At 41.6% G+C, this 63,047-nt stretch overlaps 2 protein-coding genes across 2 annotated transcripts; one reads left to right on the forward strand and one right to left on the reverse strand.

Moving 5' to 3' along the window:
- Nucleotides 1-3,288: 3,288 nt before the first annotated feature.
- On the reverse strand, nucleotides 3,289-29,476 carry LOC139071640 (uncharacterized). Its single transcript, XM_070554428.1, has 6 exons — nucleotides 29,461-29,476; nucleotides 29,256-29,400; nucleotides 29,072-29,189; nucleotides 26,767-27,018; nucleotides 4,148-4,298; nucleotides 3,289-3,378 (listed from the first exon to the last, which is right to left on the reverse strand). The coding sequence occupies exons 1-6, from the start codon at nucleotides 29,474-29,476 to the stop codon at nucleotides 3,329-3,331; spliced, it is 732 nt and encodes a 243-aa protein (XP_070410529.1). The 3' UTR covers nucleotides 3,289-3,328.
- On the forward strand, nucleotides 29,374-50,648 carry LOC107382059 (ribosomal protein S6 kinase alpha-2). The gene is made up of 22 exons (XM_015954042.3): nucleotides 29,374-29,711; nucleotides 33,224-33,340; nucleotides 36,028-36,109; nucleotides 37,715-37,795; nucleotides 39,498-39,577; nucleotides 39,814-39,920; nucleotides 40,000-40,037; nucleotides 40,142-40,284; nucleotides 41,949-42,019; nucleotides 42,356-42,444; nucleotides 43,676-43,740; nucleotides 44,881-44,983; nucleotides 45,105-45,250; nucleotides 45,371-45,493; nucleotides 46,976-47,065; nucleotides 47,334-47,492; nucleotides 47,588-47,749; nucleotides 47,869-47,945; nucleotides 48,152-48,269; nucleotides 48,383-48,439; nucleotides 49,849-49,929; nucleotides 50,270-50,648. The coding sequence occupies exons 1-22, from the start codon at nucleotides 29,607-29,609 to the stop codon at nucleotides 50,423-50,425; spliced, it is 2,250 nt and encodes a 749-aa protein (XP_015809528.3). The 5' UTR covers nucleotides 29,374-29,606; the 3' UTR covers nucleotides 50,426-50,648.
- The last annotated feature ends 12,399 nt before the right edge of the window (nucleotides 50,649-63,047 follow it).

The following is a 63,047-nucleotide window of genomic DNA, read 5'->3' on the forward strand; positions in this document are numbered from 1 at the left end:
TTCCACGTCCGACCGTCCGCGTGGTTAGAAAATTTCCTAGGTGCGTGGTGCGGAAATTTTGGGCCATGCGGAAGCACGGTGGAGGGGCGTGGTTGTTAAAATGACGCAACCTCGCGGACGCGTCTAGCATAAACCAACCTTAACCTAGGGGAGGTTGCAGTGGCACTGCACCTGAGACTCCGCACCCTGGAGTGGGAACAACACCTGCCGAAGGGGGAGTTGATGGTGGCGCTGAGACTCCAGCTGAAGCCCAGTACCTTGCGGTGGGGACGCCACCCGCCGAGGGGGGGGGGTGGGGGGGGGGGGGGGGGGGTGCTGACAGCATCACTGACCCTACTCCTACAGCTGGTGCTAGTGACCTCTAGACCTGAGGTTGGTGACTCGCCTACCACAGAGGGAAGGTTGAATGTCACCCTGTACCACTACTGGCTGACGCTGATCTCTTTGACTGCACCTGCGTGTCGACCGAGGGCCCTCCAGAGCGCACACCTGCGCCAGACACGTTCTGAGACATTGCATTCACCCGCAAACAAACACTTCATATTAGATTCATCCAAACACAGGGTTGCCTTTTTAATATCAAAGTCTTTTATAAATTGTCATGTTTTATAATTGTTTAGTAATAAATTTCGTAACCTTCTTAAACTTGACTCTTTCTTGAAATAAACACAGAGTGGGTGTACATTGATCACTGAAGAGGCAACGATCTTTAGATCTTCTGAATTAACAAATAATCTTTGCTATTAAATTAAATCTTTAAAAATAAATATTATAATCTTTTGATTAAACATAGACCAAGCAAGTTGGTGTATGAATTTATATCTATTATATTTATATATCCATATATAATCTCATTCATCAATTTGTTTGATCTTCCTAGGAATTAAAATATAAGCTGATTGCAACAGCCTTTAATTCCTATGTTTAGGTCATTAACCCTACAGTAACATTGAATCATCTCTGGTTTCAAAGGTAAGTTCAGGTGAGGATGAAGATGGAAAATCTTCATATGAGAAGTCAAGTGTGGATGAAGCTCATCCAAGCTATGAGGTTGCAGAAACTAGAAAAATTGCTAGTTTGCGTATACATGTTGAGAGAGTCATTGGTTTAGTAAGAAGGAAATACCAAATTCTGCAAAGCAGGGCTATGCCCATAGAACACATGGCGACAAAACCAGGTGAGGCACTAGCATTGATTGACAAGATTGTGGTTATTTGCTGTGTCCTGTCTAATTTTTCAGAGTCTGTTGTCCCGTTGGAATAAGGACAGTTCAGTATTGAGCCCTCACATGCTGGTCAGAAGCACCAGCAGGGGGTTCAAGAGTAGTCATGCATCATTAGGTTCCTTCCAGGGAAAGTTGTTTTACCTTGCTGAAAGTTTTGATTGCTCCTGCAATATTCCTCAGAGCTACCCGCTGATGGCGGCGTCACTTTCTCCGTTTATCCACAGGCAGCAGAGAATGTTGTCGCCCGCTGCTGCCTGTGCTCTCCTCACCAACGACACAGTTCCATGTGTGATCAAACCATGTAGACCCCATCGTCTCTATTTATGGTTCCGTGTCCACGTCTCCTTATTTATCTGGCTTCCTTGATCCAAATTTTATATTTCTGTTGCTCAGTGATAGAAATAAGGAGTCGTGGACACAGAACCATAAATAGAGACGATGGGGTCTACACGGTTTGATCATACATGGGACTGTCATCGTGAGGAGAGCACAGGCAGCAGAGGTCGACAACGTCCTCCACTGTCCGTGGATACACGGAGAAGGAAGTGATGCGGCCATCAGCTGGTAGCTCTGAGGAAGAGCTTGCCTGTGTTAACAAAATAACCTAAAGATGCAGTCAGAATAAAAACACAGGAAGAATATACACAAGTAAGGTGGAATCATGCCCGAGTATGAAATTATTCAATTTATTTCACAATACATATACTTGAAATTAATAAAACTGTTTATAACTCTGTTCTTGTAAATAAATCAACCACAGCGTAATATTGTGTCTTCTCACTGGCTTTTACTTTTTCATTTTCAAAATTGGATGTTGCTCAATGTATTACATGACCATTAGTGGTTTAACAAGATGTATAATCAAGTATGTCAATGGAATCTTAAAACATCCAGAACCAACAAAGACCAAACATAAACCATAGCATTAAAAATGTTATCTTGTCTTATTCAAAACTATTGATACAATAGGGATATCACACATGCTGCCCTTAAGAGAGGCTGAAACTGAGGTAATTGCCCTTAACCCTCCCACTGTCCTCATAGGTGACCCCGCCAGGAAAGTTTACCATTTAGCAGGGTTGATTGTTTATCCCTTGGGTCCACATGGCAGGGGTGAGGTGGTGCACACTCCTCACCCTTGCCATGTGGGCCCAAGGGATAAACCATCAACCCTGCTCAATGGTCAACTTTCCTGGCGAGGTCACCGATGAGGACAGTGGGAGGGTTAAAGAGATATACCACTCCTAGCTAAAATTTTGTCTATTGTTAGATTACCCAGAGTTAAATGAGTAAGCAATTTGTAACCAGCTTAGTCATTATCCTGATCTGGTAGCAGTCATTTTGCTTTAGTATAAAAGTAGATGAACAGAAAGTAGTCGCTTTTTGTTTTAACAATAAACAACATTGTTTTATGCTAAACTAAAGGAAGCCAACTGCTGCCAGAACAGAAGACTGACTCTGCTTGTTACAAATAGCCCCACCCCCCCACCCCATCAAACTCTGGGGAATCTGACATCAATCACTTTTTAATCACTTTTATGCAAGTTTGTAACTTGCTGTCCCAGTGTTTCTGGAAGTATGCTGTTTCTAAAGAGACACTCAAGTTTTGGAATCACATCCTCCCAAAACTCAACATCAGGCAAAATCCTTTCAACAAAAAGGTCTTTGTGGTTCCACACAACAAAGTCGCAGTACTCTGCCTTTACAATGTGAAGCTGTGCCTGAACTTGGAAGTAGTAGTCATGATTCCGATCCAGCGTAACATGATCTCCTTCACCGATGAGGCAGAAGCCCCTTCTCCCAGCACACAATCGCAGACTAGGCTCATCTTGCTCAGAGTGTGGACACTAAAATTAAAGTGATAAAAATGTGAATAATTTACTATGCTATTTTACCTTTTTTTTCTCAGCTCAGTAACTCTTATGAGAAGAGTCTGGGTTTATGGCTTCAACAGTGATTGTAATATTACCTTAATTTCGCAGATGCCAGTTCCATGGCAGTCACAAGTGACTACACCATCTGGGGAGGAGCCCATGTATGGCCACCTGGGGTTCAGTCAGAGACCACTGTTCACACAAGAAAAGCCTGTATGCTCCCGACCCATTAGCTTCCCATACGCTCCTCTGGCCTGTGATTCATGTTGGCATCCATAACTGCAAACAGTACATATGCAAATCGTGAAAAAGAAAATAAATATTTATTACTGGATGAATAGAATCACTTACATTTTTAGAATTTGTCATTATCCTAACCCCTATACAGAGTCCTACTCCTGTATAAACCTATACATACAAAACTACTAATAGTTTTAACTGTTTATTACTGTCCATATTGAGAATTAAGAAATGGGTTAAAATCTGTTATGAATAAAAAAGGCCTAATATAAAGGCAGAATGTAGATTGCTGTTTTGTTGTGGTCTGGATTCTTCTCCCACTTCATAAAACATTTTGTTTGTTTTTTTACATAAAGTTCTCAATGTGGACAGATCTTACAGCTGGCTTACCCTCAATCCAACCCTAAATACCTTGTGGCATATGTGGTGAACCTATATGCTTTTGGGTAGCATATAGCCATGATCAAGCTCTTGGAGGGTTGCTGGGGGCTGGTTCTAAGAACTCTTCTCATCTTTGATGCAGTGATGCGTCCAGCTCTCTGCCTAAACCAAATCCTGCTTGCACTCTGATCTCAGGTAGCCCTCTCTACAGCCTGGACTTGGGACGGGGTGAGCTCTTCAAACTGGAACTCCTGGCACAGCTCTGCAAGCTCTTTGGGTAGTAACTGCAAAGTTTCTGAAGTTCTATAGTCAAGAACAGTTTTTGGGAGCATACTAGATTTGGGGATGAATTCTTTGTAGTAAGGCTCCCATGCCATCAGTGCTGCACTCTTTGGACAGTTTTTACTTAAGGCATCAAAAAACCTACTATAGGTTTCCGATCCCTTCTTCACCCTTGGACACAGAAGCAATTTCACAGGCTTGCTGTCGGTTGTCCTGCCATCAATGGAACGGTCAAGCTTTAGTTTCTTGGACTTTGCTGAGGAGAAGTCAATCATAGCAACGGGGGCAGCAGGAATCTGAAAATAATTTAATCCAAATAAGGTAATCAAGTCCAAATTTTTTAGCTTGGCCTGCCAGACTCCACCTCTGTTTAATTCTACACAGAGAAGTACTACTCTGTGTAGAATTAAACAGAGGTGGAGTCTGGCAGGCCAGGCTACACATTTTTAGGGTCTATAACACACTTAAATGCTGTAACAAATCTGGCACTCGTTGCAGGTAAAGCATTATAGGACTGAGATCCAACATCTCCCGCCTCCATTACTGCAATGCCCTTCTAACTGGTCTTCCAGCCTGTACTGTGAGACCTCTTCAAATGGTCCAGAACGCAGCGGCGTGTCTGGTCTTCAATCAGCCAAAAAGAGCACACGTCACCCCTCTGTTCATTGAGCTCCACTGGCTGCCGCTAGCAGCACGCATCAAATTCAAATAGCTAACACTAGCATACAAAGTCCGAGATGGTACGGCTCCCATCTACCTGAATCCTCTTGCAAAGGCTTACGTCTTGGCCCAGCCGCTCCGGTCATCACAGGATCGTCGGCTAGCAGTGCCTACACCACGCTCAGGACAATCCAGACTTTTCTCATGCATTGTTCCACAAATGTGGAATCACCTTCCAAGCACTACCAGAACTGCAGCTTCCTTTGCAATTTTCAAGAAACTCCTAAAGACCCTGCTCTTCAGAGAGCATCTTCTTAACTAGCACCTTGCCTGCACCCGCCCCCCCTCTCTACCATCCACTCCTTGTTCCCTACTCTCCATGACTGATGTCAATGTTGTTGTTATTGTTGTTGTTAGCCTCAAGGGCAATATGCCGATAATCACTTGTAAGTCGCTTTGGACAAAAGCGTCTGCTAAATACATAAGCATAAACATAAACAAAAAGCTATTCTTATCTACTCCAAATTGGGAGACTGTTCTATTAAATGGGATGAAGTCCAATCCTTCATATATGTGTTCCAGGTATAGAATTCCTTTATTTTTCCAGTCCGGAAGGTTCATCATTTTGTTATTTGCAAAATATCAGGATTATTCCAGATAGGTGTGCGTCTGCATGGTACTAGTGAAGACTCTGTCATTTTTAGATACTCCCACCTGCTGTCAGAGAGGTGCTGATACTAATACTTTTGAAGCCTTCATGTTTCCTTATGCTTGAGCTAATAAATGGTAAGTCTGAAAGCTCTATCGTATTGCAAAGTGTCTGTTCTATATCTAACCAGGACTCATCTAGTGGGTTATCTTGCAACCATCTTGGTATATATTGCAGCCTGTTGGCTAAGAAATAATAACAAAAGTTGGGTGGATCCAGTCCTCCTCTGTCTTTGGTCTTCTGAAGTGTTTTTAAGCTAATTCGTGGTTTATCCTGCCAAAGGAATTTGGTAATTGACGAATCCAGAGATCTAAACCAGTCAGCTGGTGGTTTGTTTGGGATCATTGAAAATAAGTAATTTATTTTTGGTAAGATGATCATTTTAATTGTAGCAACCCTTCCCATGAGTGATATTGGTAAGGATTTCCATTTTGCAAGATCATCTTCCACTTTCCTTAAAAGTGGGATGTAGTTTAGTTTGGGTTAGATCTGCTAACTCTGGAGAGACATTAATTCCCAGGTATGTGATATTCCCTGACTCCAGTTGTGTATTAAGCAAACTGACAAAAGAGAAATTAATTGGTAGAACTGTGGATTTTAACCAGTTTATAGAGTAATCTGAAACTTTTGAAAAAGAGTTTATCAGTTCTATTGAATGGGAAAGAGAGGATTTAGAATTCTGGAGAAAGAGTAAAACATCATCTGCATAAAGACTGATCTTATGTTCTATTTTCTTACACTTTATCCCTTTAATACCTGTTGTTTGCCTAATTACTGCTGCTAGTGGAGACGTAAAAGTGCAGGTGACGCTCTGACGTCACACACGTAGGCTAGAACCGTGGCGGCAGATGAAGACAATCGGGGAGCAGGATTTCTCTCGTGGAAGTATGCTCATTATTTTTCCTTTCTGTCGGTAAAAGACAAGAATATTTTGGTGAACTGTACTCTCTGTGGAGGGCTGAAAACTGTATCCACATCAAAGACCAGCAATTCTAATCTGATGAAACATCTTCAGAAATAGCACGCATCTACCAAGCTAGTTGAAAAAGACTCCAAACGTAAAGTTTTTGTCGGTAACACTAGCTCTGCTGACGCTTCTCCAGCAAAACAACAAAAGCTTGATTTCACAAAGCCTGCTGCACAGTCTATCACCCTGCACAGCTACACAGGCTGATTGCCAGGTATGTTGTGGAAGACATGAAACCTATTTCAACAGTTGAGTCCCATTCTTTCAGAGGACTGATTAGCCATATACCTGTGCGAGGAAGAGCCGGGCAGGCACTATGCAGAAAAACATTTTCCAGTTCCCTAGACCAAGAATATGTCAAAATGGAGTCCGAGCTCAAAAATGTATTTGACGAGTTAGAACATGTCTCTACAACCATGGGCATCGCACCCGTGGGGGATGTGGGGGATTCAACACCCACACTTTTCTTGTTCAGATCGTTCAACACCCACACTTTTCCAGCCGTTTTGCTCACCTCCACACCAGTCTGGTTTCTCGCACTCACTCTGTTTGCCTCATCTCCTTCTTCCCCTCCCTCTTCTGTTTCTGCTTGAAACCCGACAGCCGATGTTGGGTTTCAAGGAGAAACAGGAGAGGGAGGGAAGAGCTCGACTGAATTCATAATTTTACATCTTGACATTAGCTGTACAAACTCTGTTTAATAAAGTGAAGAACAACAATTTGCAGAGGTTTATAACAGGCACGGCGCCAGGTTTTCATTTTTGGGTGGGCCACGGTAATTTTGGACGGACCTTAATAAGCAGGGACTTAAGTGAAGCAGGCAGGTCGCCCTAGAAAGTTTTGTTTAAAGAGACGTCATAATTTTTTTCCCCCGTCATTTTTAATTCTAAAATATGAAGTAAAAACTCCCAATTTAATTTTCATTAATTTTTCATTTATAGGCACCAGAATGCATTACCTGCACTTCTAATATTTACCTCTCAATGTAGAACTCTTTCATAAGGGTACATGCACACCAGTAATTTTTACGGTTATTCATGGGGCAAAATCTCCGACATTTTTGAAAATAAATAAATAAATAAATAAAAATCCGTCTTCCAGTAAAAGCAAAGCATCCAGCCCACCTCTCCAAATGCGTAAAATGTGCGCCCCTCCCGCACCATCAGCTACGTCAGCCCAGACAAGAGCAGAAAAAAGAGAGAAAGAATAGATAATTCTGTCTGGATGTGGATGGAGATACATTTTACAGCAGCCTGATCATCATTTAAATATGTAAACATCACCTGTATTCTAGTCCATGCTATCAGTATTATTTTAATGTGTGTGTGTGTGGGGGGGGGGGGGTGGGGGTCCACTTCAAACACTGGTCTAACCAACCAGACCAGCGTATATATATAATGTTACAATTAAACAGTTTCACTTCATGTTGGCTAGGAACATTTCACCTGCCGTGGCCCGACCGCTTCTGCTCCACATAAACTTTGTGCGTAATCAAATGTCTCTACAGGTGCTTTCTGAGCTGAAGAGGCTATTCTGCCTCAGACAGACTGGATGCGTCATGCGTCTCCATATTGGAGACGGGAACAAGCGCTATTCAGCCAAAGTTTCATAATCAGCAACATTTTTCCAAGTGACACATCCCTCAGAGAGACTGGGTTTCCAGACCGCTTCAGTGGGAGGAAATCTTACCGCATGCGCCGTGGTTCTGCACTGCGCTGCGAACCCCTCTACAGATCTTCAGCTCACTGTCCACCGTGTGCGCTCCGTTCTGCGCTGAGCACATGTCCAGTATAAAGCTCTGATGTTCTGATGGGAATCATTTCTGGATTGATTTATACCTCCGCGATGTGCATAACGAATGTCAGCTCATCTGTGTGCGCATCAGTGTGCGTCGGGGTAATTCTTTCCAAACAACCAGCATCCTTGAGTTTATCCGTCAAAATAAACAGTCAAATGGAAATATCTGTAATCTGCCATTTAACTGTTTTGCCTTCTTGTGAAGATTGTTGCAAAGAGAAACAATTAAACTTGATTAACCCCAGAGCCATGCGCACTGCACTGTACTCCATAACTGTAAATGAGGGGGAAACGATTTAATGGGATCCTTTTCTTTTCAACATGGTTTAATGTAAAGTTTCATTCAGTACAAACTTTAGTTACACCAATCTAACGAGACAGAGCCTGGATTTGTATTCTGAACAGTTTAAACATGTTTAAAACGGAGACATGCATGACGCGTCTAAAATTCGCACCTGTTCAACTGTCGCGAGTCCTGGCCAGTCAAGGCTAAGAAACAGTGGTCAGAGACAAGGGTCACACAAGGGTCAAGAGGACAATAGTTCAGGACTTGCTGGCGAGGACAGAACTGGGCAAAGGGTCAAAAGGCAGGCTGGCTTCTCTGGATCCACCCATGGGTCCACCCATGGGCCCGCCCCTAACTCCACCTCTGGCGGGAAAAGAAGGGCTGGAATGGAGTGAAGAAAGTCCATCTGGACCCAGAAGTTCTCAGGAATGCTGAAGGAAGATCTACAATTTGCTACCAACATGAAGATTTATGGCCTGTGCTCCCTTTCCAGGAGTGCAACATGAACTTTTGTGCCCTCATGTGAATACTGCATGTAGTGAAAATGATACCAAATGTCTTATGTAGAGCTAAAAAAGTGTATTTGGTAAATGACCCCTTGACCTAAACTGTCAGGAGAGAATGACTTGTGACTCTTACATTGTTTAGAGCAGTCTCAGGAATGATATAAAAGGATGCAGCTCAGATCGGGCAGGGAGGACTCTTGGAAGAAAAGACTTGGGAGCTGTTTTGGGGAGATTCTGAGAAGACAAGAGCTTGTGTAAACTAACTCTTATTTAATCATTTTGAACTAATTCCTCCTTGGGGGATAGCAGTTGTTTTTTATTTACCCATTTTTGTATTTTGATTTTGTAATAAACCTTTTTTGAAAAAGAAACATAATCCTGATTCTTTCAGGTTTTCTCTAAAGCTTCATGTTTGGGGCCCTGGCCATAAAGTGCACAGAGGTAAGCTTGTCGATCATAGGTCTCTGAATTATCAGGACTTACTTTACAGTTTGTAATAGAATAATATAAAGAAACCTTAAGATAAGGGAAGTTTTAACTTCCCCCTCCTTGCGAGTAACGAGTTGTCTTAAGGGCGATAAAAACAGATTATTAGAGGTTATTTTGGCTCTGATTGCAGGTTGAAAAAGTCTCTAACAGCTGGAGTGGTTGGATTAATAAATAAATTGATAAACTTATGATAGCCTGATCAACTAGCATAAATCATTTTATAGTTACCAACCTCCCACATAAGCTGTTAGAGGCGCAATTAATTCCGGATAACCCAAAAAATGGCTGAGAGGCGTGGCTTGCCTCCAGACTTCTCTCTAGTATCTTAACCAAAAGGTAACGAGTTTAAAAGAAGTGGAGTACTCTGAGGCTGGCTATTCGTACAAGTCATTTCACCTTTAAAATAAAAGACAAGATTCTAATTAGGTGGTCCAAACCCGGATTTAATACGATAAAACTCGCCGATATCCCCCCGAACCCTGATAGATGCACCGTCTCATAAGTTCTAAAGGAACCGGTAAATGGGACGGGCACGCGACACAACTATTATGGAAATTAAACTAACAAGATGAATAACATGAAATTATTATAGGCACAGACAACATCCCCCACACTTTTGAAAATCTTGCAACGCGCCTGTCTACAACAGCAGACATTTGGACTCGGCATAATAAAAGTTTACTTGGTGTAACTGCTCATTGGATAAATCCACAAAACATGAACCATGAGAAAGCAACGCTGGCATGCAGGAGATTTTTGGGTCAACATACACCTGACACCATTGCAAGTGAGCTGGACAACATTAACTCTTCTCATGGCCTGTCGTTTAAAATCACAACTGTAACAGATAATGGCTCCAATTTTGTCAAGGCTTTTCAACTGTACCGGCCACCACCTGAGTCTGATGATGAAGATGAGGAGACTTTTGTTTCCATTGGGGATCTGCTGCAGAATAGTGCTGCTGCTGATGCTGATGACACAGTTTTTTTTACCTCCACATCAGAGATGTGCGTCGCACACAATGAATCTCATCTCTTGCACTGATGTGGAGAAGTGGCTATTGTCTGAAGCTGCAACGAAAACCATCTACAGGAGTTCCACATCAAAATGTGCTGGGCTGTGGAACAAGGCCAGTCGTTCCACAATGGCTGCTGAGATTGTGGACAACATTATTGCAAAGAAGCTACTAGTACCTTTTACAACCAGGTGGAACTCGTTCTATGATGCTCTGGAGAGAATTTCAAAGATTCCTTTGGTGGAGCTGAACACAATCTCATCCACACTGCAGTTGAAATGTTTCAATGAAAGGGAGCATCAGTGTATCAGAGAGTACTGTGCTGTCATTCAACCATTTACTATGGCACTGGACATTCTTCAGGGAGAAGACCATTGTTTTTACGGCACACTCCTACCCACACTGGAATCACTGATGACCAAGACTCTGGGGGGGAAAAATGGCCTACAAATCCTTGTTGGGCTACCAGATGCAGTTGTCAAGATAAGAGATGGTATTTTCTTTTGTGTTTACCTTTCAAAGGATATTCTACCCCTAAGTAAAATTGTGTCTGTTTTTATATTCCTCAGAGTTAAATAAGAGGGGGGAAAAGCATTTTGTAAACAGCCCAGTCATTCTCCTGATCTGGCAGCAGTCAGTTTGCTTTAATTTAGGATAAAACAAGTGAATGGGGAAAACAAAATGCTAGTTTCCTCTCACTTACATTGTTTTATGCTAAACTAAAGCAAACTGACTGCTGCCAGATCAGGAGAATGACTGGGCTGTTTATTAAATGCTTTTATTTCTCTTATCTAACTCCGGGGAATAGATACATTTTACTTAGGGGTGGAATATCCCTTTAATGAAATTAACTCAATTGCCTTTTATATTGTGCCGTTAGTGTTGTGGGTGTATAAAGGCCATGCACGATTAACAATAAATGAATGATGATAAATAAATAAAACATCTAGTAAAATACATGTTATTTACAAAATAAAATACATTCTAACTACAGCATGATGTTAATGTTTAATTCATTTATTGTTGAGATAATACATACTTTCTGTTTGTGCACTCTTGCTGTGTCATTATTACAGGCAGTCAAGACAAGGTTTGCACATGTTCTTGGAAGTGAAGATGCTCTCATGGCTGCTGTGACACTACCAAAATTCAAGCTTCGTTGGTTACATGACCAGGCATAGAAGGACCTCGCAAAGGCACGTCTGCTGGCAGAGTGTTGAAAACTTCTCCCCAAACACGATCAGCTACAACCAGGTGCCTGCGCCACTGACACAGCACAGCGCCCAGGTTCTGGCAAAGAGGATGAGTTATTTTCCTTTGCAGAGAGTGATGACACCTATGCCACTGCTGAAGCTTTGGTACAGTGGGGCAAAAAAGTATTTAGTCAGCCACCGATTGTGCAAGTTCTCCCACTTAAAATGATGACAGAGGTCAGTAATTTTCATCATAGGTACACTTCAACTGTGGGAGACAGAATGTGAAAAAAAATCCATGAATTCACATGGCAGGATTTTTAAAGAATTTATTTGTAAATCATGGTGGAAAATAAGTATTTGGTCACTTCAAACAAGGAAAATCTCTGGCTCTCACAGACCCGTAACCAGAGCCGGATTAATGCAAAGGCAAAGTAGGCACGTGCCTAGGGCCTGATTGGCTGGATGGGGCCCAGACAGAGGAACAAAATTAAAAATAAATAATTGAAAAATTAAATGTACAAATGTCCTATGATAGAATATGTAGCTAGGACTCCTATCTACAATTTGTTTCAATATTTATTAATTAACTAAAAATAGTGACAATGTTTATCTTAACCATAGACCGTTTCATTGGCTACGTCACATTAAACCTCTGCTCCATGGACGAGTATACGCGTCTTTTGAACAGGTCTGATTTGGGACGTTGTGGGAGCAAGACTCCGCCTCCCTGAGTTTTGGTTTCAATTCGGCTTTAAAAAGGAGATTATAAACTACACCCCAGTTTTTAAATTTTGTTAATAGGCAACGTAAAAGCGGAGTTATACTAAACTAAAAAACTACCTATTTTTAGACAATCTGATAACTTGTCAAAACAGCGGTTTAGTAATCCGTGAGCGGGAATGTGCTTGTGAACATTAAAAACCCACAAAAACACGAGATCCTTTTGCTGTTGGTGGAAGTCTCACATATTCAGTTGATAAAAAGTATCGTTATGTAGCTGAGAGAGCGAAAGGAAGGCTGCACGAGTAACGAGATCTGCGCAAAAAGGAGCCGCTTCGCAGGGAAAGGAGTGGCGTGACCGGAGTAACAACAAACAATTAGACAGATATTGATGGTAAACTTTGTATTTTGGAGCGATCCGGACAGATATATTGTCTCTGCAGTTTAGTAGGCTTTTATTAGGCTTATATAAAGGATGATGAGAAGGATAAATGTCCACCAGGCAGTTCAGATAGTACGGCTGTTTTTTGAACTGGAAGCAGAGGAAGTGGACAGAGACTCGCAGCCGGAGTCTGAGGCAAATAGCGAGGATGTTGATGATGTGGCAGATCCATCCTTCCTCATAGAAGAGTTGGGTCATGATGAGGTAGAGGATGAAGGCAGAGATCCAGCTCCTCAGAGATCCAACAAGAGGAGTGGGCGGTGCCGCGCAGCTGTCAGATCTCGGCGTGAGACAGAGCCACTCCCCACTCCAAAATGCATGTACATTATTGCCAAATTAATAAAATAAGTATAAATTCAGATAGTCCAGGTTGTCCTGAAAATAATGATACCCCATAAGGCAATATTTATTGTTTTTATTAGAAAATACAAAAGAAAAACCAAAATGAGTCAAAAACGGTGATTTACACTCTGGATCCCTGAGGGCTAATCATTTTTTTAAATTAGTTATTTGCTATATTTAGTCATATTTTTTATAAATGTACAGTCTAGATTACCATTCTAAATGATAAAAAACATTAGTCATAAATGTTTGTTGGTTTCACAGTAAAATAAACAACTTTTTTCCAATTCAAATTTTATGTTTTTGAGTGATTTAAGGTCTAATATGCAACCCCTTTATGTCCAAATATACAAAATAAGTATAGATTCATAAAGTCCAGGTTGTGCTGAAAAGATTGATACCACATAAGGCAGTGGTTATGGTTTTTATTTTGGAAATAATACAAAGGAAAACTCACGGCAAATTACACCCTGGACCCCAGAGGGTTAAGGCGCCACCCAATGAAGGACGTCAGAGTCAGAGCGGGACACAACAAAGCTAGCAGGTGTTTTTGAGTAGGCTAACTTTCAAGATGCTTTCGGGTGTGGCAAAACGTAAAAAAAAGAAAAAAAAAGAAGAGGAACTAAAGAAGAGACAGCGGGGGGGCTTTACAGAGGTTTCTGTCGGGCTGCTCGGGCAGCCGTCCAACAGCTGTGAACCTGCTCGAGTCAGCAGAGCCAGAGGCCGGGCCCAAGTCAGACCCGGAGGAGACACGACCCGAAGACGTGGTGGAAGATGCGGCGGAAGACGCTGTAGCGCCAACGCCGTCAACATCAACGCCTTCACAGAAGGACAAACTGGAAGAACAGCAGCCAGCCAGAAGTGAGCCCAATATAGTCTTATAGGAGCCTCAAGACCCAGAAAGGGTATTAACAACTAGCTACCCATCTGATCCTGCAAAGTGGTACCAAACTGATGACAGGATGCGTGAGTACTTTGCACTAAACCATCCCTCTCAAAATATTGGATATTCTTCGGCATTACAGAGGAAATCTGGAGACATAAACCGTAGCTTAACCAAGGAACATTTCTTTAGACGCGTTTCTGCTGTGATTGAGGCCCTGTGATGATGGAAGGCTGAAGATTATCCCGGAGTGGAGCATGCTAAATGGTTTCCTTGGTAAGTGTTGCTGGTTTTATTAATTATTTTTCAAATATTTTTATTAATGTTCAAATAGCAAAACAATAAGTTCACACTCAGAAAATTGACACAGAATTTCTGATTCAGCAGAGGCAAAAACAGCCTGAATGAGCATAAAGCAAGATCAAAACTTAAGATAATGTTTTCATTTTATTAAAATACTTTATTTTAAGATTATAGATTGTATAAAATTTATACTGTAATAATTTAAGCTGTGTGGTTATAGTTTGTTTTTGAGCCTTTAAAACATGCTTCAGTCCATTCAAATTAATCTATTTATTCTTGAATGTCTTTCCACCATCATGTGATTAATTTGTCATCATTTATAAATGTTGTAAGCTATTGTATTTTGCAGAAAATATTTGTAATTAAATGTAGCGATTAAATATAAACAGAGCAAATAAGAGACACATATTTGCTCTGTTTACATAATGACACCTAGTGGTTATATACTGGTACCGCCTTGACAATGACACTTCCAAGATAAGATGAGGATCATTTATTAGCATTTAATACAGCTGTGTAATGACGTATAAATTATTAATATAAAAATTGTCTGATAGAATGTTTTACATACAACACATGACTTATTTTGGCATACTAACAACCAATTTGTAACCAAAGACTAGGCTACGTAAAATGTGAATGAACTTTTATAAGTAAATTTGGTAAGTTTCAGATTTCAATTCATTAAATAACATCGGGGGGGGGGGGGGGGGGGGGGGGCTAAAAATGCAGCCTGCCTAGTGTAGTCCATTTATTTAATCCGGCTCTGCCCGTAACGTCTTCTTTAAGAAGCTTTTCTGTCCTCCACTCGTTATCTGTATTACCTCACATCAGGAGCTACAGGGTTAGACTCTCTGATGCATTTCCCACTGATAAAGAAACTATCTCTTAAACTTAATGCAGCCTCCCCCTCCAGTGCCCCGGTTGAAAGGCTTTTCAGCCTGGGAAACCTGATTCTCACTCCAAAGAGGAACAAGTTGTCTGATCGCAAGTTTGAGAAGCTTCTCCTCATGAGGTACAATTGTTGGTTTGAGGGAACAAGTGTGGACCAGCACTGATATGATGACGTGTTTCCTCCATTGGTGTACTACAAGGTGAAGCAGGTTAATATTTCCAAGTGAAACATAGACCACCGAAGCACATAATCCACCATTATTTATTTCAGCTGTTTTTTAATTTATTTACATGGCCTGACTGCAGGAAATATGATTTTGTTTAAACATTGACTGTTAATGGAGTTAAAAATACATTTTTATTATTTATTTAGTTTTTCTTACTGAGGCTGAAAATACTTTAAATTTGCCCATCATTACTGAAGATAAGGTCTCCAGCTGGTGCAGTCCAGCTGTTTTCCATTAAGTTTACAAAGAATGGATAAACCTCAATGTGTTTATGTTGAATAATTTTTGCACTGTTATTGATACGGTTCCTAAATGGTCTGAGGAACAATTTAATGTTGGCACTGCTAAAAGTATACTTTCTACCCATTTCAATGGCAAAAATAAACACACCTATCAAGGTTTCAACATACTGTATGTCGTGTTTTGTGTGATCCATTTCTTTTTTGTGGTGATAGCCTACTAGGTACAATGATTAGACTTATGGCACTGTGTGGCATCAACCACAAAATTATGTGTTTGCATTTGCAGAGGGTTAAAACAATAGAAATAGATTAAAACTGACGGATAAAAAGTGACACATAAAACAGACATTGTCCTTTCTAATTTAGTTTCATTCATTTCATCATTCACTTGCACTCAACAGTACTACACTGCCATTTTATGTTCAGACCTCTAGGTGGCGCAGTGAACTTGCGGCAGGATAGGGCTACCATATAAGCAAGACAGAAGACCAGCAACCTTGCTGGCTATCCAGTTAAGGAAGTAACACATTTTAATAAGAAAAATCAGAATAAAAACAGTTACTTTCCCTAGTAGCTATTTACTTAGAAACTAATGAGTAACTTAAAGTAACTGAGTTACTCTTGAAAGAAGTAACTAGTAATGTGACTTTGTTACTCATTTAAAGTAACTTTCCCCAACACTGATTATTAATGTGATGCAGATGGTCACATTCTGTGATTGCCACTATCATATTGTGTGACCATGGTCCGCGCCGCTCAGCTTCCTCAAAGCTTAAGTAGTTTACAGTTTTAACGTAGCAGCATCTTCTTTTATGCCAATTCAGGATGTACAGATGCAACAAAACGCAACACTGCCCCCTGGGGTCACAAATTGTGATGGGTCGCAGCATTTGGTGCAACACCGGTGTCTGCAGCTCCGCTGTCTCGGACAAACTAAACACTCCTCTCACTCAGCGCCGAGTTTACTCAGCTATTTTCTGACACTGAAGCCCAGAAACGGAGATTTTAACTGCTCAGTAATGTGTTCAGGACGGAAAGAGAAAGTTTTCCAACTAACTTCCAGACAGAGCTGATATAACTCCAGCGAGCAGCGACACGCTCAAATCAGCATGAGTCTGTGGCTGCTGTAGTTTTTATTTTTCCTCCCCGACCAGTGTTGGGAGTAACGCGGTACAAAAGTAATTAATTACTGTAATGCATTGCGTTTTGCTGCAATGTGGTAATGTAAGGCATTACAGGGAAAGAAAATGGTAATATTTACTCGGTACAATTGTCAGTAACGCGGTAATTACAAAGCATTTTCAAACCCAGACTCAAGATGTGGGTTTCCTAAAAATTCAAATTGCAGGAAGCCTGAAAAAAGATCCAGTATCCACATATATGACGTCATTTGTCATTGTCTGCCACAGGGGCCGAGGAGGAGGACTGGATTCACTGGCCTTTCAGCCTGTGGTTCCGCGAGGACGACGTTCGCCGCAGGAGGGCGGGGTCTGGAGGTTTCCCCTGGCGAGCTCATGCAGGGGCGTATTGGACTGCTTTGTCCTCTGGAGGCCCAGCAGACTTTATTGTGGAGAGCATCTTGGGCATCATCATAGCTTTTAGAATAAATCCCCTTTTTTAAATTTGCTTTTGTGGTTGCGCTGCTTGCCTTGGTTTTAGAATCTACTCTATTTTAATCTGTTAATTTTAGTGGCACAATCTGTCCATTCCACCTGATACGTGTCACATCAATTTGGGGCAGCAGTAGCTCAGGTGGTAGAGCGCGTTGCTTCATGATCGGAGGGTCATGGGCTCGATTCCAGCTCCCGCCAGGGGGTATACTGCTGTTGTGTCCTTGGGCAAGACACTTCACCCAACTTGCCTGTGTAAGTGGTGGTCAGAGGGGCCGACGGCACCAAATGGCAGCCTCGCCTCTGTCAGACCTCCCCAGGGCGGCTGTGGCTACAAGTAGCTTACCATCACTTGCAGTGTGTGAATGTGAGAGTGTGTGAAAGCGTCTTTGGGTGTCTAGAAAAGCGCTATGCAAGTTCAATGCATTATTAGGCCCGAGCAGTGAAGCTGCGAAGGCCTATTGTATCTGCTCCGTTTATTCTTTTTTTTTTTTTTTTTTTTTTTTTTCTTTTTCTTCCGCGTCTTTGGGTGGCCTTTAGGGGGTCTTAGCATATCCCAAAACTCACCAAATTCTGGCCCAATATAGAAAGTGCGTGAAATTTACGTATTTCACTGGCAACGTGAAAGTTGGTGAAAAAATGTTTCAACAGCGCCCCCTAGAAAGTGAAAAATACCCCTCCGCTTTGAACTTTTTTCATAGTAGAATGATGAAATTTGGTACACTTGTAGAACTCAACAATACGCACAGAAAAGCCTCTTGCACCCATGGTCAATATCAAACAGGAAGTCGGCCATTTTGGACTAAAGTGGCCATTTTGACCCCGTTTTGGCCATTTCTAGGGTCTATATTTGGTTGAAGAGTTTGGTCATTTTTCGCACCATCGTCTCAAAAATAGTGCGAGATCGAACAGAAGCGATGGACGATTCAAATGAGACAATAAAATTGACTTTTCGTAAATACTGAAGGGGCAGGGCGAGTCCTCAAAGTTTGAGCACTAGCCAAAAAAATTCTAATTGCTATAATTTCATAAATGAAAGAATTACAGTTAAAGTAACTTTCTGTGGACAATCGTCATAGCCCCCCGAAGACAAATGAATGGTCGATTGATGATGTCACATAAGCCCCGCCCCCTCAGGACTTAAAAGGTCAAGTTTTACTGGGAAATTTTCAAAAATTCGCCCTTTCAAATAATCATCCCAAACTTGTAGCAGATAACTGAAGACAAGTTGGGGGTGCTTCGCGTCACTTTATGGGAGTTTTCTGCAGAAGGCGGGGCTGTGGCGGCGCGGCGAAGTCAGGCGTACCGACGTGGCCTTACGTTTGCCTTCCATTTCGCCATTTCTAGAGATATCGCCACGACACTTCTTGGGAGTGATCCTAGTCCGGCCCCCAAAAGAATCTGATGTGAACATCCGGTGGGCGTGGCCTATTTTCTGAAATAGCGCCCCCTAGGACCATTAAAACTGTCAGCCCCAAGCCATGCTTTGACTGAGGAGTACGAAATTTGGTACACTAATGTGGTGTCTCAGGACCTACAAAAAAGTCTCTTGGAGCCAAGTGCAAAGTTGCACAGGAAGTCAGCCATTTTGGTCCAAGTACGTGATTTACTGGTTTTCGCACACGTTGTTTGGAGAGTGATGCTCCATCGCCCTTTTCACCAATCGCCTTCAAACTTCTGCTATATACTCTTAAGACAGAAAGGAAAAAATTCAACCGTCGGATTTTAAATAAGTATAAAGGTGTGGGCGTGGTTAAGCCTAAAACTTTGACCTGTCGCCACGCCACTCTTTTTTTCACAGCTCCCTATTGGACTCCTTTTACCCAATCACCAGCAATCTCTAGCAAATAGCAGTTGACAAGTTGAGGTCACTTGGTCTCCAGTACTGGCAGGTTTCAAAAAAAGGCGGGGCTTTGGGAGCATGGCGAAATTCGCCATCACGCCATGGCAATACGTTTGCCTCTCATTTCTTCAATTATCATGACATCGCCACAAAATGTCTGGTGAGTGATCCGAGTCTGACCCCCAATAGAACTGGACAGCTGAAGTTTGTGGGCGTGGCCTATTTTCTGAAATAGCGCCCCTAGGACCATTAAAACTGTCAGCCCCAAGCCAAGCTTTGACTGAGGATCACGAAATTTGGTACACTAATGTAGTGTCTCAGGACCTACAAAAAAGTCTCCTGGAGCCAAGCGCAAAGTCGCACAGGAGGTCGGCCATTTTGGTCCAAGTACTTGATTTAGTGGTTTTCGCACATGTTGTTTGGACCTTGATGCCCCGTCGCTCTTTTCACCGATCACCTTCAAACATCTGCTATGTGCTCTTAAGACAAAGGGGAAAAAATTCAACCGTCGATTTTAAATAAGTATCAAGGTGTGGGCGTGGCTAAGCCTCAAACTTTGACCTTTCGCCATTACATTACTTGACTTAACAACTCCAATGTGCATGATCAGATCTATATCAACCTTTGTCTGTGTGATCACTGACCACATCTCAAGACAACGTCATTGTGGACAGGTGACATCACCTAAGCCCCGCCCCCTGAATACAGGAAGTCTATTGTTTAATGGTGAAATGCCCATATTTGTCCCCTCTAATTTAGTCAACATGACACTAAGGTCATGCACTGTCTTCATGATGTTGTAATGACCATTCAGATCTGATAGCTTTCCAGATAGGGAGGGGCTTTGATGCCATGGCGAATTCTGGCATGACGCCGTGACCTTACGTTTGATCGTAACTTCCACAAACAGCCTCCCATCTGCACGAGACTGAACATGGCAATCAACAATCATGCCCTTTATCGAATGAGACACAAATGGTTGGTGAGATTTGTATATTGTCACCACAGCGCCCCCTACACACCATTAAAACTGTACTAACTCCTACAGACGAGGTCGTAAATGCACCAAACTTGGTGGGCTCAGAGGGGATGCTGAGTCAGGGTGAGGTGAGGACGAGGTGATCGTTAGCGGTTTCTGGTGTCGGGGTGGTCAACGTCTCTGGTCCGCGGACATGCCCTGGTGCCCTGGGCTGCCGGCCAGGCCGGAGCGGCGCGGAGCTGCGAGGGCCGAACGACGCTGCTTGCAGCTTTAATTATTATTATTATTTATGGACTCAGCGGGCATTCTATGAGCAGAGAGGACGCAGCGGTGATGGCTCAAATACTCCAATTGCGTCCTGCGCGCGGCCGCTGTAATATTCACAAAATCGCTCCACCAAAACAAAGTAATTAATTTGTGATCATTTATATCAGCCCATATTCTCTGGTACTTCATGTACTTTTCAGCTGAGTTCATAATCTGTGCCACTGTGATTTCAACTCATTGCTGCTGGAGCACAGAGCATATTAAGCTTCTTTTTTTTTTGCGTTCGGTAGATCCCTTTGGCTGATTAGTTAGAAAGTAGGAAATCTAGGAAATAGTTTTTCTGGAAGACGGAGAAAACTTGCAGCATGCAGGAAGGTTAGAGAGAGAAAGGGCAGGAAATTATTCAAATAAAATCAAGAAAACAAAACAAAGTGCTTGAAAAGAAAAAAGTAGGTAGATTTATCCCCAATACACATTTTTACCAGTGAAAAGCAATAATACATAAGCATTTAATATTTATACATGTGATAGAATCAGATCACCCCAGAAGTCTGTCCCAAATCCAGGGCCGTATCAAGGCATTTGGGGACCAAGGCAAATATAGGCTTGGAGCCCTCACTACCTCACTCCCTGCTCAGATGGCCCTATAAGATGGCAGCGTGCTGAGAGTACAGATTGTTGTTGCTTTTATTTAATAAACAATCATTTTAAAGCACTGTTATTATATCTGACTGTTTTTAACAACAATCCTAGCTCAGACACCACATCACTTTCCACATATATGTCATGAGCTCACCGAGCGTCACATGACCAGATTCATACTGAAGTTGTATTGGTGAAAGTAATGGAAAAGTAATGCAACAGTAGTGTAATGCCTTACATTTTTAAATCAGTAATATTGTAATGTAATGAATTACTTTAAAATGAGGGTAACAAGTAATAAATAATGCATTACAGTTTTGAAGTAACTTGCCCAACACTGTCCCCGACACACAACAACGTGGTCAAGCTGCTCAGACATGTTCATCAGCACAAACCTATGTGAGCACCTGTTGTCATCTAATGTTGTCATTATTATGATGAAGATGAACAAAACAACAGAAGTCTCCTCCTCAGCTCAGACCAACCCCATGATGCAGGTATCTGGCTGGAACAGGTGAGCATCACAGTAAACCAGTGGAGCAAACTGAGCTTTAAATATGTTGGATTTATGCTCGTTTTCTGCTCCAAAATATGAAAGTTAACAGGTGAGATGTTGCATTTTCATTTAAGATAAAATGATATTTTTATTTTGTTGTTGGCCCGTGAGAAAAGATTTAACCTACAGTAAACAGGAAGTGGAAAGGCTGCAGATGGATGAATAGAATAGAAAATCCCTTTATTGTTCCTCAGTGGGGAAAGCTAGACGTCACAGCAGTGATGACATGTATTACAGGAGAAAAAAGGAGAATAAAACATAAGAAAAATGAATAAACAAGAAAACATAAATCCTGAATACATTTGAAAAATGCTGAATATACCACAAGTGATGAATACCAGTGATGCCTTTTATTTAAAATGGACTTGCTTGTGTGTAATTTGGTTATTCCACACTCAGTGTTAATGCAGAAATAAGTTTGTTTCCAAATTAAAAAGTTCTAAATTGCATATATGTTGATAAAGAAAATGTACAAATTTGCCGTCACTTTCTCTAAATATATTAAGTGTGGCCCGCGACTTCGTCCCAGAGTTTCATTTTGGCCCAGTGTGAATTTGAGTTTGACACCCATGGTTTACACTCATACACATTACAATAAGGCACTCATTAAGGTTAATATTCACCTCACATAAGAGTTAGAAAAATTTTCATTCACAAAGTGTTAAAACTCTTCGTATCTGAAGAAGGCGTGGCTTTCTGAGGGATGTTGGTAAAACTCCAAACGTATAAAATTCTGATTTGCCAAACTTGGCCAAAACTCATAACATTGTGGTTTATTAAAACAAGAATTACTTCCCAATTAATTCTGTTTCTAGCTGACTCTCGAACTGGCCAATTCAGTAACAAGCATCTTCGAGAAATCTCTTTTGACATACAGTCAAAAGCCTCTTTGCACGCCGCTGACACAGCCAGATGGCTCTTTTAAAAGCCAAACATCCACCTTGGATGCAAACGAGCATTCCATCTTCCTGTTGTGACCTGGAGATACCTCAAGACTGGATGGGTCATATCAGAGCTAATCTACAGGCTTTGGATACCTTGATGTCGAGGTTCACCTGACTTCTGACAGTCCTGGATCCGCACTGGGGGTCTCCACAAGGGTATTGTAGACACAACAGATCACATCTGATGGCTCTTATCAATAACCAACTCTCTAGGTTATAACCAACCAACAAATTCTTTTACACCCAGATTCCACAAGTTCTCTCAGATACAAAGAAGGTTCTGCTAAAACATCCAGCTTGCATCACACCACATCTAGCTTGCATCACACCACCTCACACATCACATTACATCACTTCCCACCCACCATATCACATCTCATTATTCATGTCTTGTCATGTATAAATTATTAGTTTAGGAAAAATAATTACAGTAAATCCTCTAATATTGGCCTTACAGTAAATCCTCTAATATTGGCCTGTATTCAATTAACTGTCCGGGTATCACATGTTGGCCGGTGTCGGAGTCGGCGGAGGTGAATAATGGCCGTTTTTTTATTGTGGCCGGGTGGATTGTGGTAACAAGCAAGTATGGGGGGTGGTTGTGTCATCCATCTCACTTTTGATTTGCCAGTGATAGACCGCGAGGGTAACTTTAACCGTGCAGAGACGAAGAGGAGGCGAAAATTTGATATCAAGTTCAAAGAGAACGTGCTGATTATGCTGCAGAACACTCTGGGGAGCAGTAGTAGGGGTTGTATGAACTAGTCACTAGTCGACTTCACCGCTCTATAGTGACTTTTTATGCCTGTCATCGACTAGTCGCTGTCACATGATAATGACCGGCAAGATGCAGTCCTCGGAAAAGATAGCAGCCTGCTGTCAGCAGGTGACGAGCTCCTGCGAGTCGGGAGGCGATGCGCTGTGCCAGAGCGTCGGTACTGACACCCGCCATAAAACAGACATTTAACCAAATTGTGACGTTTACCCTCTTGCAATTTAAACTTCCCCTCACCCCCATCCTAACCTTAACCAGCTTGCGCATGCAAAGCTCTGATTGTTGACGTGCTCCAGACATCTGCGTCCTGAGCATGGCCACAGTAACATTATCAAATCAGGTGTCGCCAGAAACTACCGTTGTTAAAAGAAATGTGTTTAACTTTGAAAATATGGGCGCAATTTTAATTGTCAATAACTCCAGCGAACCATTAGTTCATTTTGCTCAAATAGAAATTGAGGCCTGCCTCTAATTCTGGTCCTCCTTCCAATAAAGGCCTGGAGCTTGATGAGCTTGAGTAAAATACAGGCCCGGACCTGTATTAGAGGATTTACGGTAAATACATTTTATAAACTGTATACCTGACTCTGTCTGAATCAATACAAAGTGTGTTTATGGTCCCTGAACAAGTAAAAGTAACTATAATCTTCTGATTAAACATTCAAAGACCAATCAGGTTGATATTTCATATTTATATGGAATCATCACATCTTATTGGTCACAAATAATTTGTAGTCTCTCACGCTACACAGTGCTAGTCAATGATTATGCTGAGCACTGACAAAGAAACACAGAAGGGACATGGATGACTTTACAGGAGAAAACGTGGATAGCTCTGCACCAGATTCTGAACCAATCTGAACTTGTCTGAGTCCGCCTCTAATTAGTACATATTCATTTATGTTTCCATACACTGAGTTACCACTGAAAAGCAGTCAGATCACACACCATCCATGCTAAAATGCACAAACAGGTGCTGGTCATAAAATTAGAATATCATTACAAAGTTGATTTATTTCAGTAACTCCATTCAAAAATTGAATCTTGTATATTAGATTAATTCGTTACACATACGCTGATATATTTCAATGTGTATTTATATATATATATGACTCGACTAACCCCTAACCTGGCTCGAAGAGTCATGACTCACACACCTTACAGCAGGGTTATTCATTTCCGGGGGTGTTTCCCAATGCCAAGAAACCTTGTCTTGATGTCTTGGCCCCGCCCCAGTTGTCTAGGAGATATGTCATCAGAAACCACCAAGGTGTATTCCAATGTTCATGTTCTACCATTTGTTAGCCGTTTAGCTAGCTGAGCAAGGATACACGGGAGGTGTCTTGTAGCCTGGCCTTGGTCAAAAATTTTCCAGAATGCACCACGGTATTTTCAAAAGGATGGCAGATCAGGAGCTGGCAGCAACCTTGGGGGCAAATTTCAAGTTTAAATGTAAGTAAACTAATTGTAGCTATCAGGTTAATATCTGAAATGATTTTTTTACATCCAAACAGTTAGCTATGGTTGGTTAGTTGCTCAGTAGTTGCAGATTCAGGTGGCTAGCAGGTAGTCACTCGCTTACATATTTAATTTAACCAACATATACACAATTTTAAAAGTAAAAGCCACTAGGGATGTCCCGATCCGATCACATGATCGGAAATCGGCCTCGATCACGTGGTTTCAGACTGATCGGGACTCGGGCTTTACTTCCCGATCCAAGCCCCGATCTGGACTTGGATACTGGGTTCAAATTACAGGAGAGCAACTTGGTTCTCCTTAAAGGTTATCAGGCTCCCCTGATGCCCTTAACTTACACACCCAGAATCCAGTTTCTACCTATATTATATGGACTCAGCGTATAGCAGGTATTCCACATTCTCACTCCCAGCGCGTCAAAAACTAACACTTGGTCAGCCACCCTCCGCGTCAGACCCCTGATGCCAAAAGTGCCCTTTTTCGTCACTTATGTGCGAAAAGGGTTTTTTCCCTTTTCTGACTGCAGATCCCAATGCAGCGTAAAACTGATGCGATGGGATGTCCGCAGCCAGGGCACCAAACAAGCTCATTGTACCTCACCCTAACTTTATCCTCTTATTATTTAACCTTCCCCTCACCCCTATCCTAACCTTAACCGTCTTGCTAGCTAACACATTAGTGATGTGTCGGTCGCTCTAAAAGCTGGCTCTATGAAGTGAACGGAGGGAACCACCTTGTCATTGGTCGGGTTTGGACCCAGGCAACGCGAGGGGGAGGTTTCAACTACCAAGGTGAAGGTTAAAAATAGAGGGTATTTGTAACCTCCCCCTCGCCAGATGGTATGTTCTAACGTTCCCCTTGGGCGGCAAATACAAAAATTCACTGTCAGAATGCATGGGAAACAAACACTTGATCACAGTGAGAGTAACGTTTTAGGTAGCAAGAGGATTAAGGTTAGGAAGAGGGCGAGGGGAAGGTCATAAATAGCAAAACGTTAAGGTTTAGGTGCGGTAAAATGAGCTGGTTCGGTGCCGCACCAGCAGACATCCGATCGCGTCAGTTTTACGCTGCACTGGGATCTGCAGTCAGAAAAGGGAAAAAACCCTTTTCGCACATAAGTGACGAAAAAGGGCACTTTTGGTGTCAGGGGTCTGACGCGGAGGGTGGTTGACCAAGCGTTTGTTTTTGACGTGCTGGGAGTGAGAATGTGTTGGTTAAAAAGACAAACATACAGCAAGGAGATATTTCACTTTTGGTTTTACTAACTGCACACTAGGGGGTGCTAAAAGCAAGCCAAAACTGCAACGGTTCCCTTTAAGGAACAAAAAAACCTTAAAATGAGGGACAGCAACTTTAAATACAGTAGATAAACCAATGCAATATATCTGCAACAAGTCCACCTGAACAAAAAGCAATAACTTTCAAACCTGCAGTGCCTTTATTTGATGCTTCGGTAACACTTTACAATAAGTGTCCCTTTATTAACTATACATAGTTCATTATTATGCATTAATATTAAATATAGAAGTAACAACTGCTTTACCATTTTCTGTTCTGCATTACTAAGCAGACCCCCCACCCCCACCCACCCTGGCCCTTTGTACTAACTTTAAGGACACTTAATAGTTAACAATAATGGTAACAATAATAAAGGGATCCTTTATTTATTAATACTTAATAATGCACTGAGTAATATCAATAAAGGGACCCTTTTTGTAAAGTGTTACCAACACTTCTTACCTACTGCACAGGCCTTGGTCATGGCAGACATTTGGACACGAGCAAAAGGAGAAACACCGAAGGTGTCAGGTCTGATTGGCTGAGCTGATGTTTGACAGAGGTTAATTGTAGCGTGGCTGTGTGACCCAGACGCAGAGTGGCTGGCGGTGGGTTAAACAGAACACGCGGCTTTAATCTGGGAACAGTGACGCAGCGCTCGGCAGGAGCTGAGGCTGAGCGGCAGTTCCGACTGAACAAGGAAGCCGACTTACTGGTAGCAGGCAGCGAGGAAATGTCTCTTTCTTGGTTTGAGGGCTGGTGAGCTTGAGAACTCGAGTCAATGTCTGGCATGGACGATGACTGAGTGATAACTCAGTGGTGGCGCTTCCGTAAATAGAGTCGGCGTGATGACGTCCTCCACCCACGCCGGTGATGGGAATGCTGGGTAACGTAGTGCTCTGCCAGTTAGGTCTGTAAGGGGTGGTTAGACGGAGGAGGAGTTTGTGACAGAAGGTTTTATTCCACTAAAACAAAGTTTGGATTTGTGTTTGTTCACCGACCGGATAGTTTGTTTGATAAACTTCTGCTTATTTTTGTTTTTTACTATTTTAAGTCAAAACATAAGAATCGTTGTCTATCCTTGGATGTTTTGCTAAGATTCTAATAGATTCTGATAATTCTGTGTCTCTACAGTTTTAATTTTATGCTCTTTTGTTTGTTTTCCTTTTAAAATATTGTGCTTAGGAACATGGACTGTATGAAAATCACATAACATAGGATGTTCAGTTTCAGGGTTACAGAGCTTTGATAAATGGTGACTCCTTTTCATATGACTTGTTAGATTGGTTCTGATTCACCTTTTTTAAAGAACAAGTCACCCCCTACTAGAGACTTACTTCACTCCCGCTTAATGTTTGAAAAATGCAACAATTACTGTTGCCTGGCAGACCGAGAGGGCGGAGCTGCCAACAAATACAAACACACACAGGCTTACAATGGCATTGTGACATCATAATGTACCAGTTTACATCATAGCATACCTCTTAGCCAATAGCGGTGGCAGATTTAAATTCAAATACAGTGCAGAGTTTTTACCTGATGACGGCGCAACACTGACAGTTTTAGGCAGAATATTTAAAATTTAACTAAAATGCACTGAAGTTCCAAATTATTGACTACACGTGTCTGCTAGCCTGGCAAGCCAGACTAAATAAATGTATTATTTAGTCTGGCCATGCTCCATTGACGGCTCTCGGTTGTGGGGCGGGTTCTACCGTTGTCTTTCAAATGATCTCCGCATTCCACTGGACAATCAATGTGACATACTCTTGTTTCACTCTGTTGCATCATCCCACCCACCAGGCATATAGAGGGCCCTGATTGGCCCACAAAGCAGATAAAGCTTTGTGATTTGTTCACTAAGCAGATAGAGCACTATGATTGGTCCACCATTATGGACCAATCACAGCTCTTTATGTGTTTGAAACCCCTCTAGAGAGCTGTGATTGGCTAGCCAGAGTCCTGGTAGGAGCTGCTGAGGTTCCAATGGAGCATGCCTAGACCATTCTTTGCAAAGCAAGAATTTGGTCTAGTTCACTAGGCTACGTGTCTGCAGCACGATTAGACACTCATTTAAATAGTTTATCAGCAAAAAAAAGTTGGTTTGGGGATGACTTGCCCTTTAACTGTAAATCATAATTAAAGCAGAACATTGTAACAATATGAATAGACTTTTGTCTAAAATGACAGCAGTTGTAAAATGCATCAATAAAAATATCTAGTTACTAGCTTCTGTTATGTGGTGTTTATGAAATGTTGGTAATGATGATAAGGTCATCTGCCTCAAAAGTTATTATGTATAGTGGTCAGTCTGTCTCACAGTCTGTCTGTCTGCATATAAATATTCATGTTGTGATCTTCTTACAGAGCCCTAATCCTTACTGGGACAAAGACATCCGTCCATAATCCTGAAGCCCCGCCCACGGCAGAGCACAGCAGATTGACTGAACACATTTGATTACATTTTTTTGATAGTTCTGAAATGACCTGAAACTTTGTACCTCCAAATCCTTTCAAACAGCTAACGATGTTGAGTAAATTGGTAAATTTTGTAAGAATATTTTGATAGTGAGAGAAAACAACCACCCAGGTCAGCTGCAGACTGAGCAGCAGTCCTCATTTACCCCCCAGCTTTCATCAGTGTGTCCCCGCTGGCATTCCTCATCCTTTCTCTGTTTGAGGTTATGTAACACTGCAGCTCTGCAAAAAGCTGCTGATGTGACAGATCCAAATACCTACACACACACACACACACACACACACACACACACACACACACACACACACACACACACACACACCCTGCAGGACAGATCATACTGTTCCCTCTGTGACTGCTGGCCCTGTTGCTGTCATTATCCACTCTGGCTCTGATTGATGTCCAAAACATGGTATTGAATTCTGGATCAGAGCCGCTACATTTTCATCTTCTGCTTTTCCATTTCAGCTAAAACGTTCTGTCTCAGTGAAGTGCAGCAAAGACGCGTACGGTTGCAGGTTTGCAGCATGTGACCTCACCAGCTGTTGCTGTATGCTGTAGGGGGGAGGCAGAAAGGGAGGACAGGCGGCTGGGGAGGGGTCCAGAGCCTGTCGCTGGTGCACACAATAATGTGACTGCTGCTGACAATCACTTGTTCTGCAAAGGGGGGAAGTGGGAGGGAGGAGGCGGAGGGCAGCAGGGGGGATGAACATAAACACACACCTCTCCTGATTCAGCGGAACAGATTTATTCAGCGCAGCGTCCTGCAGCCTGATGCAGCGAGCCTGCTGCAGAACGCACCAGACAATCCCCAAACCGAAGCTATCATCCCCGCAGTGAGAATGCTTCTGACTACATCCTCTGCAACCTGGGAGACACCAGAGGGGACGCAGACTGAAAGGAAACAGAGAGGAGATGGGGAAACTACCAAGCTGCTGCTGCATTGAGGGCGGGTCCTCGGGAGAGCTGGGGGACAAATAGAAGAACTGTCTGCATCCACCTGTCTACCCTAGGAGTCCCCCAGCAGGGAAATGTTCATCAAAATGGGATAGATGCAAAGATCTCCACGTTGCCATGGATACGAGCACGCGTAAATTTACAGTGCGGAGATGGTTTTCAATCTACTTGAAAAACAAGGCTGCACGGAACAAGAACAGTGCTGGGTTCTGTCAGCTGGAGGTCAGTCACATCATTTACTTCTGCTGCATGTGTGTGTGTGTGTTGGTGTGTGTGTGAGTGTGTGTGTGTGTGTGTGTGTGTGTGTGTGTGTGTGTGTGTGTGTGTGTGTGTGTGTGTGTGTGTGTGTGTGTGTGTGTGTGTGTGTGTGTGTGTGTTGGTGTGTGTGTGTAAGGGGAATCTTCTGGAAACAGGCCGCATCACAACTGCACCTGTCTGTGTGAATCCAAATCATTAAAACATAAACACATCTCACGTGTGTCTGTGTGTGATGATGAGAGCACATGGGTATAAACCGGTTTATAAAGAGGTCCATGCTCCTGTCCTCGTGTGCCAGGAAAGCCACAGGCCCATATGGAGATGAGTCCTGGCGGAGAGAGTGTGAGACAGGCTGCAGGAAATCTGGTTGGACAGACTCTCCAACGGGCAAAAACAAGACAAGGCAGGCAGGTGGTTCAATAAATAGATCCAGACAGACTGATTCAGGTGAAAGCTGCAGCAGCAAAGTTCTATTTATAGCCCAGACACACTAGAGAGCATATTGAGCATTTCAGCACCTACCGATGCATATGGGCCGGACATAAACAAAATAAAATCATCCTAAAGACTTCATGTGATTGCTGGTGGGACTGGATGACCACCATCACTTTTGTTGTTTGTCTTTTTGGCAGCCAGCAGGTACAATGTGATGGCTGAATGCTTCATAGCCTCAAGTCCAGTCCACATCAGGCCCATATTCAAGCTCATGACATGCCTGTTATCAGATGCAGTAGATTCCCTAATGCTATTTATTACAGATTTGTCCTCAAACCAGCAAATCACATTGTATCTTCCCTTTTGAACATGCACAGGGCAATGGGTGACAGTTGGGGAAAAAAACTCAGAGAACTTCTGCCACACCTGACCTGACTGTAGCCTGAGAGGACAGGAGTTGTTCTTAATTTCTAAAGACAAGCAGAAAAAAGCAGTAGTGATGGTGAAAAGAAGGGATTTTAAAGGCTGAGGGACAAAATATGGTCAGAATCTCTGCAACAGGCTAAGCTTAAAGCAGCATAACCAAAGGGATGAGTCAGAGGAACCCACCTCTGTCTCTTGCTTTAGGTTTTATCAAACGGAATGTTTTAGAAAATTCTAGTTTCTGCCTCTTCGATTGAAACGGGAAGCTGCTTCCAAAAGTCTGAGAACTGAAAGCTCGGCCAACCTTTCCAATAGGAACTTGTGGTTCAAGTTTGGAAACGATATCCATGGAAATCTTCAGCCAGCATCAAGGCTTGTGAAAGAGAAAACATATTTTAGATTCCTCATCCTTTCAGAGGTAAAATTTTGATGCATATCATGACACCTGGTGAACTTTTAGTGCTGCTCGTTTGTTTCTTTTGTAAGTGAGTGTGAAACCTTGCTGATGTTTCTTCTTCTGGCCTTCCTGGAGCCAGATGTAATTACATCTGGGGGTGAGTGTGTAGCTGGAAAGACATCCTCCCGTGGCGATTTGAGAAAAGTGTGTTTCTATTGATTAATAAAATTGTTTTCAGAAGAACGACGAGCTCTCTGGTTACAGCCAGTGAATCCATAATGACTCCAGGGACTTAAACTTTGTCTTTGCTTCACAAACTTCACATTTATTTCATGTCCTGGTGCTACTAAAGCTGCTTTTGAGAGATGGCTTCTGGGCATAATTACGGGGGGACAAATACACTTTATCTTCTACATGTAACAACATGATTTATTACCATGTGAAACAAACGTTTTGCACAAGGGAAATATATACTTTGAGGGCATTTTAGTCTTGGATTATGTTAAACCTAAGAAATCAAAGGTTTGCATATATGCATCACTCAAACAACTCCTTTGTTATATTCTCAATACAAGTGCACAAGCTATTTAAAGTTCCTTTTCCAGAAAATTGAATGCTAAATGGCTCATTTGTATGAAGTCTAATAGATAGTAGGTCCCCAATTGTCAGAAGTAAAAAAAAAAACATTTTTTTGCGCAAGACTTTAACAAATTAGCTTTATTTCACGCTTCTATCACCTCAGTACGTATTTTCCTAATGAGTTTATGCACTCAGTTGCTAGATTTAAGTTCGCTTTAATTGAGTGTGACATTAATTTAGTAAATGAGTCTCCCTGTCACCGTGCGCTGGAGAATGAAGCTGAAGTTGCTTTAGAGCAGAGGTACCTTGTGCCTGACAGGCATACTATGGTGGGTGTATACACAGATTGTTGTCAGTATGGTTTGTAGTGTCCGGTTGCAGCAAAGTGAAGGATAAGATGCTGAGTGCTAGGCGTCGGAGCAGCACTTCACTAAGTAATGTGGGATCACCAATACAGAAGTTTTTAATGGACCATTAGGAAAAGTGATTTGGACATGATCAATACCTTTGGCTGAGCATGAACATCAATTTGTTTTTGCATTCAGATGAGTTGAGATCTCAGATAGCATTTGAATATCAAAGACAGCTCAAAAAGAAACCTAGTCTATATTTATTACCATTATACAAAAGAAAAATGCTGTTTTCACTGATCAACTTTATGCATGGTTTATTATTACATTTACATAATGCAATTACAACAATTTATTGCACTTCCACCACTTCTTTTCAGTCATTTTTATGATAACTGTGTTCATAAATGAAAATTATTTTACCAATCAGTCATTTCTACTCCAGTTTCTACTCTACATGTTATTTTAATGCATTTTTTATTTTATTTTAGTCATGACAGCTGAAACATTTCTCTCAAATTCCCAGTAAAACAAATAGAGTCCATTAAAATAATTATATTCTGCTAGTCTAGTCCTGTCAGTAATCCATATACCACTGTTGAGTTGTTCACCCTTGACCAACACAAATGTTTAGTCAGCATTAATTTGACACATTGTTAAAGAGCAAGTTCACTGAGAAACAGTTTTTTACTTGATATTTTTGAAATATGATCGTCACTCTGCTGGCTAAATATGAAAGCAGCCGTCCTGCATTAGCCGACGACAGAAAATAGACTGGGAATGCTCGGGTTAGAAAAGCCAATCTATGTCACACTGAAAATTAGCGTCCGTGGACTCGTACATCTTGGCTCACGACAGGAAAGGCTGTTGGAGGTTTAGCGTCCAGGAAACAGTAGAGAACATCTAGGGTAGTAGAAGCTAACTGTTAGCATTAGCAACTCCACAATACAGCAGAACTCCTTCAGACTTGAGTTATTTGTGGAAATAAAACATCAAAACCTGATGTTTTCTGCTCCTCACTCCTTTTGGGCTAACTTCTATCTCATGAAACAGGAGTGTGAGAGCTTTTTCCCCAACTTACAAGGAATTCATTCATTCTAGAGGCCAGTGCAAATGTGTTGATAAAACAAGTGAACGTGGTCTTTAAATCAACTTTTTGGTGGCTTATAATTTGATCTACTCATTGAATAAACTCAGTAACCATATCCATCTGGATTTCATCAGCTTCTCATATTTGTTCTGTAGTTTCTTTGCGTATATTAGAACCTAACAGTCTGCCTCTCATTCCTCAGGATGACAGCGTCCTTAAAGAGATCGACATCAGCCATCACGTCAAAGAGGGCTGTGAGAAAGCAGACCCCTCCCAGTTCCAACTACTGAAGGTGCTGGGACAAGGATCCTATGGAAAGGTGCTGAAACTGTGATCCCTCAAATCTGCAGTTGAAGGACACAAGCAAACTGATGGAACATGGTCACTATAGAAATGAATAACCAGACATAATCATCTATAAATTGATGAGGCCTTCCAGGGGTCCTTAACTCTGCTCCTCATGTCCTGGATGTGTGAAATGTTTCCCTGTTTCAGCTCAATGGGTTGAAATGACTGGATCATGAACAGGCTTCTTCAAAACTGCTGACTCATTTGTATCAGAACCATCTAAGGCTGCTGGCCTAGATGATCATTTGTATGTCTCCCACTTGGGTTGTGTTTACTGCATTTTCAAGATTATTAGCAGAAATTAGTTTTCTCCATAGGGTGTCTGGGCCCTTAGAGATAGGGTGAGAAACCTGGTCATGCTGGAGGGGCTCGGATGCCCCTCCACATCGAGAGGAGCCAGTTGAAGTGGCGTGGGCCTCTAGTTAGGATGCCTCCTGCTGCCTCCCTGCTGTTTTCTGGGCACATCAAACTGGGAGGAAACCCAGAGGAAGATCCAGTACATGATGGATTATGTTTCTCATCTGGATTGGGAATGTCTTGGGATTTCCCTGGAGGAGCTGGCCCAAGTGGTTGGGGAGAGGGAAGTCTGGGTCTCTATAGGCTGCTGCCCCCGCAAACCAACCTCAGATAAGCAGAGGGAAATGGATGGATGAATGGATGGATGGATCATTCAACTCTCGATTTGTGTTTTGCTGTTGTGGATTCACTGTGTGCTGCAAGACCACTAATTCTTACCTATGGAAATAAGAGCCAAGAACGAAACTGTGAAGAACATCCATCCATTAATTTTGTTCAGCTTGTTGAAGGTTGGGTCATGGAGGTGACAAATTCAGTAGGAAGCTCTCCCCAGTGAAACTCTCCAGCTCCTTCTGGGGGAACCTAAACCTCTCCCAGACCAAAGAGGATATTTCATCCTTCTAGTGAGTTTTATATCTTTCCCTGGGTCTCCTTCAGTGGGACATGCCCAATATACAGATATTCAAACAGCATCTTAATCAGAAGCTCACACTTCCTCAGATTCCACCTTTCGATGTGGAGGATCAGCACCTTATCTCTAAGGCAGAGTCTGACAATCTTAAGAGAAGTTCCTTGCAACTGCTTGGATCTCTTCAATTCAGTCATGGGCGAGGGCGATAGTGATAGAGGAGTTATGTGTCCACTCTGTAGCTGGAGGGTCACACTCTGCTCAGTCTGTTGCAGTCATTGTGTCCTTGAGCAAGCAATATGACCGACCTTGCCTGCTGGTGGTGGTCGGAGGGACCGGTGGCATCTGTGTGCCCCCAGGCAGCTGAGACTACATTAGCTCATCACCAGCATCTGAATGTGTGCGTGTGCTGGTGAATGACTGGTTGTGTGTAGAGCCCTAGAAAGTTTTATATGAATACATTTGACCTCAGGTTAGAGTAGGTAGATCCTCAGCTTCTTAACAACAACAGACCAGAGCTACCTCTCTATTGCTGCAGACCAAGCTTGATTCATCGGTCCAAATCTTGCTCCATCGTATTACTCATGAACAACACTCCAAGATCTTTAAACTCTTTAAGGCAAATAATCTCTTCCAACCTGGAGGGAGGAGCATTCCACTTCTTCTGGCTGAGAATCGTGGTTTCAAATTTGGAGACTCTGAAAAACAGCCCATTAAAGATGTACGTACGTTGAGTTTTGAGAAAGGGATTCACTTGATGCTGGCATGTGTGTTTGCTGTTTACGATCTGCTAATGATAAGCCTTCCATTTCCAATTATCTGTAGATTAGCTGCCTTGACGACGGCTCCAGAGATCACTAATCTTATTTAAATGAATTGAGGTGCACTGGCTGACTTGTTGCTGTACATTAGAGGTCTGGACAGACCAGACACTGAAACCTGGCAGACATTAAAGCTGCTTTCCAGAGATTTCCTCTTTCAGAAATTATGTATGATTTGTCAGAAATCTGTAAAATTGATTATCTTATCATGTACTGTGATATAATGTAAGCAATACGTCTTTTTATTTATTTCATTTTTTGCTAAGCACGGCCCCTGCCATGCGGAGCGCCATGCAATAGGAAACTAAGCGCCGACCAGAACTAACCAACAGCATTAGACGCTTCAAATTTAAGGAATACCTCAGCCGATGCAGCGTTGATTAACTTTTCACGAACAAGTACGACTCTAAAATATAAATGTATGAAAACACAGCATGACATGAGAATAATACTCGTGCAACAGCGTGTTTTAGCTCTGTTTGTTGGCTACAGAAGCACATTTATGAACAGAAATGTGAAGTTGCCATCTTAAAAAAACAGAGGAACAGCGTTTTTGTGTGATACGCTTGTCAGCCACTAGATGGTGCCATCAGATAAGAGAAATACCCCAGAAAGAAGCGTTGACAAGTGGAGGCTGTTTCCAAGGCTGCAGGCAGACAATTGAGGTCGAGTCACAGTGTGGCCCGGTTACACAGCTAAGTGTTGTGGCAGCCTTTGATTGAACTTTAGCTGGTTGTGATAGAGTTCACATGGCCATTTTATTAAAGGTAATAGTGAAGTAAAATGAATTAAAGTTGGTCTAGAATATCTAAATAAACTCACATAGTTTAGTATTTGGTTCCTTCTTCATCTTTCTGGTGTGGTCAATAGAAAACACTTGTTTTAAAGTCTCACAAACTGTGTTATTCCTAGGTGTTCCTGGTCAGGAAGATCCGAGGTGTGGACAGAGGACAGCTCTATGCCATGAAGGTCCTAAAGAAGGCCACTCTCAAAGGTAATACAGTACAACTGGGTCCTTTTGAGGGATAGAAATGAACAAAGCAATGACTCTAAGTCAAATTTAGAATTGTAACTGGCAACACTAATGACACATCATATCTACACTAACTTTTTATTGAGTTGTGGCTAAATTGCAACCATTTGGATTAAAACTTATTTAAGAAATTTAAGTAAAAAAAGATCAATTGAAATAAAAAATAAAGTGAAAATGTAGAAAGTGAATTGTAATTTTTGAAGTGGAATTGGGTTTTCATGCAGAAATCAAATGAGATATGTGACCAGCAGATGGTTTTACTGCCCTACATTCAGTGAGATTTTTGTAAAGCAGGTTAGTTTGTACTCTTTTTATTCAGAGCAACATGTTTTTTCCTCACAACAACTTGGATTATTTTAAAGTTCGGTATTTGGGAAAGCAGGTTATTCTAATCTAGAGTCTTTGTGGGAATCTTAATCTTCTTAATCTGCACCTCTGGAACTAGAAAATTACAATCTCACCCCGTCAGAGGGACAGATGCGGTTGTTGTGGCTTCATCTAAACTAGACGTCAGCGGCTCTGTGTCACAGGTTCAGACCTGTTTGCCAGTTAAGGTCATGCATGCAGCTGTGTAGGCAGGAACATTTAAATCATTAGAAATCATTTAAAACCCAGAAAATATATCAAATGACTTAAAAGATGAGCTCTAAACGAATAAAGTGTTTTACAATGCATGTAACTTCAAACGTTGTGAGGCCTGATTCATTTAGTTGTTCTGTTTAAAGACATTAAGATATTAAGGATCTTATGAGACCTTTTCTGGTTTTAGGAGCTAATTTTCTGCCTGCGTTTATTTTTATTTAGAACATTTTTCTTGAAACATTTTCAGTGCGCTGATGAACACATGAGCTTGTTTGCACTGGAGGCATTCTGTTTTGAACCACATGCAGATTTTGGTTTGGCTTCGTCTTGCAAAGATGAGTCAGAATTTCCCTTTAACTGTTTTCATCTGGATGAGGAATTTGTCTCAGAAACTCCTTTTTAACCCTCTGGAGGCAGGCGTTGCAGATTTGCAATGTTAAAGCCTACCTACCTGGTGACTCCATACGTATTTTACGAGCATTTTTAAAATCAGAAGTACCCCTGAAGGACTTAGTTGTTCGTCCTTTCATCAAAACTTCTTTTGAGCCTGAGAGGGTTAAAATGAGCTGAGCTTTTCAGAAGATTTGAAACAAAAGTAGACTGAATTGTTCTAAAACTATGAAGTTTTTCACCATATCAATCAGCATTGCCTGAAGGTGTTTTCACCACTGGTGAATCTTTGTTGTGCACCCCCACATAGGCATATATTTGTCTTATTCCCTTTTGCCTCTGCAGCATCACTTACTGCAGTGAATTCCTCCTCATCTTTGCTTTTGAAATCCCGATTTTCTGTTTTTATATCAAACTGTTTTGTTTTATCTGCAAAAAATAATAAATAAATAAAAAACAGCAACATGTTGGAAATGAAACAGAAAACGTATTAGACATTTTTTCACCCATATCATTTCATGTTCTCTTTTCAGAGTTCATGCACGTGTAAACCTGAGATTACTTAATGCCTCTGTCTTATTTTCTCCTTCTCAGTTCGCGATCGGGTGCGATCAAAGATGGAAAGAGACATCCTCGCTGAAGTCAACCACCCTTTTATAGTTAAACTGCACTACGGTGAGACAGTCATAAAAATTCAAATAAAATGTTAATTTGATGCAGTAGATTCTTTAGCAAGCCAAATCTGATGCTGTGGTGTTTCATTTTACAAAGTGTGTACATCTAAGTGTCTTTATTTGTCCTTGACTTGACCCTCTGAACTCTCTTTTGTGATGCACAGTCAGAAGATTTCACTTATTCATTAGCTTTGTGCATCTGGGAGCTGACATACTACCAGTCTACTCAGCAGTTTGGGAAAAGTCGTCGTCGTCGTCGTCGTCTTCCTCCGCTTATCCGGGTCCGGGTCGCGGGGGCAGCATCCCAACTAGGGAGCTCCAGGCCGTCCTCTCCCCGGCCTTGTCCACCAGCTCCTCCGGCAGGACCCCAAGGCGTTCCCGGACCAGATTGGAGATGTAACCTCTCCAACGTGTCCTGGGTCGACCCGGGGGCCTTCTGCCGGCAGGACATGCCCGAAACACCTCCCCGGGGAGGCGTCCAGGAGGCATCCTGACCAGATGCCCAAACCACCTCAACTGGCTCCTTTCGATCCGGAGGAGCAGCGGTTCTACTCCGAGTCCCTCCCGAATGTCCGAGCTCCTCACCCTATCTCTAAGGCTGAGCCCGGCCACCCTACGGAGGAAACTCATTTCGGCCGCTTGTATCCGCGATCTCGTTCTTTCGGTCATTACCCAAAGCTCATGACCATAGGTGAGGATTGGGACGTAGATCGACCGGTAAATCGAGAGCCTGGCTTTCTGGCTCAGCTCCCTCTTCCCCACGACAGATCGGCTCAGCGTCCGCATCACTGCAGACGCCGAACCAATCCGCCTGTCGATCTCCCGATCCCTCCTACCCTCACTCGTGAACAAGACCCCGAGATACTTAAACTCCTCCACTTGAGGTAGGACCTCTCCCCCGACCCGGAGGTGGCAAGCCACCCTTTTCCGGTCGAGAACCATGGTCTCAGATTTGGAGGTGCTGATCCTCATCCCAGCCGCTTCACATTCGGCCGCGAACCTACCCAGCAAGAGCTGAAGGTCACAGCTGGATGAAGCTAGGAGGACCACATCATCCGCAAAAAGCAGAGACGAGATTCTCCTGCCACCAAACTCGACACACTCCACACCACGGCTGCGTCTAGAAATTCTGTCCATAAAAGTGATGAACAGAACCGGTGACAAAGGGCAGCCCTGGCGGAGTCCAACCCTCACCGGGAACAGGTCCGACTTACTACCGGCTATGCGGACCAAACTCACGCTCCTCTGGTAAAGGGACTGAATGGCCCTTAACAGAAAGCCACCCACCCCATACTCCTGGAGCGTCCCCCACAGGGTGCCCCTGGGGACACGGTCATAAGCCTTCTCCAAATCCACAAAGCACATGTGGATTGGTTGGGCAAACTCCCATGCCCCCTCCATCACCCTTGCAAGGGTATAGAGCTGGGGAAAAGTAATAATTTAAATGATCTCTTGGAAAAGTAAAAATGTTAAAAAAAACGTTCATCAGTTCATCACATCCAGAGTTTATTATGACATTTTTCACAGCACCTAAATCATGCACACGGTTTCCTCAGGAGAGCACAGTCTCGACATGGCAACAAGATTTCATTTGTGTGTGTGTGTGTGTGTGTGTGTGTGTGTGTGTGTGTGTGTGTGTGTGTGTGTGTGTGTGTGTGTGTGTGTGTGTGTGTGTGTGTGTGTGTGTGTGTGTGTGTGTCCAGCCTTCCAGACTGAAGGGAAACTCTATCTGATCTTGGACTTCCTGAGAGGAGGAGACCTTTTCACTCGTCTGTCAAAGGAGGTATCATGAACTATTTCCTGAAAAACACCTTTTTGTTATTTGGTTTGTCACTTTTGTGGTAATGTTTTTGGGATTCTTCATTATGAACAGAAACTGTAAATGTGTTGCTTTAAACTGTAAATTGTCAGACATTTCAAGGATAAAAGCAGCTTTCTTGTAAAAAACATGTTGCCGCAGCCGGAAGTTCTTTTCTGATGCATGACTCTAAATACATCTTCATCTCCTCACCTGTGCAGGTGATGTTTACTGAAGAGGATGTGAAGTTTTACCTTGCAGAGCTGGCTCTTGCCTTGGACCATCTTCACAGTCTAGGGATCATCTACAGAGACCTTAAACCTGAAAAGTACTGTTACTGTGTTTTATATATCCCAATAATATATTCAAAAGTACTTTGTTTTTTATTTGAGTGTTTTTTTTTTCAGTATTCTTCTAGATGAAGATGGACACATAAAGATTACCGGTTAGTGCATCCAATTGTAAACAAAACAAATGTGTGTCTTTGAGTTTTTCCTGCAAGTATTTGTCTCGCTGTGATCCGTGCTGTCTCTCTGTGTCTTTGTTCAGACTTTGGACTGAGTAAAGAAGCCATTGATCATGACAAAAGAGCGTACTCCTTCTGTGGAACGATTGAGTACATGGCTCCTGAGGTTGTGAACAGGAGAGGACACACACAAAGTGCAGACTGGTGGTCCTTCGGGGTACTTATGGTGCGTTAAGTCACACAAGTTCTGATTTCCTTATTTGGCCTTCTTAATTTATCTGCCAGATTAAGTTTGTTAATCTGCTAAAATCAGCTTGTTTTGTTAGCCTGCTGGTTTATGTTACTAATGCGGGGAAGGAGGTTAACATGCAGTCACTGACATCTGGTTACACCAAGCGAGATCACACTGGAAGCATCAGCAGCGCAGAATGGAAGCAGAATGTCCCTGCTTCAAATTATAATCCATGATATTCTACGGGGGTGATTCAAACCAGCTGCGATGCTGAAATATTCAGGCACAACCCTGAAGTGGCTCGCCACACCGCTAAAGATTGGATCAGGTTCTGTTTTTGCTGCAAGCCGCTTCTGGGACATGACAATTTCTGCAGGGAACATGGGGCTAGACAGGAAATCACACACGGTTTCAGTGTAATACCCCTGGTAATTTTCAAAAGAAAAGACTATTGCTGCATTGCAATTTCATATCTATGTAGATTGTGTCAATACGTATGACCTAACGACTAACTGACTTCCTGCATTGTTCCAGAAGTGCAGCGGTGTGTTTTTCATGGCTTTTATGCTGGCAGTGGAGAGGAACAACATTATATATGACATCAAAGAGCAATATCAAATGTGGCTTCCTTCTTTTTGGTTTAATGGTGGACGGCAGAAGTCTCGAAGGATTTTGTGACTCGCGAGTCCAGTGAGGAGCACAGCAGAGAAGGGGCTCTGTTGCTGGGATCCTCCCAGTGTGTACTGGACCGCTCTGCTCCGCTGATGCGTTCAGTGTGAATTAGCGGTTATAGGTACAGTAAGTCAGTATGGGAAGCTATATGTGAATATATAGTCTGGTCACAACCCACTGACGGCTCTCGGTCATGTGGTTGTCTTTCAAACTGTCTCTGCATGCTATTGGACGACAAGCAACAAGATGTACTCACCACTACAAATGACAAAGTCAAGGGGGCAGTCTGACATACTCCATCGAAGAAGACGCAAATACATCATTTTTCAAATAAAAACTGAAGTACCTCTCTGCTTTTGAGTCAAACAAAACCCAAGTTGAATCCAAGGCCATTTTAAACGAGCCGTCGTCATCTTAGTTTTGCTCAGTTGCAGTTACAACCCACCAACCAAACCGATAGAGCATTGTGATTGGCCCACCAAACCGATAGAGCATTGTGATTGGCTCACCAAACCGACAGAGTGATGTGATTGGCCCGCCAAACCGATAGAGTGATGTGATTGGCTCACCAAACTGCAGTACCCAATTGGACCACAGGATGTCATTCTTACTTCATTCTTACATTATCTACCTTTAAAAAATTTTGTTTTTTACTTAAAAAAATAATTAAGCTCCTGTTTTTGTTACTGATCACTGCTGCATTGACAATAAGACCTCACCAATCACATTCTTAAAATGTTTATTCTTTAATTTTTGAGGTTTCCTAAGGTCGCAGACACCCTGTGAGAACCAGTAAACATTATTTTGCCATCCTTTTTAAATCCGAGGTCATGAACAGTTCACTCACAGCTTAGCATTTGTTCCTCCTTGGTGGCTTTCCGACCGCTAAAATCAATAAACTAATGAAAATTCAATCATCTCTCTGCTCCCAGTTCTTCATTGGATGGCTGATGTTCTGACAGATGTCAATTTTTGCTTTTTTTCAGTTTGAAATGTTGACGGGATCTTTACCCTTTCAAGGAAAGGATCGGAAGGAGACAATGGCGCTTATCCTGAAGTGAGACAAACAACTCAAAATATTTTGTTAACGACTACAAGGTTTTGGGTCATTTTTGTTATGGCTAATAAAATAATTGCATCTGTTTTCATACATACAAAAAACTTATTGAGGCTTTAAAATGTCTAAATATTCATTTTTTTCTTCTCCAACTGGTTTTTTAAATCAGTTTTATAACAGATTTTACATAATTAGTAGAACAAAACTGCAACGATTGTTCATGTTAAAGTGCTTTCTTTGTTTGATTAATGTTAGCTGAATCATCAGAACAATCCTAAGTATTTCACTGGTCTTTTCTGCATTTGCATGAAGCTGCATCTCCATGTGTGTGCACAGGGCAAAACTCGGGATGCCACAGTTCCTCAGCCCAGAAGTTCAGAGTTTATTAAGAGCGCTCTTCAAGAGGAATCCCGTTAACCGTCTGGGTATGCCACATTAAAACACTGGACATCAATAATCTAAAACTACAAATATTTTTCAGCGCAGTGGCGGATTATTTTCCTACTTTTTTAGATACTTTTATTGACAAAGCAGGTCCAGATCATAGAAACAAATCAAACGGATTATTTTGGATCAAAACTTGATTCAAATGCAAGTTTTTTAATCAAATGTCTCCCATCAAGTAATGCCACGTGTACGCATTTTAAAAACTGAAATTTATTCATTACTTTGTCAGTTTTTGCTATCTGTTGCTGGCATGTTTCAAATTAAGAGTGATGACATCATTTTGTGTCTGCAAATATGTACGAAACCAAAGTGCAGAAAGCTTTGAAAACTAGTCAGAAAATTATAAATGAGGGATGTCAGTAGAGTAACTGTGAAAATATAAAATCACTGCACTACAAAGGATTATTTTTTATTTTTATTTTTTTAAGTGTCAGTGTGTAGTTTCCTGGCACTAGGGGGCAGAGCGTACATTTCAGGGTAGTTTTGCAGCCTCGGCGTGACTCCTCACATTTTGATGGTCCTTCAGTTAATTCCACTGAGAGAATGCAATGTCGATTGCAATTTTCTGGCGCTGTAGTCTCCTGATCTGCTCAGGGTCCTGCACCTGCTGATGACATCATCATACTACATCAATACCGCTCAGCCAAAATATAGTGCATCTCTTTTTCGATTCTGTTCATTCACAAACGTTTTGAAAAGAGTTTAGCAGTTTTGTTCATAAATTCATGTTTCTTACTGTCTTAAATGTTTTTGAGTGTGGTAACGTAACTTCTGTAAGTCATACGTCCGGTCAATCATCTAGTGTGACATCATCGACAGGCGCAGGACCCCAGCCGGCTAGAAGGAAACATGGCGTCTAATATGGCGTCCCCCAAAAACGCTAGCCTTTGTACTTTAGAGCCGATTTTTATGGTTATTTGGTACAAAACCACCAATAATTTTCAATGACTGGAGAAAATTTTACTCATTTTCACCAAAATTTTGATGGATATTCCCAGAGATTAACGGTAAAAACTACACATTGTCCCTTATTCTTTACAATTTTGGGCTTCACTTCATTTCTTTCACATAATGTTTGTCCTTAAAAATAACATGATAGCAATGCAATCATTCTCCAGTCAAAGGCTGACAAAAGGCATTGTAGGACACACACACACACACACACACACATATATACTCAAATATTTTTGGCCTCTCTCTGTTCCTCAGGTGCCGGTCCAGATGGAATTGAAGAAATTAAAAGACATCGCTTTTTTGCATCAATAGACTGGGATGTAAGTTCCTTATTAACGAGGATAAAATATAATTAGTAAACATAATATATTACATATTGGTAACTTCCATCCATCCATTGTTGTTTGAGCCACCTTAACTGGCTCCTCTCGATGCGGAGGAGCAGCGGGTCTACTCCATGCCCCTCCCAGATGACTAAGCTTCTCACTCTAACACTAAGGGAGAGCCCAGCCACCCTGCGGAGAAAACGTATTTTGGCTGCTTGTATCCGCGATCTCGTTCTTTTGGTCACTACCCAAAGTTTGTAACCATAGGTGAGGGTAAGAACGTAGAGCTACCAGTAAATCGAGAGCTTCGCCTTCCAGCTCAGCTCTCTTAACCACAACAGACCGGTACAACGCCTGCATCACTGCAGATGCAGCACTTAACCACCTATCGTTCTTCCGCTCCATCTTTCCCTCACTCCTGAGATAGTGGAATTCCTCCACTAGAGGCAGGACCTTCTCCCTGACCTGGAGAAAGCCTTCAATCCTTTTCCGACTTGGGTAACTTGTGTTGCCTTATAAGAATACCTTTGAGTTTCTCACCGGCAGCTCACCATCATGAATCAGTCATTATTTTCTTTTATATCTACAAAAGTTTTCCAGTCAGATAGTTTCTACCAATTACACATTCCATCATCATCATCTACCCTTGACATCTTTGATGCTTGGAATAAATTATTCTCTACTCTAAAATTGCTCTTATTTAGAGTTTCTCTTTAAACGGTTTCTTAAATAATGTGTCAAAGTTTTGCAGCGTTTAGGATCAACAGAACGGTGTTGAATCGGTGACACCTACGGGCCACATGTAGAAACTGCAGAAACCAGCAGTTGTCAACAGTCATGAAAACAAACACCAGTCATCCTTATGCAGCCTTAGATTGTTGCACATTTCTGATTTACACTTTGTTTAGTTATAATAATATTTTATTAATCAGTTATTTGCACACTGACATTAAAGCTTGTATGGGTTCTGTGTTACTGGATGGACTTTGACACATTTTATGTGACATCAGAGATGCTTACCACACCTATGATTCTGATTCTGAACACCAGTCTATTTACAGTGATGAGGGTCGTGTTTGATTTTGTGATGAAGTCAGTTGTTTCTGATGTAACATTTTGTGTTTTATTCTGTAGAAGTTGTACAAGAAGGAGATGAGACCGCCGTTCAAACCGACTGTCGGAAGACCCGAAGACACTTTCCACTTTGACCCTGAGTTCACTTCCAGAACACCAACAGGTCACTCAGATATGCAACAAACATGTTCAGGCTCAGAGACGCAAATCAGAACTTATAAATGAACATGTTTTAATGCGGTTTTGTAAAACTTTTCTTTGTGTTTGTGTCGTTCGGTGTCCAGATTCCCCCGGCATCCCCCCAAGTGCAAACACGCACCAGTTGTTTCGTGGTTTCAGCTTTGTGGCCACTAATCAAACCAATCAGGAGGCCAGCGTCGCCCCTGTAGCGCCTTCACATCAGGAGGTGAACATCAACCCCATAGCACAGGTCATTATAACAACCGGTCTAATTAAAATATATTCTATCAAGCCAGTAAAAAGCTTTAGTTTGTTCACAAAAAAAGATTTTATTTCATTATAAAACTGTTTTGTGTGCGTTCTCTGATAGCACATTCGTGGTGATGTGGCCTTCAAAGACGTGTATGAGCTGAAGGAAGAAGTTGAACGGACGGGAGCATTCGTCCGTAGAAGATGTCACCACAGAGTCACAGCCGTGGAGTATTCAGTAAAGGTAGGTGAATGTCACCATGCTCTCCAGGAGAACAGGAAACATTTAGAACATTTATTGAGGCCAAAAGGGTCAACAGTAGTTAGTACTGTCACTTCAAATAATGAAATTATTGATTTTATTTATAAATCAGCAAGTTATCTCACATGCCGGTCTATAATTGGACCATCAGCACTTTTCTGGCTAACGCAGTGGTGTCATGTCTTTACAACTCTAAAGAACATAGTGCATCTGTTCTCAGGAAACATCTAAATGCATTTTTGGTTTTGTTTTGAGAATTTAAATCCATCCATCTGTTGTCATCCAGTTAACTGGGTCGAGTTGCGGCAGCAGCAGCCTAAGCAGAGAGGCCCAGACTTTGCTCTCCCCAGCCACTTGGGCCAGCTCCTCCTGGGAAATCCCAAGGCGTTCATGGATCCTGGCCAGCCGATAAACATAATCCCTCCATCGTGTCCTGGGTCTTCATTTAGGTCTCCCCCTAGTTGGATCTCACCAAAGAGGCATAACCAGATGCCAGAGCCACCTCAACTGGCTCCTCTCGTTGTGGAGGAGCAGCGGATCTACTTCGAGACCCTCCCAGATGACCGAGCTTCTCACCCTATCTCTAAGGAAGAGCCCAGATGGTCTGCGGAGAAAACTCATTACTTGTATATGTGACCAAAGATGAGGGTAGGAATGTAGATGACTGATAAATCTTCATCACAACGGACCGGTCCAACGCCCACATCACTGCAGATGCAGCACCAATCCACCGATCAATCTCACGCTCCAGCTTTCCCTCACTCGTGAACAACACCCCGAGATACTTAAACTCCCCCACTTGAGGCAGGACCTCATTCCTGACCTGGAGAAAGCATTCTACCCTTTTCCAACTCAAAACATGAAATGAAAATTTTAAATGACATTTGATTTATTTGATTAAATGCAAGTAGTAATATCTCAGCCTACAGCGGGCCTAAATAATAAGAATACTGTAAAAACTCTACATGTTCAGTGTTTCAGAAAGACTTAATATTTTAAGAATGCTCTCAGACAAATGCATTTAGTGGTCGTAGTCTGTGAATTTAGTTAAAACTACACAAAATGTGCATTTTTCCTGCTGTCATGGAAATGCAACATTTACACCTCCCCTGTTGTCACACTGTTTTGATCCTTCTTAGTTGTTTTCTAGGAAAGATACACAGATGTCTCATGCTGATGTTTTTCTTATTTTATAACAGCGTCACCTAGCTTCTTTGTTTTCATGGTCTTTTAGCTTAGCCGTTTTATCTACTGTGTCTTTTATTGTTTAATCGTTTTGTTATTTTTCTCTTGTTATTTAAATATTGATTGTCTGATTGGTGAATGCTGTATTTTGTCCCGTTGTTTGAACCTTTCATGTAGCACTTGGTCAGCTGCTGTGCTGTTTATGAATGTGCCGTAAAAATAAGATACGGTTCTTCAGAATATATAAAATTATGTTTGTTTTTCGTTTGTTTTCATCAGATTATTGACAGAACCAAGAAAGATCCATCAGAGGAGATTGAGATTTTGTTGAGATATGGACAGCATGCAAATATAATAACCCTGAGGGATGTAAGTATATCACACAAAGTCAAATTTGTGAATAAAATAGAATAGAATAGAATAGAATAGAATAGAATAGAATAGAATAGAAAAGAAAATACTTGATTGATCCCAAAGTGGGGAAATTCACTCATTAAGGCAGCATATACACTTAAGAGAATAGGATGGGTTTATCATCTTTTTCAATATCTATAATTTATTTATTTATCTATTTATCTATTTATTGCAGAGTTGTTTAAATAGAGTTTTGTTTTTGCCTATTTTATTCTGCCTGTAGGTGTTTGACGATGGCCAGTATGTTTATTTAGTCCTGGACGTCCTCAGAGGGAACGAGCTGCTGGACAGAGTTTTGACACTTCCAGATTTCACAGAGAGAGATGCATCAGACATCGTCTGCACGCTGACAAAAACTGTGGAATATTTACACTCTCAAGGGGTAAGGTGTATAGACATAAAGGTGTTCTGATGCGGCGAAACTTGCATTATAAAAGTTCCAGTGACCATTAGATTTGGCCTTTTTTGTTGCATCAGGTTGTGCATCGAGACCTGAAGCCCAGCAACATTTGCTACGCTGATGACGGCGGACTCCCAGAATCCATCAGGATTTGTGATTTTGGTTTTGCTAAACAGCTCAGAGCTGAAAACGGTCTGCTGATGACGCCATGTTACACCGCCACATTCATGGCTCCCGAGGTATAATACTAATAATAATCACAATTGCAAGACAAAACATGCATCATCTCTACAAAAAAATCACAAACAACAAAGCAGCTGACAAAATAAACACTAAACATGCTGATTTGTGTGTTTAGGTTCTGAAAAAGCAGGGTTATGATGCAGCCTGTGACATCTGGAGCTTGGGGATCCTTCTCTACACCATGATAGCTGGGTCAGTAACACTAACAGGGTTTTTGTTATGCAGACTCCCACTTTCGGCACATAAAACCATGCAGTATCATCATTCTGATGCTGTTTCCACAATAACATCTCCTGGTATATGAAAACAACTTGTTTTGCTCTTGTCACACTAAAGATTCCCGAGTGTTTTGAGATTTTGTTTTCATTCATTTATGACACTTTATAATATCTTTTCAGCTTCAGCCCGTATGCCAGCAGCCATAATGACACTGCTGAGGAGATTCTGGCTCAGATCGGGAGTGGGAAAGTCATCATCACAGGAGGGAACTGGGACTTGGTGTCAGAAGCTGCCAAGGTGACATCCTTAGGCTTCTTCATTCCTATCTGAACAGTCACCTTGGGAACATGATTCTGATGTTGTTTAATCATGCTAACACTATATATGTGCATGTTGGGTTTCTTTTACAGGACATTGTGACAAAGATGCTCCACGTGGACCCTCACCAGCGTCTTACTGCCCCACAGGTTTTATTCTTTTTTTCTATTCTGTGAAGGACTTCAATCAGTTTTACACTGTTATAAGGTTCTCGACAGAAAAAGTTGGTTGGCTTACTGTTATTGGCAGGGGCGGTTCTAGGGAGAGTCTAAGGTGGGCAAGTGCCAACCTGTCAGCAAGCTTGGATCTCCCTGTGGGCCCCCCATGCAAAGGGCGGATCTTATGCATTAATAAGTTTAGATTTTTTACCATCATTTTGCCTAACCAGGTCCTTCCGCGAAGGGTAATATGCAGAAATCAGCCGTTGTCATAGTGGATAGGTGCGTTTACCAGCCGTGCAGCACAGCCGTTTGGCTGCATGGGGTGAAGGACGTGTCACTTTGACTCTGAGTTTATCATGTACGCACTACGCTTCCAGAATGTATCAAGCTCAGTCATTCAGATCAGGCCAGACAGGAAGTCAAACACGAAGGCTGTGTAACACCTGGAAACTTTCCAAATAAGTCATATGCAGATTTCCAGTTGCTTAACTAGTTACCTGGGAAAACTCTGTAGCCGAGGTAAACGGAACAGAAAATGACCCACAGACCTTTTTGGATAAATGCTATTGTCTTTTATTACGTGACCTGCAGAAATCACAAGTGGCCCTGCAATTCTCCGGTGAGTTTGTGACGTTGCGGGACCCAATGTGGGGAACAGTTTAGCCTCCATTTTGCATCTGAAACACTACCAATGGGAGGAAGCTTACGGGGAATACACGTCAATGTGAGACGTAGACCCAAAGCATGTGAATGAAATGACCGGAAATTGAAAAAAGAGGCTGACAGAAATGTTTTTTATGATTCCACTGAAATTAATAAAGACATCAAAGTATTTCTTTATTTTGCAAAATAGTTATATTTTACAACTTCATGAAAAACGATAAAACAGCTCAGCCGCAGCAAAATCAGTTATTATATCTTTGTGATTAACAGGCACAAATTTGAAATGTGTAATATGTGTAACATTTCCTTACAAATGTGCCTCTCTAACAGAGCAGCTACCCCCCTCACCTGTTTTTAACCCTTTGCAATAATGTTCAAATCAGGGTTATCAAACTCAAGTCCCCATGGGCCACCAAAGGTCTCCTATTCCTCCATGTTTTGTGGTTTCACTGCTCCAGCACATCTGAAACAATGGTTGTTTCATTACATCAGCAGGTCTTCATGTTCTGCAGAAGCCTGTTCATCATCCACTAATTAAAACTATGTGTGTTGGCGCAGAGAAACATCCTAAACATGGAGGATGGTGGCCTTCAAGTACTGGAGTTTTTTTTAAGATGTCAAAAAATTAGGGTATCTTATGGTACTTACAAAAAGTTATTACTTTAGTTTTTATTGGATATAGATTATATAAGTCCTTGTTGTAGCAATAAATTCATATAGCTTTCATGCTTTAGGTTCTTCGACACCCCTGGATTGTAGAGAGAGAACAGCTTTCTGACAAGAGTCTCACCAGACAGGACGCCGTCATCGTCAAGGTCAGCGGTCCGCTGTGAACGAGTGCTTTTGCTAAAATGCTCAATCACTCTGAATGTATCTTTATTTTTATATTCTGTTGAGAAATACTTTTGAAAAAAAGAAATAAATATTTTACAAAATCATGCTAAAAATATGCAAAGGAACTATAAAACTATTTTGCTAAAAGAGCAAAACACGTTCAGATTTTTGGCAAATAAACAACATTCATCTGAAAACAAACTAATGTGTGGTGCTCTAAACTGTAAAATGCCTTTTCCCGTCCACTAGGTGGCGATGTTTGTCTCTTGTTGAGTTGTTCTCCAGATTAAACCAATGCACTTGCCTTTATGTTCCCTTCAGGGAGCATTGTCTGCTACCTACGCTGCTCTGAAGCGCTGTGCTCCAGCTCCGGTCCTCGAACCCGTGCACTCCTCCAGCCTGGCTCAGCGGAGAGGCATGAAAAAGCTGGAGAGTCAAAACAGCACCACCACCTCGGAGCCTGAAGAGAGTCAGTGATGTGAGAGGGTCGCTGAAGTCCTCACTAATGAGGATGGACTTTTTATTTTATTTTGAAAAGCACAAACCATGCCAAACTCAAGCTTCCTGCTCATACTGGCTTCAATTTAGGCTTTGGTTCACCCAGCTCATGGTGTAAATGTTTTTTTCAAATGTAAACTAATCTAACACTGTGATATAAATCATTTTGTGTGTTTTCATAAAAAGAGAGGACTCTCATCCAAGTGGCTTTAATAGAGAAGGTCTCCTATTTAAAAGCAGATGCCTTGATAAGTCCTGCAGAAGTTTCAGGCTGTATTTAAAGTGTCCTGAAATTTCACTTTGGCTCCCCTATAACAGGTATTCGTTTTAATAAATAGTATATTTTATTCATACATGTAGGGAAACCTTTGTGCAATAAACACAGTGCAATATATTCTGACAAGCCTTGATTTTTATAGGAACACCATTTATTTGGATCAAATAAGGTTGAAAACATAAAAGTACATAAAGGGAAAGTAGTAAAGTAGCTGGATTATTTAGACTTCAGCTAAAGTTAATAAGCAGCCACCTACACAGTAATACTTATTTAATAATGACTCAATATTCTTTTCAGTAAACGTTGATTCAGTCAAAGATGTAAATATATTGTAAATATTCCTCAACAGGGATTTATTCCTAATCCAAATATGACACCAGCTCTTTTTTTTTCTTAATTCTAGTGTTAGGTAATTTTAGTCTTCCTCACTTTTTAAAAAGATTTAAAGTTGCTACCGTCGCAGATAAGAGGAATCAGTTAACCAAAGCAGGAAAGTATGAGAAATACTTCATCATGACACATTCAAAGCATCATTTGAGTAGCAACAAGTCGTTTCTTTATGTTGTATATGTCTGCATTCTGCACATTGTATTATTTATTTATTTATTTATTTATTATTTCCTTCTTAATGGGGTCCTGTAGTTCTGTTATTAAGTATCTGGGAGCCTGAATGTTTCTACCCACTGTGTTACTGTCTATTCCTGATCCCCGGTTTTATTCTACTGAGTTTCAATCAGACAGTGGACGGCTGAGATGCAGTAGCAATAATGTTGTGTTGGACCTTTCCAGTGTTTTAGCATTTATCATTAAAATAAATCCCACTCTTACTTTTTCACTCACCATAAGCAGATCAAACTAAGTACAGTTACATGAGTAGCAGCCCTTGTGTACACACATTTACTGATGCATAGATTCTGTGTCATGTAGCCTGGACAGACGCCATTTTTACATTTACTTTGTTGCAGGAGGAAATGTTGTACATACGGTTTGCTAATTTAGGATGTACACACTGATGCTTAAAACCCAAACTGCACATGCCTAGAGTTGGTGTGTGAAGAACTGCACAGCTGCAGGTGAACACACACCGAGACTGTCAGTGCGGGTTTGTGCTGTGCTTCCATTTGCTTAGAGTTGCACATCATGTCAACACCTGGCTAAAGTTTTACAAATAAAATAAACAAACTTTTACAACTGAGTTCATTTTCGGCGTTTTATCACATGAAATAACCAAAGTTCCATGAATACGCATTTATAATCAGAGCATTTACAAATACACACCTTAATGGTTGTGTCAAATTGTATTATTCTGTAAAATGTCTCTTTTTCTTGTTTTTAGTAACAGTTCCCTGAACTAGTTTAATTTACAGAAATATCATAACAAATATGTTGTTTTATTATCCTTAAACATCCAGCCCTGTTTATTTATAAACTACAGATTGGCACCCACCATCATCTCAGAGCCCGTTTAGGAACAATCAACAGGTTCATTCCCAATTCACACAGATTATTTAAATCAAAACTCATTTTAACTAAGTTCTTACAAAATACAAAATGCAAATGAATAGGGAAAAAAACAAAATAATGCTAATAACGTCTGAATTTGCTTGATTACTATTAAAAAATGACCACAAAAACAAAACAACAATAATAATAATAATAATAATAATAATAATAACAATAATAAAAAAGAAGGAATTAGCAAACCTAAATTTAACATCTGATATCTGACAACATCAGTCCTCAATCTGAGCTCCACTGGACATTCGTAACATTATGACCACGAGGTGAATTTTTTTTCTATCTGTTAAATCCTAATCTACATTATAACAACATCTAATTATAATCAGATTTATTAGAACAAACATGTTGAGCAAAGATTATTTATATTTAACCAGAACTCAGCCAGGAAAATCCCATTTAATCATAAACAGGAGATACTATGACCTTCTAATTCAGACTCTCCAGATTGTTCTGAAGTTGTTGGTTGTATTATCTGAAATGTAACATGCACTAATTACACTTTAAATATCCTGCTAATCGGGAGCCTCACTCTGTTCATTTTAATGTCAAAAGCAACATTTTGCACACAAGCAGGCAGATCGAGATGTATTAGCTTCTCTAAGGTGGACGAGGCCTGCATGGCTGTCTGATTTGAAGCTTTCAGGTCGGATTAAAAGCCACTAGATGGCAACCATTCATAGTAAATCTCTATCTCTCTCCAAGAAGTTGTCTGTGCACTCTTATAATCCCACCCCCCCCCCCCCCCAATCATAAAAAAGGAGAACACGAAGAAAGTCTTTAATTTGAAGCAACCAGCAGGCTCACACTCCATAAAAGCTTTTAGCAGGCACTGCGCTGATGTGTCAGGTGGGTGTGGCAGGCTCATCAGGCCTGACATTTAAGTGCAGTAGTGCTCAGCGCAGAAGGGATTGTAGGATATGAGTAGATACAGATGACAAGCCCCCCTGCAAGGATGATTGCAGTGGAGTGACAAGAGAAGACCAAACAACAGAAAGAGCAGAGAGAAGGTGTCGGGAGGGGAGAGATGAAAGGCGAAAGAGGAGACGGGGTGCGGGGAGAAGAGAAAGAGAAACAATAACTCAACTTGACTGCAACATCCTGGTCATAAAGGAGATTCAGGACGTACATAAAAGTGGAATTTTGATATTTCAGATCAGTTTGCTGATGTGGTTCAGGTTTCGTTTTAATATCTGGAGGATCCAGGATGGGCTTTTGTCCACGTCTTGTGTCTTGTCTTGTGGAGGAGCTCCAAACATCTAAAAGTGACAAACAAAGACACTGAGAAGTTTACTGCAGGTTGTCATTGTACTTGGGTGTAAATCTGTTCCTATTGGGGAGAATCCCATGGCCCAAAAACACCAAAGAACCATAAACATCTTCTATATGACATGAAACCTCTCTAAACCTAGCCAAACACTGCAAAACAGAGTTTAAATAAAGTAATAAAAAACTTGTTTTGGACATTTTATTTTTACTCTAAAATCGCATCTGCAAAAGCAGCACTACTTAAATAAGGTGAATATTCCTAAATGCGATCAAATTTTCCTGTTTGGAGTACAAAAAATTCTCCCAGCGGGGAAAACTAAAGTAGTTTGGCTAAAATATAATCTAATTTTGGATTATTTTACTAGTTTTTAGAATTCTAGGCAAACAACGTATGCTTCCCCCAGTGGAAGGTTTTTATTTTAATCAAAATAGAAAAAATAATCCTATTAAAGAGGCCATACCATGGATACTCCTGTAACATCACAAAATGGCCTGATTTTGAGATCCCACAGGTCAAGATCTACAGTCAGGTCAACTTAACCTGGCTATGACACAACCTACAATATTTCCCCCTCACAGGAGACTTGAAGTCTACACGTAGTCCCTTTAAATCAGAACCTGCTTCCTCACACCAGCTGGAATCAGAGACTGACAGAGATAATAAAAGATAAACGATAACATTCTCCACCCCAAGGTCCTTCACAGAGGAACTCTTTTAAATGAACTCCTTTATTCCCAGAAGAAAGAAGATTTTATAATTATAAAACAATGTTCATTGATCTGTGTTTAATGATATATGCTTAGCATTTTTACTGGATGAGGTCACCACCATTCACACTCATACGAAAAAAAAGTAAAGTAAAGTTAACGCGTGACACATAGTTTTAGTTCTGCTGTCTTCTCGATCCCCAGTGAGTTGTGGAGGATGGCTGCTTATACTGAGCCAGGATTCTCTGGAGGTTTCTTCCTGTTAAAAGGGAGTTTTCCTCTCCACTGTCGCTTTATGCTTGCTTAGTATGAGGATTGCTGTAAAGTCACTGACACTCGTCAGTGACTTGATGCAATTTGCTGGGTTCCTTATATAGGAAACATTATTTCTGATTGGCTTAATGAACTGACCTGAATTGGAATGTTTATTATGTGAAGTGCCTTGAGACGACTCTTGTCGTGATTTGGCGCTATATAAATAAACTTGAATTGAACATAGTTCACCTTTTGCCTAGATTCAGAGTTTCCACATCAACGAGGGTGTGTCTCTGAGATGCTTGGTAATATCTTCAAACTTGTCAACCTGTGGTTGGCTAGTCAATCATAACATCGATCCATTAGAACTAGCCAGCTCTGGGTTTTCCCTCAGTTCGAACAGTTCAACAGTTTGAGGGTTCTAGAGAAAAGCTTCAGACCGGCCATCTGAGCGAAAACCTCTTTAACCAGAAGGATTTTGACACGTTGTCAAAACCTTTAACCTTTTTTGCACCTGCAAAGCTGAGAACAACAAGGTAGTATCTGCAGTGCACGCTGACGCAAACTCCTTCAGAGTTATTTTTAAGACCCTCGGTTTCATCTATCGTCGTGACCCGGAGACGTCCCAGGACTGATTTGGTTGCATCGAGGTTTCTCTATGAGCCACGTGCAGTGGGGTCGCCGGCTCCTTGACATCGCGGATCCAAACGGGGGTGTTCAGGACGGGTGAGGTAGAACATAGCAAGATAGCGCCTGTATGTGGTTTTGATAATAACAACTTCATAGCTTATTTGCAAACCAAAATCTTTACATCCAGAACTCCGATTTCTGAGATACGGAGACTCTGAATACATTATATTCACACATAAGTTCCAGGCACCATCCTTAGTTCCATCCACTCACAGTAAAACAGTTTAACCAGTTTGTCAAGTCTTAATTGTTTGTGAAATAAATTCTTGAATTTTAAAAACCTGACTGTTTCTTGAATCCAACGAAGTGTGTACAATCCCTTAATGAATAAAAGAATCCTAGAATCTTCTGACAAAAAAAATAAGACCAAACAGGTGATATTCTAGTTAAATAGAGTATCACCACTTATTGGTCACAAGTAGTGTTAATAATATAAATAGCTTTTAAAGCAATTTACTTAACCAAACATACTATTTAACATTACACTCCCTTTATTATTGTCTCCTGAAATAACTGCTGCATCCATGCATTTTCCTGTCTCTTCATTCTCTCTGACCAGCAGCTCTCCTTTCACCCTGTTAAATAGAGTTTACCATGAGATGTTGCCATATTTGTCTATAAGATATATCATAAAATCTCTTGAGTTGTGAACAATGCAACGTCTCTTTTTGCAATTCTTATACAGCATAACTTAGGCACCATCATCACATATTTCCTATGCATGCAAACGGTGCATCATTATAATCAAAACCCAACTAAAACAATCTTTAGGAAGTCATCATATGTAGTCGACTTCTAAATACTTCAGGAAAGTTTGACAAGGATATGCTGGAACCCACCTACAGCTGATTGTTAGGTTTTAATGAACGAAATCACTAAAAACATATTTTTTTAATCCTTTGCTAAGTAATGTTTAAATTAGCAATAGAAGCAGAACATTGATGTGCGAAAGGAAGAGCCATCTAGTGGAGGGATACTTCCACCAGCAGTTAATGCTCCCCCAGTGATGAGGTTTATAAAAAGCATCTCATTTAGAATGCAGAGTGAACAACATTTGAGCGCTGACATATATCTGATTAAGTTGTCGTGGAGATGAGGAAAGACAAGGATGTGCGTATGCAGACACACAGAACAAGTATGAGTACACGTTATTAAATTCAAATTACAATCATGTCTTGTGCAAATATAGATGTTTCTGTCAGTTCAACAGTCCTCCTACTTCACAAAACAGAGTGCTGCAGACAAGCGACATACAGACTCTGACAGGGACAGAGATCCCATCACCTATGTCACTGGAACCACACACACACACCCACACACATGCGCGTTGGATGCCTCAGACGCCCTGTGGCACTACAGCTCGACCTGCCACTCGGACATTCACAGAATCAGACGGACAAATCTCTAACAGACGGCTCCTGACAAAGAGATTATCACCATGACAGGAGAAGGCCGTGCAGCTGTGGGTGGTGGTAGAAGTGTTAGTGTGTGTGTGTGTGTGTGTGTGTGTGTGTGTGTGTGTGTGTGTGTGTGTGTGTGTGTGTGTGTGTGTGTGTGTGTATGTGTGTTTAACTGAAGCTTTTCGAAGGTTGAAAAATAAAGATAAAACACCTGATGTTTTTTTATACAAAAGAAGGGCATTTTCCCTTGAGTAAAACTTTGTTACGTATTTAAATTTAACCCTGATAGTTTTATTCCCGTATCGTTTCTGGTCAGCCTTTTGAAAGATCAAATATTGTTTTCGGTATATTATTTAAACATGCACAGAAAAAACTGTTATAAAACAAAATATGAGAATGTTTAAATTAAAGTTTAAACATTAAAAACTTACATGAATGCTCTTTTAAAGTGACATTGTGCAGTTTTTATCATTAATCTCTGGAAATATCCATCAATATGTTGTTGAAAATGACTTAAATGATGCCCAGTTGTTGAAAAATATTGGTGGCTTTGTAACATAACCGTAAAAATCTGGTCTAAATTACATGGGAGCGGGTCTAAGTCTCTGGGCGATGCCATGTTTCCTTCTACGGCAGCCCTTGAGGACTAAACACATTTACTGATTTTTAACAATGATTACAAAACCTTCACCTTTAATTAACATTGTTTTACACATGTTCCTCTTCACTCATTGCCACTGATGAAAGAGAGTCTGATGGGCTTGTCATTTTTGCTGAAATGTGCACTCCCTGGGCCTTTTTGACCCAAATGAGCATCCGTTGGTAAGTACTCCAACACAAAAAGACTGCTTGTTTGCAACAATTTAGGTATCTACTGCCCCCTATCACCAGGAAAAAATACACACTGTCACTTAAAAAGAATTATTGTAATAATTTTGCAATATTCAAACAAAAGCTCTCATCCCCTAAAAGCTGAAAAGAATAACTATGAATCTAAACATTTTGGTGGGTTCTAAATAGCATGAATGTCTGCAACATGTTGATAACTTTCTTGTGTTTTAGATTTATTTAATTCTTATTTTTAAAAATCCAATCCATAAATGCACAACAATGAAAAATTGATTTTTTAAAATGTGTTTATGTTTATGGTTATGTTTATGTATTTAGCAGATGCTTTTGTCCAAAGCGACTTACAAGTGATAATTGGCATGTTGTCCTTGAGGCTAACAACAACAATAACAACAACTTGACATCAATCATGGAGAGGAGGGAACAGGGAGTGGACAATAGAGAGGGGGACGGGTGCAGGGAAGGTGCTAGTTAAGAAGATGCTCTCTGAAGAGCAGGGCCTTCAGGAGTTTCTTGAAAATTGAAAAGGAAGCCGCTGTTCTGGTAGTGCTTGGCAAATATCTAATTATTATTATTTACCTCCATAGAATAATATATGCAAGAGCTTGTTTATCCATAAAAGTGTAAGTATTTATTTTTTGACCACCCGTGCAGTTCTGGTTTGGTTCTGGTTTTATATATTTATATATACCGGTACATGTTTATTTACTTATTAGTATGTGTGTATAAAGTTGCCATGGCAGGTGAGACTGCTGGTGGGACACAGCTTGATATTTCTTCAGATGGTCTGGAGCCAAACACAAATTGCTACAATAATTGTGATATAATCATGCAATCCAAACATAAATACACTCACAAGTCAAAGGTGCCAGTGGAGGATAAGTGAAGCTCTGCAGAAAGTCAATTAATCTTTTCAGCATACCCCCCCCCTCCCACCACCACCACCACCGCACACACACACTTCCCCTCCGCCCTGCTCAAAAGCTTCATTTACCTCCTATGGAGAGGAGATAGAAACACCATTAGTGAGATGATGGCAGGACTAGAAAGGGGAAAGGAGAATCTCACACTCGGATGAGCTGAAACAGTATAGGCCCCCGTCTCTGCAAAAAGAAAAAAGAAGTGTGTGTGTGTGTGTGTGTGTGTGTGTGTGTGTGTGTGTGTGTGTGTGTGTGTGTGTGTGTGTGTGTGTGTGTGAGTGCGTGTGTGTGTGTGTGTGTGTGTGTGTGTGTGTGTGTGTGTGTGTGTGTGTGTGTGTGTGTGTGTGTGTGTGTGTGTGTGCAAGAAAGGGCGAGAGCATCTTCTGCATGGCTAAGCTCAATTAAGTTGTGTCTTGATTATCAGCAGTAGTGGTGTACAACTTTTAAGATGGAAGTGTGCTCAGATCCTGCAGGATGGCAAAGGGTGGGCGAACCAGCAGAGCCGGACTGGTAACAGCAGCGAGACGTCTGAGAGGCTCTTTGCTGCAGTGAGGTGCTATGTAAGGTGTGCTTAAGTGGATCAGACCCCAACCATTATTTCCATTTCACAGCTGATGACTGTGTGTGTGCCCGTGGATGTCACACAGGACCCCAGCTGGATGAAAGCCGGTTGTGTGTTTGCATGCACAAGTTTGGGTGTGTGAAATGCCAATGAGCATGTCGGCTCTGCCTCACCGAGCTCGGCTGGCTGCTGGAGCACAATCGGGGTGGGGGGGAGGGTGGTGGGTGGGGGGTGGGGTGGGCGGGGGGGGGGGGGTGTCTCAGTGTGACAAGGTCAAAATAAACACACACATCACAGAATCACAGATAAGGACGTGTGACATAATCACATATTATTCAAATCTACTCCTTGTTTTTCCAAGTCAGTGAAGCTTCATCTAAATGTCTGAGTCGTAATTAATTACGTTATTGGTGCTCACATTGTTCTGTACATTTCAATCAAACTTGTAATGTTTTTTTTTTCTTTTTCTGGTACATAATTTGTTTCATTTGAAAGACAAAATATTTGTTTCAGGCAATAAAACTGCTACTAGAAGTAAATTAAGTTGCTTCTGCAGCTATAACAGAGAAATGAGCAGACATATCTGGTTTGCTTCGATAAAAAAAGACATGCTCATTATCGTCAGGATTTTGTTCTCAGACGTGTTGAGGAGTTAAACCATCAAATCCGTCCTGAGTGCAACCACTGCTTCAGCTCACTGCTCCCCACAGGGACGGGGCAAATGCAGAGATGCAGTTTCAGCACTGTGTGATGATGAATAATGGGTTTTTAAAGAGACACTATGATTCTTTTTCATATTCTTAAATCGTTTTCTTGAGCCATGTGCTAAAAGGCCACCCAGCCCCTATGGAACCCTGTGGTCAGAATATTCCACTTGCAACTTCAGAGTTGCTGGTCTGATCTGTTCGGACACAGAAAAAAATTGAGCTGACACACCTGGTGCTGCAGTCTGCTTTCAGCACATTTCCTGTATGTTTTTGATCATGAACAGCTGATTTGTTTCATTTAGTGATGAATCACTCCTGTAGACACTAAGGAAGGCTGGGGAGACATTTTAGCAAGGAGAGAAGTTTTACTTTCACTTCTACAAATGGACACTTGGGGATGCTAAAAACAAGCTAAAACTGCCCAGTCTCCCTTTAACTGTAATCAGACAGACACGTGTTTTTTAAAGCCTTTTTAAGATTGTGCACGTTTAAAACCAGTTCCACTGTGTGAAAGTAGAATATGCATTTCTTCTTTGATAAGTGTTTGTGTGACTCATGTTTGAGCTAATCCAGTGTATGAAGAAATGTTTTGTCCCAGTTAACTAGGTCCCAGTTGGACCAAACCTATTTGGCATTGGTCTGCTGATGCTGGTGCATTTGGGCTGCAGCAGCATGCATGTCAGCATATGTGTGCATTGTCAATGCAGCAACTGGGGGTGGTAGCATGCTGCTGTTGCTGACTCTAGGCCCGTCCACCTGGTGTGCCCATTTCTGCACCAGTAGAGCTGGCACTGGCTCCTGTCTCTGCCCAGCCGATTTGCAGCATGCCAGCTGGGCGCTACCAGGAGAGACGATGCAGAGAAAGGACACAGGTCAGCTGTGACAGAGGGACACAGGGAAGGGAGGGAAGGGACGAGCACAGGTATAAAACAGGGAAGCTAACATGCTATGAAAAGTAAGTTTTGGAGGAAAGTGATCGTCAAGAGCCATGAAACATCTTAACTAAAATTTAGTTTAGAAGTTTATGAGAATATTTTCACATGACGTTAGTCTGATCTAAGAAACGTCTGCAAGAACCACTTTATCATGTCTGTCAAGCTGTTTTCTCTTTGGTCATTTTCATAGACTTTTGATTAATCTTGACTAGAGTTGTCACGGTAACCGGTGTAGCGGTAAACCCCGGTAAAAAAGTTGGCAATAATAATAACCGTCTTGTTTTTTAAAAAATATATTATCTCGGTGGATTACCGTGGCTGCGGTGTAGGCGCCGTGTCCCTTACCAGCCACCGTATCATCTGCTGAAGTTGCAGGCGGCACATGCGCACTTTGTTGTTTACAACCAAAACTTTATTGAAGCTAAAGCTGAAATTATGGCCAAAGGAGGAGACGGCAGTGCTCAGGACATTTATTATCCCTCAGAGAAGACAAAGTGGGAAGTATGGGCATCTTTTCTGGATATTTGAAGAATGCCGAGGGACAGTTGATAGAAGACAGCTGTCCTGTTTGCAGCACGTGCAGAAAAAGTGTCTGTGAAAGGCAGCAACGCTTCAAATCTCGTGAAATCACCCACAACTCTACAGTCAACGCAAGGCAAGTTAACGTTAGCGTTTTAGCTAAAATGCGTGATCCAAGGATTTGGGTTGAGGGAGAATGCAACGAGTCGCTATATAAAGCAGCCGCAGCGCCGCTACCTGCATATAAACCGTGTTGTGGACACTCCCATATTGAAATGGCGCTATGCATTACGGGGCTCCCAGGGGCAGATAAGGGGCTCGACACATGGGCAGCGACAAATGACCGCGATCAGCGAAATTCATCGCTGTCGCTTTTATTACCTGACACACGGGAGGCGACCCCCGGCAGCGGTAAAGCCGTCTACGCGTTCTGTTCCATGGCGAAATTGAAACTTCCGTTGTTTTGTTTGGCTGTGTCAGGTTGGAGGGAATTAAGGTTATTTAAGCGGCTCAGAGTTAAAAAAGTGGTAGATATGATGTTTCACAAGGTGCTACTAGAGTTGTGTGAAATATTACTTCTGATTTTACTATATAAAACATAATAATAATCAACTTCTCCTCCATGTTTGCTCGGAGATATACGGAGCATCCTGTCCGCTCATTGGTCAGTGAATGAAACCTTCGTTGATTGGTCCTCATCTGAGCGACAGCAATGAAAAGTTGAAAATATTTCAACTTTCTGGGATCGCCTCGCTGGGTCGCCTGTGCACGACACATGCACAAGCGCAAAATTTCACAAGCAGGTTTTTCGTGTTTTGCTTGGTAGGAGGGAGACCCACGATTATCGCTTTGTCACGCATGTCTCATTGAGAATGAATGGAGGAGAGGTGATGTCGCCCCCCGTGTGTCGAGCGCCTAAGAGTTGGTCTCTCTCCAAGAATAATTATGAATTTAACAATGATTACTGCCTGATGGCATTTTCCGAAATCTGCAAAGCTCATTGGAAGACAAAAACCGAGGACAATATTTTCCTGATATAGGGTTTATTACTCAAGTAAGGGTAAAAAAAAGTATCTTATTAGAAGGCTACTTGAGTACTGAGTATCATCTGATCTAATATTTTTAAAATGATGACATCAAACAGACAAAAAATAACAAGTTATGGGCAAATATTGGTATTTTAAAGACTAAAGGGGAAAAATGTAAACAAATAAAAAACATAATTACAAAATAACAAATTTTAGGCAAAATTTAGACACAAACTGAGGACAATATTTTCCTGATATACAGGGTTTATTTAGTGTCACGTTGCAAGGTTGGTAGGACCCAAAAAGCAGTTACCCAGGATGACACGAGGCAGGAGTTGAATATATATATAAAAAATCTTTTTATTTTAGGATGACCCAAACAACAAAAATATACCCCAAAGGCTGGAAGCCAAAAATCCAAGAATCCAGATAAAGATCTGGAAATCCAAAAACACAAGAGGCACGAGAAGACTTAGGCCCTGTCCACACGTAGCCAGGGATCTGCCAAAACGTAGATATTTTTCTACGTTTTGGCCTGTCATCCACACGAAAACAGAGTTTTTTTACACGAAAACGGATCTTTTTAAAAACTCCGGCCAAAGTGAAGATCTGCGTTTTCTCCATTTTGGGTGTCTGCGTGTGGACGGACAAAACCGGAGTTTTAAGGTCCGCAACGTCACTTTCCGCGACAAAAAATGCTGACATCACGTGTGCGACCTGTGTTTACACTAGCCGGCATCATGGAAGCCCTCAGAGCTGCGCTCTGTCACTACCCGATCCATCAATTGTCCAAGCGCTTTTTGCTTGTTTGTTTTTGCAAGCGGAATTACTGCTCCTTGCGGAAGACCAGACGAAGGATGAGGTTAAGAACGGGGGGAAGTACTGCCACCTACAGGTCTGGCATGTCCTTAACAACGCACTTATCCGGGCACGTGTGGACAGAGTTTTTTTTTAAAAACGCGGT

Source organism: Nothobranchius furzeri, chromosome 9 (genome assembly GCF_043380555.1).
Source record: "Nothobranchius furzeri strain GRZ-AD chromosome 9, NfurGRZ-RIMD1, whole genome shotgun sequence".
Taxonomy (NCBI): Eukaryota; Metazoa; Chordata; class Actinopteri; order Cyprinodontiformes; family Nothobranchiidae; genus Nothobranchius; species Nothobranchius furzeri.

Coding starts and splice junctions, on each gene's coding strand:
- LOC107382059 (XM_015954042.3), top strand. CDS start 29,607: ATGGATACGAGCACGCGTAAATTTACAGTGCGGAGATGGTTTTCAATC. Junction 47,493..47,587: donor AATATTTACACTCTCAAGGG/GTAAGGTGTATA, acceptor TTGTTGCATCAG/GTTGTGCATCGAGACCTGAA. Junction 47,750..47,868: donor CCACATTCATGGCTCCCGAG/GTATAATACTAA, acceptor TTGTGTGTTTAG/GTTCTGAAAAAGCAGGGTTA.
- LOC139071640 (XM_070554428.1), bottom strand. Junction 29,190..29,255: donor GTTCCGCTGAATCAGGAGAG/GTGTGTGTTTAT, acceptor CCCCCTTTGCAG/AACAAGTGATTGTCAGCAGC. Junction 4,299..26,766: donor TTCCTCGCTGCCTGCTACCA/GTAAGTCGGCTT, acceptor AATTATTTTCAG/ATTCCTGCTGCCCCCGTTGC.